This window comes from Scomber scombrus, chromosome 18 (genome assembly GCF_963691925.1).
Source record: "Scomber scombrus chromosome 18, fScoSco1.1, whole genome shotgun sequence".
Classification (NCBI taxonomy): Eukaryota; Metazoa; Chordata; class Actinopteri; order Scombriformes; family Scombridae; genus Scomber; species Scomber scombrus.
Genome location: NC_084987.1, coordinates 4248177 through 4320265, shown reverse-complemented (window position 1 = coordinate 4320265; position 72089 = coordinate 4248177). Strand labels below are relative to the sequence as shown.

The window sequence follows — 72089 nt, the reverse complement described above, 5'->3', positions numbered from 1 at the left end:
TTTTTATTGTCTGCTCACATACGTGTGCTGTAAAAAAAATAATAAATCCGAAACCAGAATCTATATTTAGTTCTCCGTCTTTGTACATGGAGACCTTATATTGAAACTAAACCTTTGCATTAAGCAATAACGTGATGTTCTATCATTGGCAGAGCAGATGGTCACACTGAGCCTGATTGCATCCTGATATACAACAAGAGCCACAGACGCTGAACAACAACCCGTATTAGCTTTCCTGCTAAAGTGTCCTTATTATCTAACGTACAAAAACATAAACACACAGCTTGTTGAATGAGCCACGAAAAAAATCAGTTTGCAGGATAAATAGTCAATTAGCGGCTCAGCTGCAGCACATTAACAGCATGTAAACATACCTGCACTTCAGAGCCGCTATGTGCTAGTTTGGCTCTTATCCTTCAATACCACTGCTAAGAATAAAGTGTCTGTCCAATGATTTATAGCTACATTGCAAGTTTGTTTAATTTGTGTCTCGTTCTCCACAGTGGCAATCTGGTAGCCTGCTAGCTGCTATCAATCAAATACAGACACTGACACTGACACTGCCCATCCAGCAAAAAGGAGCATTTCTGTATATTCCTCAGATACCTTTTTTCCCCCTTCTTCTTAATAATAAGAATATATGTTCACTGCAATCAGTATTTTATGTAATATCAATGTATGAAATGACAGTGTGTTGTAATGTGTTGGTAGTGAATCTACAGAGAATTATCAACGACTCTGCAGCTCCCCTCCGTGTTATGGAGCTTTAAAGCAAGTTTCAGTTTAGTGTTTAGCTGTCCGGTTGCAACTTTACTGTTTTGGGTCACTCTCAGTACTCTCATAGCATTGTTTTCAGCCACAGCTGGCTCTAAAAATGGCAAATAGACAGTCAGCTGTAGACTAGCTGGGGAACATAGTGGAGCATTTAGCAGATAAAGAGCCAGATATTTCCCTCAGGAGTTGGTAGAGAGTAAAAAAAAGAGATAAAAGAGAGTGAATATAGGACTTAAATTCACTAGGTCGACAGAAACATGACCAGTGGTGGTTCTACCTTGTACGGCGCCCCCCTATAGATAGATAGAACCATAAATACTAAAATTATATACAATCATAACAATCACAAATTCCAAAAACGAAATACGAAGAATAGAAACTATTCTAGTATATGAATAAAATCAAATGAAGAATCAAATTATCACAAATTATAACATATTACTAATAAAAAAAACAGTAATGAAAGTAAATTGCACAAATCCTACATCACACAAATAAACACACTATCTGTGAAATGAGGTACAGTGCACACACAGAATGGAGAGTATTGTCTCTAAATTGTGGTTTATTTGGTAGTGTGACAAATTCAAATTTTAATTTTTGCATCATTAGACTATCATACAAAATTAGGTGCACTAGATCCCCCCCTCCCCCGCTCCTCCTACCTCAGGCTTTCAATAGAGACAACTGAGGTCAACCTACCACTGCCCCTCAAAAGCTAGAATGAGGGCGCCACCACAACAAGATTATTTGACCCACACAGTGATGTTATAAAAAGAAGACGTGACGTGCAAATGCTGCTCCGTAACTGCTGGATGTGGAAATAACCAACTGTTTGCTAACAAGTACAACAGATCAATTTAAAAACATGTTCTGCTGCCCCGAAGTGTACAAAAATTCAGTTGGAGTTGAATCTTGTCAACACAATGATGATATACAATTATGATACAACATTGTAACTTCTGAATTCAAGTATATTTTGTTGGATGTAAGTTCTTTTGTAAATCTTGAGGCTGAATAAGTGGCTCTTAACGTAAGAAATTGCAGAGTACAGTAGAAGAAACTTGCTAATTACTAGTCCCAAACAGTTTCCCCTGACTAATCTAAATTCTGCAAGTTCTCTTCACTCCACAGGGAGTTTCTCCAGGTAACTCAGCTTGATCACCATATTGACTTTGCAGCATACAAGAAAGGGCTCCCATTTATCTTGATTAGGCCTCAACATCTGTTCAGCCTTGGCCATCAAAGTGTCATTGAGCGGTAGCCTTGCTGAGCCCGCTCCGCATACACAAAGAAAATGGAGGTCTGTGTCAGTAGGTAAAAAAGTGAATTGTAAAACACTCATCCATATGACCGCAGGATCTTCTCCGCGCTGCTGATGTGCATGGAGATCAATACCATTGATCGGTCCCCGCTGCTCTGAAGGGAATTAGCATTTCAAAAGGATCTCTATACAACTGTGATATTACATCAACCTGAGGGTTTCTCCATCAAAAGGTGAGACACGTCTAAGCCTTGACCTGTGATCTTTGTGCTTCAGCAGAGACAGACTGTTCCAAACACAGTATGGCTTTAAAGCCCGGTCGCCGTGGAAACCTCTGCATTACGGAGCGCCGAGTCTCAGTCATATATATATATATACAGGCATGGATGGTGGTGTGCCTGCACTGCCTTTATCCCTTTGACCCTCGCTAGATTGCTCTTATTTCCCATGGTTCAAAGAGCCAGGCCCTCTTGATATCTGAAATTAGATGTCAGAGTCTCTCTAGCGAAGGTGTATATTGCTTCACTTGGTTTGTAACCTCAACGAAAATGCTCTCGACTCCGCTTCAGGGGCTGATATCATTAGAGCTTTATTGCTTTCATGAGGATCATACAGAAGTGAAGACGGCATTTTTTTTTTTAAAGCACTAAATGTTAGTCAATCAAAAGCTTTCTGAGACTTTGGATTTTTTCTTTCTTTCTGTGTCTTTATGTTTAATCACTGCAATATCTGAAACTAATAGTCATTACCCTTCACAATATTTTAAATAAAATGATCCTTCCTTGGTGCATTTCTTATCAAGTAATGCTTTCGGAAGTTCAGGGCCACTGTTTCACACCCTTAAAACTTGACGCGATCATAGATGACATCTTGAAAATTTGATATTCGCAGCGCAGGTTCACCTGTCTGCAGCCATTTCCTCAAATTTCTGACACACAACGAGGATGCTCCCACAGCTCTCTGTAAGTTCTGGAAAAATCTTCATCTTCATCAACTTTAAAGTGGCAATCCATGAATCCGTCTTCATTCCTGTGTCGCTTTGGTTCCTTTGGGCTCCGGTTCACAGAGGTCAAGTCTAAATCAATTACCGTCCATTTTTTACCCTCCAATTTCCTCGTCTGCTTTGTCTCGGTCAGCCATTAAGTTATTGCAGTTTCTGATTAGATGATAGCTACCTTTTGTTAACTGCTTTTTTTTTTATTATAATGTTACTTCCTTCCTTTAATACTTTAATGCTTCCTTCCATTTTAATAATGTAGCTGTGGTTTAAATTGTTACTTCTTTTCTTTTTTATCTATTTTTATCTATTAAGAGCTTTGATTGGGATTTTGTGCATGAAAATGTACCACAGTTTAATATTACTGTCATTCATATCAACTTCTACTTAGTTCTTACTTTCTGTTTTTGTACTCTAAGTAAAATTGAAATATGAAAAGTTAGAGTTTCCTGCACTTAAAAAAGATGTGCATGATGAATATGTTTAGGCTTTAAAAAATGCATTGCAGTATAATCATCATATGTAAAGCCTTCTGAGAAAGAAAGGTGATATTTGGTTGTATGAATAAAGCTTTGCAGAGCATGCTGTTTGTTTTCTTTTACACAGCTGTACTTGTTTACAGTTACACTAAGAACAGGAAAAAGACCCCTAAAGAGCCGTAAACCTATAGTAAGAGCTCTGGATATAGTGGATAGAGAAGGGACTTGAACAGCAGCACAGCAGGGATGTTTCCAGTTTAAACTTTGTGTCGTCCTCCCGGGTCAAATTGACCCCGTCTGTTTTGACGGTTCCTTCTTTCCTCCCTTCCTTCCTTCCGTCTGTCCTTCCTCATCCCCTTTTCTTCCTTCCTTCCTTCCTTCCTTCCTTCCTTCCTTCCTTCCTTCCCTTCCTCCCTTCCTTCTATCCTTTCCTTCCTCCCTCCTTCCTACCTTCCTTTGTTCCCTCCTGTCCTTCCTTCCCTCCTTCCTCTCTCCTTTCCTTCCTTCTTCCTCCCTTCCTTCCTTCCTTCTTCCTCCCTTCCTTCCATCCTTCCTCCCTTCTTTCTTTCCTTCTTTCTCCCTTCCTTCCTTGACTCAAGGACAACAGGAGGGTTAAAGCCCACTGAACACAAGTGTGAGTGTTTGCAGTGAGATGCAGGTGAGGGATTGTTTCCTTGTTGCAGCATTTTAGTGACTCTGTGTCGACCATCTTTTATCCAACAATTAGAGTAACAGTAAAAACAGCAGGAACTGAGGGAACTCGCCATTAAAAATTGGGATTAATAAAAAAAATGGAGTGAAAAATAAAAAATTCTACAATTATTGTGGGGATCTTTGTCTGAATTACACTGCAGGTTTCAGGTATAGGACATCAGTACGTAGCACTGCGCTGACCTGACATTGAGAATTGCTGATCTGACACTAAATCTACAGACAATTATCACACGTAGCTGCACAAAACAGAAGCTCATGATGCATAAAAACACCCTGATCACGTCCATCAATCATGTCACAATCATTATTGACAGATGATAAAGTCGATGATAAAGTTGAACACACACATTTAAGATGACTGATGACAAGACATTAGACTTTAAATAGATTTTATGCATTTCGCCGATCAACCATTGCATCAACTTTTCAAGAACCTTCCCAAACTTGAACTTTTATTGCTTCTACGGGACTCTTTAAACCCCTGGTACACTCCTCCAAACACAATATGCAAGCAGGAACTGACTAAAGGTGACATAATGCACTTTTACAGGGCGCTCCTCGTGCACCAAAAGATACAACTCTGCTCTTCAGTGGCCCTTTTTTCTCTAAAAGTATGCTGATTATGCCTGTACATTAAGATGAGAGGTTGAGATTCTTATATATCTTGCAGTATGCATGTTTTAAGCTAATTCACAGAGCAAGAACTCAACTTTATACCACACTTGTACCCTCTTAAACACTTCTCAGGCTGAATATATTAACAGAAGGACGACAGAAACACTTTCATATAGGCAATATTAAAGGGTCATTCACCTGAAGTAGCACCATACCTTTTACAGTGTCATTTATATATTTTCTAGCCAAGACTATAAGTGCATGAGACAAGACTTTTATACTTGCAATAGCAATATTTTAGGTTCTGGTATTCCATACATAAAACACCTCTGATGCTCTTTGATGAAAGTTGTATGGAGCTCGCTATGAAAGCCTTGAATGGAAGCTGTTATTTTTAGACAGGGAGTTTTATCACAGTGCTCTGTTGGCTTCAAATATGTAGAAATCAATCTGACCAACATCAAACACAAAAGGTTTCCAGGCAGAACCTTAAACTTCATGTGGCTTGAATGAAGGTTTCACCCTCTCTCTCTCTTTCTCTCTTTCTCTCTTTCTCTGTCTGCTGTGTTTTTTTTTATTTTACCCATAATGCTTCTTCTATTCACTGCATCTGACTGATTCAAAATGGGACAAATACATGACTCACCACAGACTCATTATTAGATAACATTTTAGAGAAATCAGCAAATTATTAATTTCAAAGTGTGAAAATCGCCCTTTGAGTGTCTTTTTCCCGGCCAGCGTGGTTCACCCACTGATACATGCTCTGCCATCAAAGGCAACGTCCTGTTAGTTCTGGCTGATTTTTCACTCAAAGCGTCGTGATCATGCAAAGACTGACGACGACAGTCCTGGAAGTGAGCTGACACCTCCCGGGTCACGTACCCTACTTTTATCTTTTAACCCTTGTGTCGTCCTCCCGGGTCAAATTGACCCTGTCTGTTTCGACTGTTCCTTCCTTCCCTTCCTTCCTTCCTCCCTCCTTCTCTCTTTCTTTCCTTCTTCCCTCCCTCCTTCCTTCCTCCCTCCTTTAATTCCCTCTGCCTCCCTTCCATCTTTCCTTCCTTCCTTCCTTTCATCTGTCTTCTCTTCCTTCCTTCCTCCCTTCTGTCCTTCCATCTTTCCTTCCTTCCTTCCATCCTTTCATCTTTCCTTCCTCCCTTCTTCCTCTCTCCTTTCCTTCTTTCTTCGTCCCTTCTATCCTTCCTTCCTTCTTCCTCCCGTCCATCTTTCCTTCCTTCCTCCCTTCTTCCTTCCTTCTTCCTCCCTTCCATCTTTCTTTCCATCCTTCCAACTTTCTTTCCTTCCTTCCATCTTTCCTTCCTTCTATCTTTCTTTCTTTCCTTGACTTGAGGACAACAGGAGGGTTAAGAGACTATTTGAAATGCCTGTTACTTGTCAAATCATTTTCTTTTGGTTCAAATTAAAGATATTCTTCTGCAGCTTCCTTTTAAAAAAAAAAATCTTTGTATTGTGATTCATGTCTCACTGCATTCACTAAGGGTTCAAAAAAACACAATAAAGAGTGTGATGTTCTTGCATGTTTGTTAAGAGTCATGTTGAAGCTACAATGGGTATCAAAGCATTTATTAAGTGGACTTTCCTTCATGTATGGGTCCTTTTCTTAGTGGCTAGTCTACTTTTTAAAGGTAGAATCAGCGATTCTAATCTAATACTGTGCGTTCTGTGTGTAGGCCTGTCTTTCTTTATAGACTTATGGTACAATACGATAATAATCTATCATCATGTCTACATATCGACTTATGGTGTGATACATGAACATGACCTTTTGGCCTCAATATTGCCACACTTCACATTAGCATCTAAAAAGCTATTAGTGTCACATTGGCTGAGAGAGTAGTTGCCTCCATTCCTCACTGTGCTCGTCCTGAGTGGAGACTGCAGAAGCACTTATATGGAATTAAAGGTTAATAACACCATAATGGCAGTCTTTGCATTATTATGCTATTATAATATCATTATGTCAGTGGTATAAAATGGTCTTCAAATGACAATAATATAGTTTATCACGATTATTACCGAGTATATCTACCAACAAAAGTAGTTATCATTACAGGTCTATCTGTGTGTACTCTGAAAAGTACCTAATTTCACAGATAGTTCGTGTTCAACAAATACTGAATGTAAAAATGTTGGGCACATGGTAGACTAGGTGCCTACTTGCTCTGAATGAAGGGAAGGCTGAAGCACATATGGAGAGAGGACCAGCCGCTGGTCTATGTGGGTTTATGGGCAAAGAAACATCTGGTGTAGACATGGATACTTGGAGACCTGCAATGTTAATTTCTCCACCATTGTTGGCATTGTTCAGCACTCCTCTACTGTGATTGGACGATTGAGTAAAAAGTGACAGTAACAAGCGCAGTGTTTTTACCCAAAATTGAACATTTTTCAACTGTCAGCGACCACAATAAAACACCAAACGTGCAGCTCTCAGCGCAGAATAGACACTTGTAATGCTGCTTGTGTTTGTAGCATAGTGTAAATATGCGGCACTCCCATTGCAAACAATTAAAACAATATGCAGACCTCAGGAAGAAATGCTTTGGGGGACACAGCCTCCTAATGGTAAGAAACAGAGAATAAGATTTTGCCTCTTTAATTAGACCATTTTTTAAACTTTATACTATGCCTTAGACCATCATTTTTGGATCCTGAGTCTCATATTTGTGGCGTTACTGACTAACCTGACTCAAAAGGTCAAGTGTGAGCCTCCTAAAGCTTTCCAAGTACATTTCCATTTCACATAAATCGCAGTCTTTGTATTATTGTTTCTTACTGTAAAAAGATCATTCTGTGTGAGGGGATGTGGATGATCATCTCACAGGCTTACTGATGCAAATACTCTCTGTTAATTGGTGATTATGTGTCCTTTAAAGAAAGAGAGCTAACTGCTGTCATACATGCTCTGATGAAGATTTCATGCTGAAACGCATCAGCTGATACGTTGTGATTATATTTGCTGTTTTTGGCCTCAGATGTGTCGCCATTTCCCCTGACTTTGTTGCAGGGGAATGAGGACATTACAGGGCTTTTATTTGTTTTTTTGGGAACGGGAATTGCACCTGTTTCCTCTTATAACTGCATAAGGACCTACTTCACATACCAGTTTGTTTACATGTGTGAGGCACTGTGTGTGTTGCTGTCAATTTAGCTTGTGTACATAGTAGAGAAGTAGTAGCAAGTGAGAGAGGGTTTATTCATATTATTGTCTTCAAGAATTCCCATTTTAGATATCATAGATCTAAGAGAGTGTGTCAGTCCAGTCGACTATTACGATGATGATCATGAGTCCTTTCACTTTGATGGCAGACCATATTTATGCAAACCAGAATGTGACGAGCCACATCAAATGAAAGAGGAAAGATGAAGAATGGAGGCAGAGCTTACCCTGGTGCATATTTCCCAAATCTTGCTTGGTCTGAATGGTCAAATTATGGAAATAAAAAATAGCAGGATCACAACTGTGTGTCACTAACTATTCCTAAATTTGCTTTTTCAAATGATAATAAGGAGTATTTCTCTGATTTATCACACAAAAGTATAAAGTATCTTTTAAATTATATGAATACTGAGTAAATGAACAGTATAGGGAACCTAAATTTAGCCATACTTTATGTTAGAAGATTCCCAAATATCCCATAATTAATCAACCTGGCCAGTTTTATTATATTATTTATTATATTATATTGTCTCCTGGGCCTGTGCAATATACCTGTGCAATTTACAAAGCAAATTAAAATGCTCTAACTTTCCCTTTATACAGGGTTTTTATGCACTTTCTTTTTATTTTAGTATGTGTTTTATGGATGTGTCTTTCTTGTGTGTCTTTTTAAATTTTAACTTGACTTGACTCTCTGAACAAACCGCACAAAAGTTCCTATGTGTGCAAGCACATATGGCAAATAAAGTTGTTGAATCAGCACCTTCCAACATCTCCACCTTGAGAAAAAAAAAAACCCCAAAAGAAAAACCTGCAGAGAGTCCAGAGCACCCTGAGACCCTGAACCATCAGATCAACAGGAAGTGTGTGGAACACTTTGTTCTCGCCCAATTATCAGACTGCAAAAACAAATCTTTCAGAAATGAGATGTGGCTGAAGCTATTGATCTGTTTATGCAACGTGCATCTTTTCCTTTTCCCACAGCATCTATTAGCACTGCCTGCCTTTTCTCCGGCTTTGACATGCACACAGCAGGGGAGGAAAATGTGCAGCCGTTGACGTCACGAAGGCCCATGGACCGTCGGGGGCCGGCATCATCACAGGCGGACCGCGGGTATAGCTTCCGTCTGACGTTGAAATGCCAATGAAAGCATGCATTATGTGCTCTGTTTTATATTCCAGCGAACTGAATAAAATAGATGGAAATGTATATTAATACGTAGCGATGTTGTGATCATCAAAGCAAGGAAATACATGGAGTGAACTCACGCCTTCGCCTTTTCCTCCCTGAAAACAGTTGATGTATAGAAAAAATCCAACTCCACATCACCACGTACACACATCTGATGCATTAGGAGGAAGAATTCCCTCACCCGGCAAATCAATGACCTAGATGTGTTCAGAACAACATATTCTGATTATCGTACTTCATGCAACATGATATAATTTTAAAAGCTGGTTAATGTGTGCAAGCCACATTAGTAATATTGCTATTAGACTACACTACACTACACTATGCCGCTCCTTTTAACAGGCTCATAAATGGGTCAGTGTTCATTTAAATCTATTAGCAGAAAGAGAAAAATAATAATGGCCTAACTGATGTATGCAGCTTTTACACACTATTTAATACTATAATACTAATTAGTTTATTATTAGACATTGTGCTAATGTGTGTGGAAGGATTAGCATGTCTGTTATTGCCTTGTTTCAAATCTAAATTTATACGCTGCTATAAGTTCTGTTTAAACTCCAGTGACCTCTCTCTCTCTCTCTCTCTCTCTCTCTCTCTCTCTGCCGTTAGCATGCATGAGACAAAGACGGCCGTTATCGCCGCTATTGTTTGGGATCGTTACAGAGAGCATTAGAATTAGGTCAATTTTCTGTCTCTTTACAGTGACACTATCATATAATATGTCTGACCCACTTCTGCTACAAGTATTGAAATGTTAAAACAAGTGATGAAATATTTTGCAACAGAATAAATCAGAAACAAATACATTTAAGCTTTTCCAATCAATTTAAAATCTTGTGTTTGAAACTCTTTGAAGCTCTTTCTACAACTTTATTAATTAATGCACGTGAGACAAAAAATCGAGACTGTCTGGACGTGAATGTGCTCGATTGAAACTTCAAGGATTCAAGAATTTTACTTGTCATTCAGCCATGTAGGTACATAAAAGAGACTCAATTATACACATACACATATATTAATATACATATAAACATATGCTACATATCTATATACATGATTGATGATGCTGATGTTGTCTGGATTCTGAAAATGCAATTTACTTGAATTTTTTGTCAAAGAGGAAAGACAGGAAGTGCTTTTTTTTGCAGCTTCTGATCCCTCTTCAGAAATGAATTCAACAGGCTGCGTTGTTTTTGAGATGAATAGATACTATGAGTGTTTACACTGCACTTTTTTAGGCTGCCTGAAATCCAAAATGGTGTCCTTGATCCCACTGTGAGCTTTGTCCAGCGGTGGATGATTTGGAGCTTTAGTTACCACAAAAAGCCTGAGTCCAAAATGTTCACAATATAACTCACTAGGCTCGTCAACGGAGCTGTCACGTCTGCGAAGTTCTTGCAAAAGGCCCGATAGTACCCAGCCATCCCCAAAAAACGGCGGAGTTCGCAGCGGCCTGCACCTTAGCGGAGACAGGGCGAACGCAACCCTGTCCCACCTGCTTATCTAGATACGTTACCACAGCCTTCCCAAACTCACATTTGGCCAAGTTGAGGGTGAGGGAAGCTTTACGCAATCGAGTGAAAACGTCACGGAGGGTGTCCAAAGGAAACAGAAACGGCTTCTCCCTCCTACTTACGGCTGGGTTCAATATAATTTTGTGGGGAAAACACTCACTCTACTTACTATCTCATCATGGCTCACACAATGGAAGTGAACCAAAAAAGACGTTGGTGTGTGTGTGCAGATGGATGACGAGATGATGACGCATCTCTGCTTTCTTTATATTTCTTTTTTTACGTCATAGCGCTATGATTCAGTGCTCAATCTGACAGACTCAAATTGATATTGTGACCAAGATTTTTATTGTATGTTGCATCACAATCCATCTCATCTGTAAGATCTACGTCTCGTGCTGGAGTGGAGGTGGATACCTTGCTACATACATACATCTACAGTATTACAGACAATCTGTTTACTCTGAATCACACATCCTTCAAAAGCTAGATATTCCTCTTTTATGGTGAAAACAAATCAAATAAAGTGATTCAACGACATAATAAATCCTGTTAATACACGAGCAGGTTGAGGGGAACATTTACATTTCAGGGCAAATCGAATGCAGTGATCTGTGCTAATACCGATCAAAGTTGAGGTATCAGAGGACGGTGTTTTCCTTTTTAGAGATAGTTTAATGTCTAGAAAGTAAAAAGATATGAACATCAGAAACCTCTCTGTAGGTGAAAGAGCCTTTATACTACAATCGGCTGCATGCCTTCTCCTCCTGGGATTACACAACAAAAAGCTGCAAAAACATGCAAATCAGATTAATTAGTTTCCCAGGGTCACCTGTTAGCAAATCACTGGCGTATATATCTCCTGAAATGTGAATTGTCTGCAGATGAATGCATATCAGCAAGATGCACAGGTTTTTTATTGATATTTGCTCAGGAGTTAATAAGGCTCTGTGCGAGGCTTCATTTGGCCAAAAAAGTATTTCTGTTTAATCCACAGCCTTGAAAAACCGCAAGGGCTGGAGTTGTTAGAGCATCTTAGTTCTGGTGGCTTTAACTGGAGGGTGTTGAGCGCTGCACCTCAAAGTCCACAGTTCATTTGAATCCCGTCCTTAAAACCTCCTTCCAAACCAACAAACTCAGCGTGCTGACTCAAGACGAGGCTTATTAGCTCTAATCCTCGGCAACCCCCTCTGTGTTTGTGTTATCAAATAGGATTATGTTGATACCTGCGCGTCGGTTTACCAATATACTGGCTCAACTTTGAACTTTTTATTTTTGAACGCCAAAGAAAGTCACATAATCCCACCTGTGATATGAGGGGAAGGTTTGTCTTCGACCACAGGTACATAAATCTGAGTCAACTGGCATTTCACGTTCACTTTGGAGATGTTGAATAGTGTCGTCTCAAACTGAAAGCTGGGATTTGGGACTTCTACATATAAATGAAACGTCTGTTGCATTCAAGCTTTTGCCAAACGAGTTCACACAATGTTGACTAAGCTTATCAGTGCCAAGTCAATCTCTCTGTATTTCACAGTATAGGAGGTTTTTTAATCTGGTGTCTGTAGTTTTTAAATGATTAACCCTCCTGTCGTCCTCCCGGGTCAAATTGACCCCATCTCTTTTGACTGTTCCTTCTTTCCTTCCTTCCTTCCTTCCTCCTCCCTTCCTGCTTTCCTTCCTTCCTTCCTTCCTCCCTCCCTCCTTACTCCTTTCCTTCTTTCTTTCCTTCCTCCTCCCTTCCTGCTTTCCTTCCTTCCTTCCTCTCTCCCTCCTTACTCCTTTCCTTCTTTCTTTCCTTCCTTCATTCCTTCCTTCCTTCTCTCCTTACTTCCTTCCTCTTTTCCTCCCTCCATCCTTACTCCTTTCCTTCTTTCCTTCCTGCTTTCTTTCCTTCCTTCCTTCCTCCCTCCCTCCTTACTCCTTTCCTTCTTTCCATCCTTCCTTCCTCCTGTCCTTCCTTGACCTGAGGACAACAGGAGGGTTAAAGGAGCGATATGTAATATATTTACTGCACTCGCTCATAAAATGATTATTAGAGATTAAGGAAACATGCTAAATTGGAAGACTAGCTTCTGCCACTATAATACTACAGCTGTGTGTGTTCTCCTTTGAAATGTCCATTTCCTGGTGCAGACATCTGTTTTAATTTTGGCCCGTGTGATTCATGGCCCTGGCACATATTAAATATATATTTATATATATATTTATGTATTTCTGTGATATCAGGTTGATGCCCATTTCGACACCCCTAGGTTGCCAGATGAAAACATTGGCACCCGAACACAGCGTGATGCAGCCATTGAAGCAACAAACAAACTGGATCAGCTGAGATAGATTCCACCATGAGATCCGAGTCTGGGGAGGAGCGGACATACGGAGACAAATATCCAGTATTTTTTAATTTGGACTAATTTCATCGCCTGCTGTCATTGTTACATAATTTAACACAGAAAGCCTTATTTGAATTATTTACTTGGATTTTGATGTACTGATGATTTTTGTTTGTTTACCTTCATTTCTTACTTCTTATATATTTTAATTTTCCAATTTTTATTTTATATATATATTTTCTTAAAGCATGCACATAAAAGATTTTCCACCGGCCAAGATGAACTTCTACTTTAACCCTCCGCTAACTTGAGGGATGAAATAATTACATCATGCGGCTGTTCTAGAGTTTCCAAATGTTATCGGACCAAAACGGCCAAATTCTCGCAGGGAAACAATACATTCAATGGGGCAGTAATAGTAGCGACGGGGACCAGAACTGGAGTTACATCTAGGTAACTTCTATTTACTCTCACAGCCAGAAAGGGGAAACACAAATTCAGCACTGCAGGTTTAACTCTCCTCTTAAAGGCCTGTAGCATGTTAGCTTGTGTAGGATTAAAATCTTCAAAATTGAGATACTGGAACTTTTGCTGAAGCTTTTGCTTGAAAAATTACGCCAAATTCAGTTTCTGTTGATCATCTAACAGATATATTGCCAAATATTTTCAATCTTAATATACAGTATATCAATATATCATCTAAACCTTACAGTATATGTGCAACACCTAACCCTTACATTCTGTTCTGGCCAAATTTAACCTTTTTATTTTTATTTTAGAGTCGTAAAAACATAGCTAACATGGCTGTTTTAGTCTGAAATGTAATGACTTTTTCCAAAGTGACTAAGAATATGCAAAAATTGACATATTTCAGCTTCTATTATTTTCTGCAGGTTAAATTTGACCCATTTTAACTTAAAAAAAATCACCATTCAAAAACATGGTTGTTTCTTCTCATTCAGTAACATTCATTGTAATCATCATAGCTAGTTTATGTAACACTGGACCACAATATAATGTTATTATAAATGTTGTTTCGCCAGCCTGAAGAATACACTCTCTCTGCTCACTGAAAGCTTATAAGGATTAATCACCCCGTTTATTGATGCCTTATGAGGGGTTTCTAGATGTGTGGTTCAATAATGTGGTATGTAAGAATGAAACATACAAACATGTTAGACATCCTGCATGTTATGAACATATTTAACTGCATTTGAAATATTTTCCCTGCATGCATTCACCAAATATCTATCTGTCTGATCTCAATCAAACACAGTCATATTGAGGTCTGCAGCTGTTCCTCGTTCATCAGTAGGTTTATGCAGCAGTATGGGGGGGGGGGGGGGGGGGGGGGGGAGGGATAAACCCTCCGATTGACTATCATGATCAAGTGAATGGGATCCAACTCACTTTAAATGGACCATTAAAGAGAATTAGCCACATCATAATGACAAGATACTGTAGCACATTACATAAAATGGATAATTAATTTCTCACATGTGGCTGCAAATAAAATACTTTAAATCCATATGGACCTATGGTGATTATAAAAAAAAAATGCTGAATTAGCCGATGAATGAACTAAGTCTGGTATGAAATATTTCACCAAAAGTTAATGATACAGCTAAACTTGAATGTTCCCCCTACATGCCTAGACGCATGCCAGCACTGCCCTCTGCTGGATAAAGTGGCTCATTGCAAGTATTGACACGTTTCATCATATCAGTGTTGCACCACATGATGGTACAATGGTGCATCTCAAACAGATGACAGCAGTGATCTGATGATAAGATAGGACAGACAGGAGCTTCAGTGTTTTGCAAAGTACAAATAGCAGTCCTGAAGAGCCATTTTCATCATAGCTCTCTGGAGAGTTTAATTGTGTTAAAGTGTGAAGATCATGTTCAGATCAATGGCCACATACTGATACGTGTGTCTTTTCCAAAAGAGCACGCAAAGAGACAAAGACACAAATGCAATATCTGATCTGAGGGCTGTTTAGTGGGAGCAGGAGTGTCATATTGCAGCAACATCCGTCATATTGTTTTTTTCCCCCCTGTGTGCGTCTGAGGCAGGATATTATAGGCGAATAACAAGACGGCCAAAATCCTAAATTTGACCAAAAATTCTATAAGATTTCCTCCAATTTCTGCAGGTCAATAATGCTACACAGATTTTATTGATCTCATGTTCAGCGAACAAAACTACAACTTGCAGATGATTGCTCCAGGGTACTTTGGGATCAATACTGTGCCAACATATCAGGCTGTATTGGAAAGTCTCTGTATGGGTGATTGCTTGCTACATCAATCTGGCTATAACAGAGAGCCATTTCCTAGCTGCTGCCCTGCCCAGCTTCTCTTTGTGTGGAAAGAGTACCAGCCAAATGAGGCAGATATTTTCCTTTCATTGTCCTCTCCAGTTCTGGAAAATTTCAGACATATTCATATTCAACAAAAGGAAAACATCCCGAGCTTGTTTGTGGAAGTTTTTTAATCGCTCGTACAAGTGAAATGGAGACGTCAGCCTGAGTGGTTTGGAGTGGTCTGAGCTCTATGGATATCCTCTGGGGACCGGAAGGCAAGCTCCTCGCCCTGGATGCAACATCAGGTCTGACCGCCTTGCGACAGCATGATGATTGTAAGGGGATGGTGGTCACAGGGTTCTCTTGAGGAGGTGGAGATAGCATAGCAGGGTGGGCAGATGGTTGTAGCGCTGCATTTTACTGGTTTCTCTGGGCAGACGGTGGGCCGCAATTTTTGTCTCATTCTCTTTCTGATTTCTGGATGTTTTCTGATGGTTAAGAGATTTAAACTCATTTTTGATTCTTCAAAAATACAGCCAAAGAAACTTAATCCAGATTTTAAAGGTAGGTGTCAATATACCCCTAATTGGAACAGTTAAAGCTTTATAGCTTTAGCAAATATATGGAAAAAGCAGAAATGTATGTATATTTATAGAGCTCTGCGTAAGATAGAAAATGTGCTTTTCCATAAGGGAGAGACTGGAAAAACTCAGCACTTTAACAATTAATTAATATTGATTTTAAAATGATTTTGTTGTGTTCGTTTCTACGTGGTTAAAATGTTTAACAGACGATTCACAATCACTATTATCTGCATTTTTAATGATGCATAAGACAGTATTTGCTATGCATCATGTTATTTATTATATATTATATTCAGTCATAGCTTTCTTGAATTAGAACCAGACTTCAGAGAGAGGCATTTCTTCCCTCAGAAGTTAATTCTTCTTCCACTTTTCCTCCACCAGAGTCATCCAGGAAGTCATGCCTGGCAGCCCAGAGAATATCCCCCTGGGAGAGTGCACCCTCTCCCAGTCCAGGGACCAGCTGACGCCCCCGAGCCGCACCGAGAGCACCGTGTTCAGCCTGTCACGCAGCGACTCCCTCTGGACCACCGAGACCTCTCGCAGCAAGTGTGAGGTCTACTGGTTCCCCATTCACCTCATGTCCACTGGGGGAAGCTTCCTGGTATGCGGCATCATCATCAGCGGCTTGTACTTTGCCGGCCACTGCAGGAAGGTGACCAACATGCTGGGACCTGCCCTGCTGTCCATTGGGCTGATGGTTTTTGTGGTGGGCGTTGTCCTGATACCCATTACAAAGGAGAACAGGAAGAGGTCCAACATGAAGAAGCCGATTAGTTACTACAGGCCTCCGGTGTTCAATCTGTGATAACACACGGGGGCGTTGATACTTGATCACGAAACTTCATGTTTGGAAATAATTTGCATTGAGAAACTTTAACTGAGAGCACGCTGGATTGAATGCAGATTTTTAAAGCTTCGGAGTTTCTTTGGGAGATATTTATTAAGAGACTGTGCAGTGACAATTATGTTTATTTCTCCAAAGGCCAGGATTGACAACATTAAAGTACATGGCTCGCAATTTTTCTACATTTTTGTCAACAAATCGTAGGAAAAGACCAAAACCGACAATCAACTGATCTGCTTACAAGTATTGTGTGTGTATCTAAAGCTTGATATATCTTTATTATATCTTATTCGTCGTAGACCTCCGTTGGCTTCCAAAAACTATTAAAAACACATCAATGAGCCACTGCTGCACTGGGTTCCTTCATTATGAACAAGTTAGTTTGTTATGAAACAGCTCCAAAGACATTTTCAATCTCTGGAGAGTAGTTCTGTAAAAAGGCAGACGCCACTGAGCATGTGCGGGAATACGGGTCAGTTTTCAGAGCTTCGCTAGCTTGTCGTTCAACATATCACAATGCCTTGAATTTGTACTGCATTGTTAATTTGGCAAAGAACTTCAGTACAAAGTTGAGTCAAGGAACAACTCTCCAGAGACTCAAAACAGGATCGCTGGTTTTAGTCTTTGCAGCCATTTCTAAACAAACCAACGTGACTATACTTTCAAAGTTTTTGGGGGCAACAACGGAGGTCTGCAGCACAGAGGAATAAGATAAATCAGGTTTAGATGCACGCACAATACTTGTAAATAGATCCGCTCATTGTTGGTTTGGCTCTGCACATGAGATTTGTTGACTGTGAGAAAATTGCCAGCCCTATCCTTTAAGCCCTTATCTCATTTTCAAGTCTCAAGTGTGCATGACAACATTTGCATTAATAACCACAGTTGCCTAAAAGAAGGTGAGAGCACAAGGACAACAATGTGATGTGTAAAACGCAATTATTCACACATTCACGCACAATTTAGAGAAGGGAGGATATAGAAAAGCAAACTGTCCTTATGAATATTTATGAGGGGAAAGTGGACGAGGGGGGATTTCCTAATGCTTTGTGGTACAGTATATGCCAATTCATGCATAATTAAAGCTTGTGAGAGCTTATAATTGTCAGTTCCTGGTTTACTGTGTCTAGTTGCACCCATTTGAACTCTTTATTGTTGGGGAGGAAAAAAAGAGTCACTGGGAAGGAGACTTTGAATTTGAATACCATGCTACATCAAAAGTATGTAAAAAAAGGGAAAAACTTTGACTGGTGTGACCTGAAAGCACATTTTCATATGATTTAAATATTATGTGGCAGGAGATTTTACATAACACCTTCAGACAAGGCATCTAGCGTAATGGACATCAAATATTTATTGGTCCGAGCCAATGAAAAAATGCTTTGTATTAAAAATCTGGCCCAGTATTTAACATTGCATTTGAAGTATAGCTGTAATCATTATGTTTATATTGATGATTGATCACAGAATATACAGTACAAGTCTAAAAGGTATTGGACACATTTCTCATTCAAATGAATAGGAAGGTGTGTCCGAGCTTTTGACTGGTGCAGTACTGAACTTCCTCTCAGCTCTATACGGAGGATTTTTAGCAGCTTTCGGCTCATTGTTTTGGTTTTACAGGCGGCCGTTTTAAGTTAATGAAGGTTTTTAACCAATAAATTCAAACTTTTAATACAGTATGCGACAAGTCAGAGACACAAAACAGAGAAAGAAACTTTTAATTTATATTAATATAGACCCTAATTTCTTGAGATTGAGTGTACTATCAAGATTATTTTTCTAAATTTAATGTCAATCTTAATTTTAAAGGTGTCTATTTGCAACAATAATGTGATAGTTTCCTTCCCAGACTTATCACATCCATCTTTTATTTTTTCATTATTACCATTTTTTTTTATCATATCAGGGAATTCGCATTAAATCCATCATACTTCACCAGTATGTGATGCAGCTATACACAGATATTATTATCTACTGCAGACTAGTCCAACCATGTATAGTAAACAAGAGGCGCCTCTACATAAAGTCACTCAACCGTTAAACCCACTCAGGTGTAATATGTGCCAACCGAGATATTTGACCTGACATGACCAACAGTTTCAAGTCTGCTTTAACCTTCGTTTCGTCCTCCCGGGTCAAATTGATCCCGTCTGTTTTGACTGTTCCTTCCTTCCTCCCGTCTGTCCTCCCTCCCTCCCTCCTTCTCTCTTTCTTTCCTTCCTCTCTCTTTCTTCCCTTCCTCTGTCTTTCTTCCCTTCCTTCTTTCCTTCCTCCTTCCTTACCTCCCTCCTTCCTTCTTTCCTTCCTTCTTTCCTTTCCTCCCTTCCTTCTTTCCTTCTTCTTCCTTCCTTCCTCCCTTCCTTCTTTCCTCTGTCCTTCTTTCCTTCCTTCCTCCCTTCCTTCTTTCCTCTGTCCTTCTTTCCTTCCTTCATCCCTTCCTTTTTTCCTTTCTCCTTCCCTCCCTCATTCCTTCTTTCCTCCCTCCCTCCTACCTTCCTTCCTTTGTCCTTTCCTCCCTTCCTTCCACCTTCCTTTCCTTCCTTCCTTCCTCCCTCCCTTCCTTCCCTCCTTCTTTCCCTTACTTCCTACCTCCCTCCTTTCCTTCCTTCCTTCCTCCCTTCCATCCATCCATCCTTCCTTCCTTCCATCTTTCCTTTCCTTCCTTGACTCGAGGAGAACAGGAGGGTTAAAATGTATAACTGGCCTTAAACAATGTGAGTTTAAACAGCTTGAGGTGAGACTAATAACCAATAAAGTCATTTTTTAAGTAAAAAAGTAAAACAATTATGATTTCAGCTCTTAAATGTGAATATTTCCTGTGGTTTCCTTAATCTTCCTCTCAAATTATACTGAATATGGACGATTGATCATCTGAATGTGTCAGCTTTGTCTTTTGGGGAATTTTAATGGCCCATATATTATACATTCTAACATTTTATGCACCAAATTTTTAGTAATCAGGAAAATAATCAACAAATGAAGTCAAAGCAATCTTTAATTAGAGCTTTACAGAAGCTAAGAAAGACAAATATAAAGATAAGACTGCTAACAGGACTTCCCCCGAAATAGTTTTATTACTTTAAATGTTTAAACAAGTGTTAAAATACACATTGGTAGGCCTAGAAGAGTTTATAATTAACCTTTACAATTACAATGCTGAAGGCACTTTGCACTCAAATACTGTCAAATATCAAATATGATAAAGGAAACTGTTGATTTTGCCTCATTTTTTTATATATGAAAGAAGAGTACGAGTAAAATGAAAAGTGTGGATAATGAGTGGAAAATTAAAAGTAAGCTACAAGAGGTTAAGCACAAATATTAGAAGCTGGTTTATAATACAGTTTATTTGTTTTTACAGATATTAGGTGATACAACTCAACCACATGTATCTTAATAATTAGGTTTATAGTTAAATATTAATTACTTGGGCTGAAAAACATGCTGAGTCAGGATTATATATATATAGGCTACAGTATGTATCCCTGCGTGAAAATCCATTTGACAGTCAAATAATACGTCAAAGGCTCCTGTCCTGTCTGTCCTGCGTTATTTGCATCGTGTGACCCAGAGAACATGTTTTATTTGGCTTGTTCATTTGAAACAACACCATAAGGAAACAGAACGTGTGTGCGCGCGCGTGTGTGTGTGTGTGCGCGCGCGCGTGTGTGTTTAAGTTCCATGTCACGGTGGTATAAGCCTGGGGAACACCTTGTTTGTCTTCAGTGTTTTTAAGGTGGAGCGTTTGACTACACAGGTGCGCTGCCTGGCTGCAGCTCAGGTACAAAGGATGCAGCATCCTTCCGTTATGCACGCGTAAAAAGCAAACAGCTGTAAACTTTTCCACCATGGTCTTCAAAAAGCTTCTTGGAGATTGCCTGCCTTTGTTTTTCGTAGCCCTCGTTTTTGACGCCATCGGTCTGATTGTCCTTTTCATCGGGATATTCGCGCATTTGCGCATCGACGGCCGCTTTTACGGCGACTTCTTGATCTACACCGGCTCTCTGATCATTTTCTTCAGCCTGGCCTTTTGGCTCATGTGGTACGTGGGGAACATCCACGTGTCCGAGTACGAGGACTTGAAGAAGAAGAGCAGTATCGTGCTTCTGGCCAGGAAAATATCGGAGAGGTTGAGCAAGAAACTGAAAGGGGAAGACCGAGTGAAGTGTGTAATGGACGAGGAGGATTGCAGCGAGGTGGGGTCACCTGTGGGTAAAGCCAGCAGGGTGACGTGGGGTAAATCCACAGCCTACCACAATGAAGGATATGAGGAAAGTGTGGACCCTCCAGATATGGACAAGGAAGAGGAGAAATACACAAAACAAGAGACCTGAACTTCAAAACAGCTGATGCCACGAATGAGTACTTTTAATATAACACAAAATAATCCTGTGGTGTTTGAAATGAGGCCATGTTTGAACTGCTAAATGACTTAAGGATGTAATAGACTTTTATGACATTTATGAGGATATATATGGTGACTGTCTGCAGCTTTTGGAGTCAAACCAAAGTGGGGGTAAATGCAGCCAAGATTTTTGGGAAATACTGAAGTACAATGACCCATAATTCAGCTCCAACTTCCCTAAAAGACTTTAGATATTTGACATTATAAGGTCTCTAAACTCTTGTAACTGTATGCATATTCAGTATAACTTTACAGGTCTATCATTTCATAATAATAAGTCCACTGGGAATTTCATTGAAGGATTATATATAGAACAACTCATAGTGTGAGTGTTGGTGCAATGAGTAAAGTTAATTTATTGACTAATTGCTAGTCTTAAACAGAGAGTCTTTTATCCAGTGTGCAGAAGGGCGGCTGTATTTTTTTTTTTTTTAAAGTGAAATCAGTCTGATTGGCTGGTTGTAAGTTTTCCAGAGCAAAAGAATAATGAATGAATATTTGCTTGGTTTTATATGGAGCAGTTAAGGAAAGTCTTATTTACTGTAATCAGGTTGTAATTGACTATCTAAATGTTATATCTCCACCTACACTGCTATATAACACTGGATTACCTACTAGATTACCTGCAAGCCCGTTTTAAACAGCGATCCAGCAACACTGCCATAAAAGAAGACTAAACATTTCTTTTTTTAGACTGAACAAAACCCTGTACGTGATTTCAGATAGCATGCATCCTTTTGGGATTCAGAGGCGTGACATGACACACAACAGCATCGGTGTCTATTGTTGACTGATTTTATACAGGACAGTGAGTCAGAATAATGACGCAACATCCCCGCCTTGAACAGACTGTGTGAAAGGAAGATATAAAGCCCGGCTCCAGACCCTCAGAGGCCCCAAAGTCTCCAGTTTCCAGTTTTTAATGACTTCACAATTCAGTTTTTTAATGACTTAACATTAGAAAAAAAGGTGTTTAGTCATGTTTTGTAAAGGAGCCCTAAGGTAAAATGTAGTATAAGCCTTTTATTATTTTAGTATTGTGCTTATGGGTTGCTAATAATTACTAATGCATGAAACTATAGGTGTCTAAAGGGGTCCACAGCTTTGCTTGCCACCTGGCTGCCTTGTAGGTTAATCCGGCCCTGCTGCTAGAATATCATGCTTGTGTATAAAAAATACTGGAATCAGATTATAAAATGTTAAAATCTGTGCATGTGCTGTATTTTAATTGTAGACTGGACCAATAACATGCCTTAACAACAAAATACAGACATAAATAGCCGTCCATTATTTCAACTTTTTCCACAAGTGCTTTGTCAAATGTTTCAAATGTGTTTAACCCTTATACATACTGTTCATATTCTACACCCTCGCAGTACGTGTGGTCTAAGAATCGGCTCATAAAAAGTGTCTATACCAAATTTTGAACCACAGATATGTTTAGAAAGCATCAATAGTTGATCTGACTGATCAATAAATGTGATTAAACCTTCATTCATGTTTCAGAGAGCAGAGAGAGTGTATTATTTTAGCTTTTACACCACTAAACATCTCCTATCACACAATATCATGTCCTATTTTACCTCAGACATGAATATATAACATAGCAATAATGATTGAAATGTATCTTTTTGGTAGTTTAGAGTCTCTTTAGTCATTCCATCTCATAGTTGCTATGGTAACTAGATGGCAGCTGTCACTCAAACTAACTGTAAGTTGATTTTAGTCATTTTTGCATCTCTTTTTGGTAGTTTTTAGGTTGCTTTAGTCCATTTAAGTCTCTTTTTAGTAATTCGTATGTCTCTTTTTGGTGGTTAAATGTTATTTTATATGTAAAGTGAAAATTAGCAGAACTTTATGGACCTGTGGGGTTTATTGTATAACCATTAGAGCCATCAGTCTTCACTGCTACATCATAAAAAGAAATCCTCATAACTACTATCTTATTAAAACTATTAACTATTCATTTCACTAAAAGCCATGTCAATAGATACGGAGATAATTTGACCCAGAATTATTCATAACATTTTAAAATATTTTAATTTTAGTGGATTTTGGGACAATTTAACTCATCAAATTTCAGGTTAAAAGCACATTTGGGTTGATTTTAGAGCTCTAAAAAGTCAAAATGGGTTAAATTACACCCTGGACATTATGTTAGGGTTCAAATATTTTCATTTTTGTGGATTTTGGGTTACTTTAGATCACTTTAGGTAATCAAATTCCAGGGCAAAAGAACATTTTAGGGTGATTTTACAGCTGTCAAATATAAAAATGGGTTAAATTTGACCCAAACTCGGACGTAAGGGTGAAAATATTCTAAATTTTTGTGCAAATCCTCATAACTACTATCTTATTAAAACTATTAACTATTCATTTAACTAAAAGCCATTAGCCATAGAAATGCAGCTTAAGTTGTAGCAGCTACAGAGAGTAAAGTCAAGTCATGTTTGCTCTTTGATTTGCTGTCAAAACAACATCAACACTGGTCAGACTGGTTTTATGTGGTGTTGGTTAAACAAAACCTGAAAATCCCCCACAAAAGATCATCGTGACTCAGGACTTTTTTTATGACCTACGTATCTACTAAGATGTGGGAAGTATCTTTACTCATTACACTTTGGGGAATAACAGCCTCGGACACTGATATACAGATCTGAGTTACGACAGTGACACACACACCTTATGCAAATGTCTGCCGTGCCGGCCGGGGTTCGGCTTTTACTGCTGATAGTTTCCCAGCAAATAGAGAACTATAGTCTGACTGACAGCATAATACACTTCAGTCAAAGTCAAAGGTAATGTTAAAGTAAATAAAACCTCATTCATCTCCGCTGTGTACACCTGTCATTATGGACAGTGAAGTCAGAGACAAATGCCGGCAGCTTGACTGGTCAAACAAGCTGCTCACAGAGAAGTTTCCATTACGTTTGTTTCCTCTTTGTGGCAATGACTTTACAATAAAGGCCGTCATTGTACTGATGCACACACCGTGGACTAATAAATATTTAGGGAACGCTTGAATACAGTGTATCCACCCTGCAGGGTTGCTCCAAAGCGAAATATGAAGGGTAAATGTATCTCCTGGGGTAAATGTCTGAACTCAGTGGGGGTAAAGTCAAAGGGGGAGCTTTGAAAAGATGCAACACATTGATGCAGCTTTTAATCACTTTGGTTTCATTAGCTGAACAATAAGATATGGTGGAAGGAGAGGGGAGGGGGGAGGGGGGGGCAATTAAATTACAGCAGGCTTATCGGCGTGTAAACACAAGCTCAATGGCAGCTGATTATGAAATATATGTGCATAAATATGTCACACGGATTACAGACATTAAGTCGATGTGTCACATTAACGACATGAAAGGTGCAGAACAAGTCGGGCCTGCGAAGGAATGAAAATGGACTGTGGGGGGTGCAACCTGTTGTTGTGGTTGGATACCAGTCTTGCCAGTAAGTCTTCTGCTATGTGAGAAATGTGAGGTGTGCTACTTGTGAAAAAAGTGTCATTCACAAGACAGGAAAGCTGTCACTCCTGTCAGATCTTCATACGACGAGGACAGCAGCCACCAGAATGTCTTCTCCCGACAGGACTAAGGAGCAACAGACCTGCCCCAACTTCTTCCTGTCGTTGGCTGTGATTTTCGACATCGCCGGCCTCATCATTTTCTTCGTCGGGATCTTTGCGCCGCTGAGTTCCTGGGACTTTTTCGTGCTGACTGGACCTTTGTTCATCTTCCTCAGTCTGTTCTTCTGGATACTTTGGTACATGGGGACCATCACTGTGTCTGAGGAGGAGCTCAACCTCACCAAGCAAGGCATACTGTGACTTCTGCTGCTGCTGCTGCTGCTGCTACTGATGATGATGATGTGTGCATGTAGGAAGCTGGACTCCTTCAAAACCAGCAGCATGATGATGGTGGTGATGAGGAAGAGGGGAGAGGAGAGAAGGAGCTGGCAGGTCGGCCTGGAGCCTCATCAAAAATCATGAATGTATGAGCGTGTGGCTTTTCCGAATTCCTCCAAGAATGATTATTCCACATCCAGGCAGGACCAGGAGCACATTTGACTAATCCCAGAACACCTCAGGAGATTAAAAAAAAAAAACTCTATTCCACCTTTTGACTTAAGGGTGGAAATAACTTGTGTCATGTTGCCTGTGGACAGCAGCGATTTTCGGACTTTTTGCCAGAGTGGAAAATGTATTTCTCAGCACTTTTAATGGGAGGGAAGCTTTTTAAAAAATGCAATATGATGTGATTTCTCTGTTTCTCTTATTTATCTCACTGTTATCCATCTGTGTACATTATAAGTGCATGTTTATATTTTCAACATGTCCTTGTGATTTCTTGTAAGACAGATAAGCATTTAACAATGAGTTAGCTTTAAAGGGACTGCTTTGCTGCTGTGTTCTTTGTGAGGCCTCTTCTCAATGAGAACTAGCCAAACAGGCGCTGTGGGTTTTTTGCTCGGGGGTTATTTTAGTAAGATCCACCCAACAGAGAGAATAAACAGCATGCTCTCTCTCTCTCTTTCTCTCTGTCTCTGTCTGTCTCACACACACACACACACACACACACACATACACAGACAAAACTAGTGAGGTATGTAAAGAAGCAGAAACATGTTCTTTCACGAAGAAAACAAAGCTATAGCGACTAATTACATGTGCCAATTAGCAGTTTTCCTTCAAAAAAAAAAGAAAAAAGAAAAAGAAAAAACACTCCTAACACTTGGATCAGCTGCTTCAGTTTGTTCTCAACGACAACGGGGCGAAGCAAAGCAAATGAAACTAATACACCTCCTCCACACCCAATTCTTCCAAGCCTTAATCAGCACTCAAGGCGCCATTAGCTCCCTCAGACATGGAGAGAGTTATTAATGCGTCCATTTGGTTCCTGCCCCTGAGAGAGGAAATGGATGAGAGGCGTAATGGGACTCTCTCTCTCTCTATATCTCTCTGTCTCTCTTTGCAAATAGATGGAAACCCTGCAGCTCAGCCCCTCCTTTCCCCCCCTCCTTCACCCCCCCCCTGTAGGAGGCCACCTTATCTGTTGTGCTGAAATCCCCAAGTTGTCTTGATGGTATATGTCATTACAATCTTAATCACAAATGTGCTCATCAATTCATGATAGCGCCTCCCACGAGATAGACGCATATTAGAAGAGGCTGTGAGAGCAATGTGAGTGCACGAGGCTCACATGTCCAATCCCCCCCTCCACCCCAGGCTGCTCAAATCAAATGAGCATCATGATGAAGCATTTACTTCTCTGTGGTCCTAAAGAGCTTCGACATAATAGTTGATTTCCATTAGCTGGGGCCACAGCGGTCGCTATATACACTTCCTGGGTCGTAGTGAAAATGGGACTGACTGTCACCAGGAGGGGGGGAGGGGGGGGGGGGGGGGGGGGGGGGGGGCAAACAAACAAACAAGCATGCACAACAAAGAGGAACATGTTGGGGGGGGGACACATAGAGAGAGAGGAATTTAGAGTCACATGAAAGGCGACAGTTTGAAAGTATTTTAATCATATGTATTCAAGAGATCTTAATCTGTCAGAAATAGCTGTGTTGAATCATTTTAACAGCTTATCCGACTTAAATTGGTTAATTAAATGATTTAATCTCTGTGTGTTCTGATGCACGTGTTGAGTGTTGGATAAAGATCGGGCCCCATAATGCAGCTCATATTGATCTAATCTGCACTTTTTTTTTTTACAAATGCCATTAAGAATAGCTGGATACAAAAGCTAAGCTAAACTCAGGTAAATGTGTCTTCTAGGCAGGTGTTGTCTGGAGTTCATCTTTATGTTTTTGTTTGCGAGCAACTAGTGAAGAGGAAAAGCTTAAGATGGCTGGGGAGCTCATGATGTCACCTTTTGGAGAGGATTGGGAAGGTGCATGTCTCCCTCCAGTGGTTGGTGGAGTTGAAGTCGGACTTTTATATAAAAAAGAGAAGAAAAATGGGGAAAAAACATCTGGATTATATCATTGATTGCTGTAAATGATGGGAACTCACACTACTTAGGAATTAATAGTTATGTTATTGTGTATTAACAGGAATTTAAGGATTACATCATCACATCAATTGAGAGCATGCTCTACTTGGAAGTGCAACAATGACTCATTTACATTTCCAGCAGCTTTCATTTTTCTGAGATCACTGATTACAAGGAACTGGTGTTAACACAATATTATGATTATATTATTAGACTGTATTTATTCAAGTGTAAAGACGTAGAAAACGTAAACTAGGGCTGCACAAATTCTCACATTTCTGGATTCATCATCTAGTCCGTTATTCTAAAAACCAAAATATATTTAATTTAGTGTCATTATGAATATGATGAAGACACTAATTCTCACACTTTAGGGGCTGGAATAAAACAATTGTGAGATTTTCACTGAAAAAATGAAATAATTAATCAATTATTAAGACGATTGCTCATTAATTTCGTTCAATCGACTATTTGATTAATCTTTGCATCTAATCTGAACTCATATTTATCACATTTTGATGGAGGAACATACTTTTAGTGCATCGTATGTGCAGATAAATCAGCTAGAATTACATAAAGATGTAGTTTAACATACTTTGCATACTTACATATTTACGCCCCACATTGTCCATTTCACTTAAAATCTTAATGCACAGTGAGGATCATTATAGTAGCATGTTTTTATGGTTGTACTTGCATTGCAGTTGTAAAAGAAAAAGTGAAATGTTTTGTGCTAAAAAGTCTTTAAACACAAAGCAATATATATAAATATATTTAAAATATAGACCCAGAGTGACTAAGATTTTTCTCATTAATAGAGCACTGGTTCCCAACCTGTGGGTCAAGATCCCTCAAAGGGTCGCAAGAGGAATCTGAATAGTTGTGAGATGTTTCAAAAGGAGGGAAAAAAACAACTTTACTTTCTTTACTTTACTAAATGTATTTATTTTGCCTTTATTTTTAAATTCAGGACAGCTTCACCTTCATCCTCATCAACATGATTAAATGCTTATTGCTCAAAGCTCTGCCAGAAATGCTACTTTTACTAAATAAAACCCTTATTTATGTTAATAGAGTGGACAAAATAAGAGGAACACTTGTCAATATACACTATCATCCATGCACTATGACCTAAATAATAAAATAAGGTAAGATAATAAGTTGAGTCTTTATTAACCTTCGTGTCGTCCTCCCGGGTCAAATTGATCCCGTCTGTTATGACTGTTCCTTCCTTACTTCCTTCCTTCCTCCCTCCCTCTTTCTTTCCTTCCTTCCTTCTGTCCTTCCTTCCTCCCTCCCTACCTCCTTCTTTCCTTCCTTCCTTCCTTGTTTCCTCCTTCTTCCCTTCCCTCCTTCCTTCCTCCCTCCCTCCTTCTCTCTTTCTTTCCTCCCCCTACCTTCCTCCCTTCCTTCTTTCCTCTGTCCTTCTTTCCTTCCTTCCTCCCTTCCTCTTTTCCTTTCTCCCTCCCTCCTTCCTTCTTTCCTCCGTCCTTCCTTCCTTCTTTCCTTTCCTCCCTTCCTTACTCCCTCCTTTCCTTCCTTCCTTCTTTCCTCCCTCTTTTCCTTTCTTCCTTCCTTCCTCCCTCCCTACCTCCTTCTTTCCTTCCTTCCTTCCTTGTTTCCTCCCTCCCTCCTTCTCTCTTTCTTTCCTCCCCCTACCTTCCTCCCTTTCTTCTTTCCTCTGTCCTTCTTTCCTTCCTTCCTCCCTTCCTCTTTTCCTTTCTCCCTCCTCCTTCCTTCTTTCCTCCGTCCTTCCTTCCTTCCTCCCTCTTTTCCTTCCTTCCTTCCTTCCTTCCTTCCTTCCCTCCTTCCTTCCTCCCTCTTTTCCTTCCTTCCCTCCTTCCTTCCTTCCTCCCTCCCTCCTTCCTTCTTTCCTCCATCCTTCCTTCCTTCCTTCCTTCCTTCCTTCCCTCCTTCCTCCCTCCTTTCCTTCCTTCCTTCCTTCCTTCCTTCTTACTTCCTCCCTTCCTTCCTTGACTCGAGGACAACAGGAGGGTTAATCCCCCTTCTAATAAATTCAAATGGACCCAACAGTATAGCAGAAAAAAGTAGCGTACGGGTGCAAATGATAAAATATATAAAATAAAATACTTTACACAGTAATCTATCTCTGTGTAAATAAATGTGCAATAAATTTTATAAAAGTAGGATTTTATGATAGTTGTATGTATTTGACTGCATTACATTGAGCATGTGTTCCTAATAAAGTGCCTTAGTGAGTGTGTATTATTATTATAAACCTTTATTTTACTTCTAAAGCCCATTGAGGAGGAATCTTCATTTATAATGCTGTCGAAAAAAACAACAACACACAAAACAATATTAGGTAAAAGAAAAGAAAAGTAAAGAAATAAAACAATTAAAACAAAGTCTGAGATAAGGCCTTTGAGCAGCTGTGGTGGTAAATAATATAATTTTAAGGCCTTTTCTTTGCAGATTGTTCCAAATGTAAGGTGCATTATAAGAGAATTACATTTGTCTTATATGCAATGTGTGACAAGTAAACACTGCTTTATTTTTAAGGGATCAAAAAGGTGGAGAACCACTGCCTTACAGCATCTCACAGCTTCTTTTAAAATGTATTTAATTGGATTTTATTTACTTTTAACTACTGATTTTAATTCAACTGCACAGTATATTTCTTCTTTTATTGTCCACTCTGCTGCTGCAATACTGCAAATTCCCCTGTTGTGGGACTAATAAAAGGAATAGCTTATCTTATCTTATTTTGCCTTTGATGATAAGTCATATTATATCCAAGTAAACTGGTTTCTATTTCAGTCTTTTGTTTCTAATCCACTATTCAAATGCTAACTAGCCTTGACTTTTACCCCACCTTGCTGCATTTAGTGCAGACTGTTAATGCCTGATCATGATGGCTTTACACCTGGTCAGAAAGTGTTATCATCATGTTAGAGGTCCTCACTGGTTGCATGCGTGCACGTGCACACACACCACACACGTGTACACGCACACACACACATGCACACGCACCAAATTCCCCACAGACTGTTTACAAACAAGTGGCCTACAGATGGCAGGGTCACTCACCCTGCTGATAAAGAGCTCTGCAGCAGTGGAGCTGTGCAGGATTACACAACCCTGCAGCCAGTCCTGACAGTCTGTTAAGGTGATTTTTATGTATCGATCACTGACTTTTTAACCATGATTATTTGAAATATATATATATAGCCTATATATCTATAAAGTAAGCGAGATGCTGCAAAAGGAGCAGCGTGTAAAACCAGGCGTGGATTCTGTAGTGGATGAAGGGAAAAGGGAGGATCATGCACGACGTGGAGTCAGATTGGAGCTGAATCCTGCAAGAAAAAATACATTAGAGTTGCTATTTTATTATTTTAAATAAATGATTAAATCGGTGATATCGATGCATGATGTCTGATTATCGATAATCTCTCAATGTGGTTGTTATAGTAAAGGATTGCACGTGTGTATACTAGATGACTCCGCTCCTTTTTGTTTTTTTATTTATTATTAAAGCAATGCACGCGCCGCTTTTTGCCTCCCACCGGGTGTCATATGGGTTGTATTGCTTCTGCTACCAACCAACCGACCTTGAATGTGTCCTCGGATTATTAACAAAAAAACAAAAAAAAAAAGAAGCTCATGCGTGATTGGAGGGGAGGCGTGCGTAAAGTGCATACGGCGTCTGCTTCCTCTTTGCGCTCACATTGGAGGAAAGCTGCTGTCAGTTAAACTGTATCCGCCTCCTGCGCTATTTGGTTGGACGTCTCTGCTCCCCTTTTTTTTTTTTCCTCTCGGCGGTGGGTCGGAGCCGCTGTCCCTCCCTTGGCCTCGCATGTTTCCCCCCTCTTAAAAAAAAAAAAATTCATGTTTTGAATTTGATGCCCCCTTTCTTGTAGATTTTGCTCCATTTAAGGGCTGCACTATATATACTTTTTTTATATATTCGTATAGCTTTTGTGGAGGCTGTTCCCCCCCCCCCACCCCCCTCCCTCCACCCTCCACCATCAACCATCCACCCTCCTCCACCTCTTCCACCCTCCCCTCCTCCCCACCAAGCATGGCCGTGGTGAGCGGATCGTCTGGGCCGGTTGCCCGGCTTGAGGGCCGCGAATTCGAATACATGATGAAGAAGCGCTCGGTGACGGTCGGCCGGAACTCTTCGCAGGGCTCCGTGGACGTCAGCATGGGACATTCGAGCTTCATTTCCCGGCGTCACTTGGAGATATTCACCGCTAGCGACGACGGAGGTGCCGGCAACGGAGACTTCTACCTGCGGTGTCTCGGTAAAAACGGGGTGTTTGTGGACGGCGTGTTTCTGAGACGGGGTGCACCTCCTCTGCAGCTACCAAGAATGTAAGTGTGACCTGTTTTTTTTTTTTTTTTTTTTTTTTTGGGAAACCTGTGTGTCAACAAAATATTAGGGTGTGTATATGTGTGTGTGTGTTTTTTTTTTTTTCTGTGCTAGGAAGTGTGCCCCCGGAGTGGACCACGTGTTTTAGCATGTTAGCAAGAAGTCCGCATCCTGTTCTCTCTCTCTCCACACACACACAGTGCCATTTTCTTTGTTGACATGTGTGTTAGCAGCAGCAATGTGTGTGTGTGTGTGTTATCTTTACATTATTAGCCACCTTCCTCCACACACACACACACACACACACACATCCCCCCCCTCCTCCTCTCCTGCAGCTTAACTTAGCCGCATTCCTGCATGTCTGCACCGGTGCAAAATAACCCATAGCTACAGCCTGCAGACAGCCATGAGGGACGCTATTGTTGATGTGTGTTGTAGCATTTCTCCTCTCTCTTTCTCCCTCTATCACATGTGCACTGTTTAATTTTTTTTTAGATATGGTGATACTGTAATTATTCAGTCATGCAAACAAGTAGCATAACTTAGCTTTTAGCTCCTCTGTGGTTGTGAATGGAGCACCTTCCCCCCCCCCCTTACCTCGACCCCTAAACGTAAACAAACCCGGCCTGTCCCCGCCCTGCCGGCTTCACACCCTGCAGGAACTTTGGCCCTCCACCTTCAAATATAATGACTTCCCACTAAGAAGTATGTGTCATAAATTATTTCCTAACATTAATCATTAAAAAAAAAAACACAAAGGGTTTTGGTCTGGAAGAGGAGTGACTGTGCATTAATAGTGAAGTTGCAGGGTTGTAGGAGTAGCTGGTCAGGTATGGTGCAGGTTGTAGCATGCTCTGTGTAGCTCTCATTGTTTTCACTTTTTTGTGTGTGTGTGTGTGTTTTATAATGTGCTGTTGTGAAATGTACTTCTTTCTAAACAAGCATCTCACTCCACTGGTCTGTAGTAATCTCACATTGGATGGAAGCCAGTTTTACAGATAGAGATAAATGCAATGCTTTTTTATTGATCTGTTCATCCTTTTTTAAGTTTTATATCAGGCAATAATACTAAACCATCTCTCCTAGTATCTTAAACATGAGGGTTTGCTGTTTTTTCTTGTGCCATTGCACATTAAATATATGTTTAGTATTGGTCGATTTGCGCTAAAGCTGATGATTCACATCGGTTTCTTGTCGTTTATCGGACAACAGTGTCAAGATTTTCTGGTTCTAGCTCCTCAAGTGTGAAGATGGTACTACTTTATTTCTGTTATGCATCATTGCAAACTGAATATCTGCAGGTTTTTGAAGCAGGTGATGGTAGATTAGTATCTTAATCACGGAAATTGAATCTACATCAGTTAAGATGTTTTCTTGTCGTTTATCAGACAACAGTGTCAAGATTTTCTGGTTCTAGCTCCACAAATGTGAACATTTACTACATTTTTATGTTATGCATCATTGCAAGCTGAATATTTTTTGGGTTTTGAACAATTCAAAGTAAAGCTATTGATTGCAGATTAGTAGATGAATCACTTAGTTGATCTACAGTCTACAAGACTTTTGGTGTTTTCTTGTCGTTTATTTGACACATTTGTAAAGAATTTCTGGTTCCATCGCCGCCATGTCTGAAGATTTTTCTGTTATGCATCATTGCAGATTGAATATCTTCAGGGTTTTAAGCAACTCAGAGTAGAGTTATTGATTACAGATTAGTAGAGTAATCATTTCATTGATCTACAGACATTGAATCTACAACCATTTTGATGTTTATGGGACAAAAATGTTACGATTTTCTGGTTCCAGCTCCTCCGTGTCTGAAGATTTAATACTTTTATTTCTGTTGTGCATCATTGCAAACTAAATATCTTTTGGGTTTTGAGCAGTTGGAAGCACAGTTGATGATTATAGATTAATAGTTAAACTACAGAAATTCAATCTACCACAGTTTATCGGACAAAAGTGGTTCCAGCTCCTTGTGTGTGTGTGTGTGTGTGTGTGTGTGTGTGTGTGTGTGTGTGTGAAGATTTACTACTTTCCTCTGTTATGCATCATCGCAAACTGAATATTTTGGTGTTTTTGGTCTGTTGGTTGGACAAAACAAAGCAACTAAAACATTTAAATGGTCTGTGGGGAAGAGCGTTACTTACATTTTTCTCTATTTTAAGACATTTTATTGACTAAATGATCGATTTGGGTTTTTAAAAACGTGCCACTTCCAAATGGGGGAAAGGTCTTGGCCTGCAGTTTAGCCCTCCCTCTTATAAATCTTTAATACTCATGAGAGCATTATATTACCATACAAACCATAATGAGAAGACCAAAAATGCACCAAACTATAATATTTGGGGGGGATGCTCCAAAAAGTGGTTGCAATTTTCTTCCACCACAGATTCTTGTATTGCAGACAAACCTACCAGTTTCTGCCAACTCTGACTTCCCACACTGCTCTCAGCTATTGTGCAATCTTAAATTGAAACCACTTTTTTTTTGTTTTTTCTCACACTGCACAAAGAATAAGTCAACTTGTTTTGACTTGATGCAATTTTCTGGAAAGCTGAAATTGGTGTGTGTATGTGTGTGTGTTTGTTTGTTTTGCACAACATTATTTTTGTGCAACTTCCAACTTTTTGCACGTTATTAAGGTGCACTATTAGTCACATTGGACCACACATATACATACATACATACATACACTCCAGTGCATTTCATTACTGAGGCTCCACAAGGAAGAAGGAAGGAGCGGCAGCAGTATTGATCAGGCCGACTGCCAATAATAAAGAGCTTTTAATCAGCGGGCGGCTTTTACTACATGTACGTGCAGAAGTTAAGACACTAGCGCATGCTTTACTGTAAGTCCACGGGAGTTACAGAGGTCCATGAAAGGGACCCTCGTATGTTTTATTATGATAAGAGAAATACCGCTAACAAAACCAGATTTGACAGCATGAGCGAACTGGCAAAGCTGTGGCTCAGGGGACAGGTTGGTTGTATTCCAGGGATTCCTCTTTGGTGATGTAAACAGGCTTGAACAGAAGGAACAGCCCTCCCTCTCTCTCCCTCCCTCCCTCCCTCTCTCTCTCTATCTCTATCTCCCCCTCTCTTTTCCATGTCTTCTCCCACACCCGCAGAAATTCTCTCCCTAAGTTGTTGCACTTCCTGTCTCTCTGTCCTCCTTTTGTTTACATTCTTGTTGTCTTTTTGCAGGGTGTGAGGAGGAGGAGGAGGAGGAGAGGAGAGGAGGAAGGTGGGGGGTGGGTGAAAATCATCAAGTGAAAGTTTTCAGTTGAACAGGCTTTGTTTGTTGTCGTCCTCGCAGCCTTTGCAGCGTAGCAACTGTGTGTTTTTTTTCTCTTTTTTTTTTGTTGAGTTCAGGGCCTCATTGTGTTCATACGGGGAAATAAGAGGCCACCATGAATGAATGCATGCAGAGGGGGAGAGAGGAGAGAGGAGGGGGGGTGCTCAACAACAACAACTGCAGCAGCATGGACAGATTAGTGCAAATAATTATTAGTTGCATGGTAGTGTTTAAGTTTTAAACTCGCTTTTAACACCAGCTGTTAATCTTCTTCCTTTTTAGAGTCCAAAACAACAAAATACAAACTGTCTGAACTGTGCCTGAGTGTGTAAACCTCAATATCTTAACCTCCAGTAATATTTATTGGCATAATAAGATAGTTAATCATCAATCAGATGACTCATAGACAATAAACTGGCAGCAATTTTGATACTCGATTCATTGTTGTGCTGCTTTTGTCTTCACATATTTGAGGTTTTGTACAGCTGATTAGAAAAAAAGAGCAATTTGTCAGGTTTCAAAATGTTGTGATGAGCCTTTTTTGAGTGTTGATTGGACCATAAAAGGCATGTGAAGACATCGCCACCAACTCTGAGACATTATAAGGGGCTTTTTGTACGATTATCTAACATTTAATAGACAAAACAAAGAATCAAACAATGTAATTGGCAGATTATTCAATAATGAAAATAATTGTTAGTTGATCCAGATGTTAGAGGACCTGGGGCTTTTTTTTTGCCACCTCTTGCTTAACATCTTATTGAGGAGGGGGGGGGAAGAAACCCTGGAAAAGGTTTTTAAGCAGTTTACCATCACTGAAAAACTGTTGTCATGGCAGTGAGGAATTTGAGGGGGTGATTATCTCGGTGAAAAAGCGTCTGAACTTGTAGGAGAAGTTAAACCAACATGTGCTGCTTTTCTAACCGAAACATAAAGGAGTGAAGTACGTATGTGTTCACTTCTCTCAACAACCATTCAGCCCATCTACTTCACACTTGGTGGATGTTTTACTGGGTATCAGAGGAAGTGCAGCGTTCAGTGTGAAGATGTTAGGATGAGAAATGTTAAAGATATCATTAAAAGAAAACATCAAACATACAGCAGCTAAAAAGAGTCTCTGACACTGTTTAACCTGATATTAACATGATTAACATGCTTCTCAGGTGATCTTATCATGAAGTATAAAGGCTGATTTATGCTTCTACGTAACCTCCACGCCGTAACTACGCCGGTGCCCCGATGCCGCCGTGCACCTTTTCGAAGTTCTGCGTCTCCACGTGTCGTGTTTCGTCGCGGTGCAATTCCCCGCCAGAGCGATAGGGGGATGTGCTCCTTTCCTGAATGGTTATCGGTGTCTCTAGTTGATTCTTTGTTTAGCTTCCGGCTTTTCCCGTCACAGTAAACAACAACAACAATGGCAACCAAAAGAGAGAGAGGGATATTGCTACAGTTGCAGTTGTTGGATGTGGAAGAAAATCTGCTTTTATTGCAGTATTTTAATCGTAGAAGAAGGCGACCGGAATTAATTTCACCATACCGGAAATTTGTTGCTACCAAGCAAACCAATCACAGCCCTCGTGGTCTGCGTTGCCTTGGCGCGTAGTTACATTTCTGGGGAGGTGCACGTCAGGGGAGGCGTAGGGGTTCTGCGTAGGTACGCCGTCGGCTTGACGTCGACCCAACGTAGAAGCATATATCAGCCTTAAGACGCTCTGTCATCCGATCACTCAAAACACTTGTCGAGGTGGTTTAGGACTCATCTGACCAAACATCCTTTGTAGTGTAAACGCTGATGTGTTGATGTTTCCCCGGTAAGGACGTAACAGGAAAAACACGTCATCAATGCAGGACGTGGCAGTTAAAAGACAGTAGAGAGGCACAGGTGTTACGTGGTTGGAGTCATACGAACAGCTTGAGTAGCTCGTACGTCGTGTATATTAAGCATTAAAACATCTTTTATTAGCTCGAAGCTTTTTAGTTTGAACTCCTCGTGGAAGTGATGAAGGCAGCAGTGCAGTTTGGACACAAGCAGTCAGATCAATACGCATAATACTGAGACTTATTTTAAATGCAAGGTCTAAACAGAGTCTTCATAAGTGTGTGTGTGTATTTACTAGGGCTGGGCAATTTATCGATACTGTGATATGAGACTAGATATCGTCTTAGATTTTGGATATTGTAATATCGTGATATGTCATCAGAGTCGTCTTTTCCTGGTTTTAAATGCTGCATTACTGTAAAATGATGTAATTTTCTGAACTTAACGGACTTATCTAGCTCTCATTATATCCATATTACCAATGATTGTTTACCAAACATTTCATACTGTCATTATTGTTGCAATATGGATATCGAGGTATCTGGTCAAAAATATCGTGATACTTGATTTTGTCCATATCGCCCAGCTCCTTCAATTTTCTTATCAACCGTTCATCCGATTGACTTCACACTTGGCGGATGTATTGGTGAGGACCCAAAGATGTGCAGCGAGAACTCTCACCTCCTATGAAACAAAAAAAGCCAAAGCTCCAGCAAACATTCTTCATCAGGAGAGTTTAAAAAAGTAGGAAAAAGGAAGAAAAATACGAAAAAAATCACCAATTATATGCATCTAAGCATTCATCAACCAATGGGGTATCTACTAAAATGGGTTGGGTGACTTCAGGCCAAGTATGATCTCAGAGAAGGGAGTATCTAATAAGAGACATGGGTGGCTGACCTTTACTCTGCTATCTCCGATGAAACGTATCTCACTAAAATGGAAATGGGAGTTTCTTTTCTTTCTTTTCTTCTCTTATCTGAACCATCCGATCGGCTTCACGTTGCTGAAGACTCGAGGAAGTGCAGCGCTGAGTTGTTAGGATGAGCGTCTCTGGGGAAAAGCAAGCATTAATATCAAAGGCCAAGTAATCGGCACTAGTACACTATAAATATATAAATATATACAGCTCTCGTTATTCATGTGACAAGTCTAAACGTCTATAGTCTCCTATCAAAGATGCTCCAGTGGTTTGAGTATTTCTATCTCAACATACAGCAGCTTTATTTATTTATTTCATTTGACAGTGTGATGAAACGCAGACGAGAACATAAAGGTAGTTTTTGATATTCTGTTATTTCTCGATTCCTATATTTAGATCTCATCGTCCTCACTCTGTCACTTTTAAACAGTCGTTGTTATTTGTCTGATGTTATTTAAGGATTTAAGGATCCCTCCGCCCGTTATTGAAAGAGGTGCACGGAGGGCAAAGACATAATAAAAAGTGTCTCCCCTTACCCGTCTGGCTCCAGGAAGTTTTTTTTTTTTTCTTCTTCAGTCTCGTCCTGTGAATGCAGCCGAAGCTAATTTGAGACGTAGGTGTCGGGGATTCAGTTGTCGGCTGATGCCAGCGCTGCGAGGGGCCCGGCACAGAAACTGCTGTGTCTGGCACTCACGCTCCCGTCTCCTGGGTGTCAAAGCAGCTTCATCCAAAACTGTGATTTTTTTAGAGGAGCGTCTGTGAATGTTGCAGAATCCCCTCCATCTTTTTTAACTCTCATCCCTATGATGTAAGCGTCTATTAGGGCTGGGCGACTATGGCAAAAAAATCAATAGTATCACGATTAATTGAACTTTTAACCTCGATTACGATTAATGAACGATTATCTCTTCACAGTTTCTTTAGTTTTGTATTTTACACTGCTGCCCTCACACATGAGGATCTTTAGGGACTATGTAAAGATTACTTCTTTCTTTCTTTCTTCATTCCATCATGTCTTCTCTTCCTTCCATCCGTCTTTCACTCCTCCCTTCCTTCCTCCCTTTCTTCCTTACATCTTTCCTTCCTGTCTTCTCTTCCTTCCTTCCATCGGTCCTTTTTCTTTCTTTCTTTCTTTCTTTCTTTCTTTCTTTCTTTCTTTCTTTCTTTCTTTCTTTCTTGTCTTCTCTTCCTTCCTTCCATCTGCCATTCATTCATTCCTTCCTTCCTTCCTTCTTTCCTTCCTGTCTTCTCTTCCTTCCATCCGTCTTTCACTCCTCCCTTCCTTCCTCCTTTTCTTCCTTACATCTTTCCTTCCTGTCTTCTCTTCCTTCCTTCCATCGGTCCTTTTTCTTTCTTTCTTTCCTTCCTGTCTTCTCTTCCTTCCTTCCATCTGCCATTCATTCATTCATTCCTTCCTTCCTTCCTTCTTTCCTTCCTGTCTTCTCTTCCTTCCATCCGTCTTTCACTCCTCCCTTCCTTCCTCCCTTTCTTCCTTACATCTTTCCTTCCTGTCTTCTCTTCCTTCCTTCCATCGGTCCTTTTTCTTTCTTTCTTTCTTTCTTTCTTTCTTGTCTTCTCTTCCTTCCTTCCATCTGCCATTCATTCATTCATTCCTTCCTTCCTTCCTTCTTTCCTTCCTGTCTTCTCTTCCTTCCATCCGTCTTTCACTCCCCCCTTCCTTCCTCCCTTTCTTCCTTACATCTTTTCTTCCTGTCTTCTCTTCCTTCCTTCCATCTGCCTTTCATTCCTTCTTTCCTTCCTTCCTTTCTTTCTTCCTTTCTTCCTGTCTTCTCTTCCTTCCTTCCATCTGTCTTTCTTTCCTTTTTTCTTAATAATCATTTCCTGTTTTAAGGTGTGACGCTGTGGTTAATGTCTAGTGTCTATCATTAGAACTATGTAAAGATCAATTCCTTAAAGATATGCAACCTTTGCTGTCATGGCAACAGTGAACACCACCATTAATTGACATGAGCAAGATTAAGTGGATTATAGTTTCTAAATTTCGGTTTTGATTATTTTTCAATTAATTGCCCAGCCCTAACGTCTTTCATATATATTGCTGATGAAATCCACTTTTTTTTTTTGGTCTGTTGGCTCCGTCGTCACATTCCTGAGTCTGTTTGGTTGGTTGTTGTAGTTTTTTTTTAAATCCTCTGCAAATGAAATAGAGACATAATGTTGTTTTTTTTAATTATCAAATATGTGAAACCTCAGTGTTTGATGTTTTTTGTGTTTCTTTTAGATTCCAACAATCTTTTATCTTTTTTTTTCTCCAAGAAAAACCAAAATTTACAGGATTTAATGTTTTTATTTGTCACAGAAGACGATGAACTGAATATCTTTTGGGTTTTGGATTGTTGGAAAGACAAAACAAGTCAACTTCACCTCTGTGAACTTAAACTGGGCATTTAAAAAAACATTTCTTTGCATTTATGATTAAAATCAGGATAATGGAAGAAGGTTAAATCATAGTGTAAATAATCGGCTGCTGTGTAACACGACGACGTCACCACGACGACGCAGAAACTAGTGATTTTCTTCTCTTTTAAAACAAACCAAACAAATAGAGAAAAGGAAAATGTCAGAGCTGGAGATGCCAAGTCCCACTAACAGAAGCCCCAGTAGACCACAAGTCAGGGCTGCGTAGCTGGAGAAAGAATAACACGTCTGTAATGTGTTATTCTGAAGGTAAAAGAGAAATAAAATGAGTGATTTATAAGAACCAGGTTAGTAATCTGTGTGTAGTTGCATGCTTATATTAACTTGATTATTTAAATATGTGTATTTTTGGGGCATCAGAAAATGGTTTTAGCTCCATAAGTAACATTGTGAAGCCTGTGCTGCATTACACAGAAATACAACACTGTAATAATGAGTCTTTTTAAAGATATAAACCCACGAAACGAGCCGCCCGTTAACGACGTTAAACGTGTCAGAACAAGCAGCGAGCTGACTGAGTGACCTCGTTCAGTCCTGTCGGTCAGTTATGGAGCTTTTCCACTTTACAGTTCTAGCCTTACTCTACTCGACTGGACTCGATCATCAGGGATAGTACCTGGTACCTGGTGCTTTTTTAGTACCTGCTCTGCCGAGGTTCCAAGCGAGCCGAGCCGATACTAAAATGTGACGTCAACAGACTCCCGGCCACTGATTGGTCAGAGAGTCTTTAATGGAAGAGTCATGGTCCCGTCTGCCATCTCAGCACTCAATAACCTCATATGGACCCAGCCCTCCTGAGTGTGCTTTATATATGTGTGTCGGTTGTTCAGTGTCTGGTGGTGATTGTGTAGTATGTGTGTATTACATGTTGCTTCATGTTTAGTGGTGTCGTACAGTATGTGTGTGTGTGTGTGTATATTGTTCAGTGTTAGTGGGGTTTCTTCAACCCATCAGTTTGTAGGTGACAGTTTGTGACAAAGAACTTCCCTCTGGGGACAATAAATATCTATCTATCCATCCATCCATCCATCTATCCATCTATCCATCTATCCATCCATCTAGCTATCCATCCATCCATCCATCCATCCATCCATCCATCCATCCATCCATCCATCCATCCATCCATCCATCCATCCATCCATCCATCCATCATGAGCCGTCCACACAAGAATCAAACCCGGCATTTTTAAATACCAGCAACAGCGATAGGTACTATAGTAATGGAAAAGGTCGTTCCTGTTACCGAGTCGAGCCGAGTAGAGCTAGAACTGTATAGTAGAAAAGCTCCATTAGTCTCCTTAAATCCGCCCGTGTGTCTGATTCTTAGGAGGTTCTTCTCAGCAGTAAAGTGAAGAAGCTGATGGAGCAACAGACGAATCGCTGCTTCTGTTAACACGGATCACTGACTGAGTGATGAAGTTGCATCATAGGTAGCAGACGGATGACCAGTGGCGTAACTTCATTGGTCACAACTTCCTGTATCTGTGGTTTCAAATCCAATGCTTTCTAGTTTTTCATACACTCTCCAGTCATACTCAAGGTTTTAATCTCTTCTTTTTTTAACAAGCTGCAGCTCCTAAAGTGAGTTTGAGGGTTTTTCTCATCATTTAACAGTTGGTTTATTATTAGGTAACATCCTTAGTTAATATTATATCAGTGTCTTTTAACATCTGTGACAACTATAATGACTTTATTGTGATTTAAAGCATTTACTCTTTTATTTATTTTCCATCCAAATAAGAGGCAGAAATCAAAAGGTGTTTAAAAACTGGTGAAGTAGCAAATGTTAGGCTGTTTTATTAATGGATAAATGATTTGAATGATTATATGAAAATAAAACATTTTATTGTCAATATATTGAACTTATCATTTCAGCATTTATAAATAGAGACGGATGCACAGTCACGTCTGAGTCCTGCATTAAGAGCCTAGTTGCGGTCGAATATATTGATATTTCAGAGTTAAAAAATACTAAAATACGTTAAGCAGTGTTCATGTTTTTTACACAAACCTCATCACACACACACACACACACACACACACACACACACACACACACAAGCTTTAGACATGTTATATTCTGGTTTATCAGTCAGGCTGGAGTTCACATGAGGCTGAAACGCTTCGAGCACGTCTTATATTTACCCCTCCGTCTAATTTAGTCCCGTCCTCCTCTGAGGCCTCCACCAAAAAAAACACCACACACACACACACACACACACACACACACAGTCCCTCTGCAGTGTTGTAATGTTAGTCTGTGATGAATCCTCTACTGCTGCTGCTGGATGGTTGGGAGCTTCTTCATCAAGCCATTACATCAGTATTCCACTTTAATTAACTGCCACATTGTCTCCGTCAGCTAATTAAAGCGGTTGGCGGAGAATCAGCCAAAGTGTAAAAGCCACAGCGGAGGTTTTTATGTGGCGTTAATTGAGAAGTGGCTGATTTTGAAATGCAGTTTTTTTATTTATTTTAATCCTGTTTTTTTCTGTCTTCTCTTTTTTTTTTTTCTAGGTGCACTTTTCGGTTCCCCAGCACAAACATCAAGATCACATTCACAGCTTTGTCCAGCGGGAAGAAGGTGAAGCGTGAAGCGCCCGAGTCCCCAGTGAAACCAGTACAGCCCCAGATCTCCCCACTGACCATCAACATTCCAGATAACATCGCTCACCTAATGAGCCCGCTGCCATCGCCTACTGGCACCATCAGGTACTGGCCACTGGGAATGATGTATTCACTGGGAGCAGGGTTTCTGCTGGGTGTTAAAAAGTCTAAAATTCCTTCTGTCCTCCCTTACTTCCTTCCGTCTGTCCTTCCTCCATCCATCTCTCTCTTTCCTCCCATCCTTCTTTCCTTCCTCCATCCCCCTTTCTTCCTTCCTTCTGTTCTTCCTTCCTCCCTTCCTCTTTTCCTTTCTCCCTCCTTTCCTTCCATCTTCCTTACTCCCTTCTTTCCTTTCCTCCCTCCTTTCCTTCCATCTGTCCGTCGCACCACATGACTTTTTTTAAGGCCAGTGCCAATTAATCTTGAAAAACCCACTAAAATCACTTTCAAATTTATAATATGGATCTTCAGGTACACAACATTCTGAATGTTTGAACTACTGCATTAGATATGCTTGTTTTTATTATTCTAAAATTGAGTTGTTGCAAATCCTTATACGTCATTGACCCATGTACGTTCATTTATCGTTTTCCTCCGTCGCCTTTTTTTTTTTTTTTGTTGAGAAATGCGTTGGTGGGATTCACAGTTAGATCTGTGTGTTGTTATTTCTGAAGGATCCAGGTTCTGTTGGCTTCAACGATCAGGATCCAGTGGTTGGTTAAAACTGATACCAAACCATCAATTTGAAACACAGTGTGTATTATCTGCAAGAAGTCCCTCAGATGATGCATACTTGGTGTGAAAGCACTGATGTCACACTCAAGATCACAGCAGATATTTTGTTACTTTGAAAGTGATTCTGAGACTGAGATTTTCCTTATTTTTTCACACTTAAATTAAATTCATAATGGTCTTAAAGAGGTCTTTAAATAGTTTAATAAATTTAACTTGTTCACACCTGCAGAAACCCTGGGAAGGGATGAAGGAAGTGACTTTTCTCTGTGTGATCCAAATTGGTCGTAATCTGCTGGTTTTAATTATTCCACTCGTCAAATTTAATGTGCAGAATAATAACCTGACAGTAGATGGTTGTTAATTTATTAAAGGGTTAGAGGTTAGGTAAATATTAAACCTGCAGTTTGCATCATTATTGGCATGTGATGCTGCTAATTGTCTATATTATTCTTGCAAAACCTAAAACCAACAATGAACTGTGTGTATCTAAAGTCCGATCTCATTCCTCCGTTGTTGTCTTTTAAAAACTGTAAATAATAAGTCAGTGAGCCGCAGCGCTGCACTGGGTGACGTGTTGCTTTATTATGAAGAGTTTTGGTCACGTTGGTTTGTTTTTAGAATCGGCTCCAAAGACTAAAAACGGTGATGAGACATTTTTAGTCTTTAGATTGCGTGTGAACAGTGCTGCTCTAGTTTGTTGTGCTCTTGGTAATAATAAAGCAACATGTCACCCAGTGCAGCGCTGTGGCTCAATGGCAACAATAATATATCAGAGCTTTGGATAAACACACAATACTTAATACTTAAATATCCTTTTAACATCTCATAGTTATAAACTTTCATTTAAATATCAGTTAGAGGAAAATAATCAAACTTTTGTGTATCAGAGGTTTGTTTTTGTGTTTTTTTTTTTAAATAAAGCTTTATTGATTCAACAAGCATTATTTACAGAAATAATGTTTTTTGAAACAGCAGTAGTAATATGAAAATAGGGACACAAACATAAACAACAACACATAAAAATGGTGTACCTAATATAAAAATATATATATATTACAATTATAACAATGCATTAAATTTGGAGCACAGCATCAACGTTTTCACAGCTTTTCTATTGCAAGAGGTAGATCATGTTTTAACCTTTTTAAAGGTACAAAAGGAAGGTTTAGTTTTTAACACTTTTTATAGTATTTATGAATATAATATTTGGCCATGAATATGATGAGATTACATAGAAAAAATACATCGTCCAAGTCTCTCTTATGATTTGTTAAACCAGATAATGCATTGTTCAAACAGAGTACAAAGGCATCATAGATATAGTCCAATATAAAACCACAGATGTCTTGCCACAGACTCCGAGTGTGTTCACAAGTCCAAAATAAATGGAAGACAGTGCAAGATACATAAATGTCCTTCTTGAATCTTACTAGAAATGATTTGACAGGATAATAACGATGAATGATCTTAAAAGAGAAGCTTTTTAGTTTTTTCTTCATCCCTCCCTCATAAATCATGTAACGACCCCTCAGATTTACCTGGTGACCCTGTTTAAGGCTCCACTGCGTTAACTTAATTATATAAAAGTAGTAAAAACTGAGCTCCACCTCGAGCAGCTGCAACAATAACACATTAATGCAGCGGAATAAACAATCTAATAATATCATATTTAATAATAAACTAGTTACGCTAAAGAGTTATTTTAACCTTCGTGTCGTCCTCCCGGGTCAAATTGACCCCGTCTGTTTTGACTGTTCCTTCTTTCCTCCCTTACTTCCTTCCGTCTGTCCTTCTTCCCTCCCTCCCTCCTTCTCTCTTTCTTTCCTCCCATCCTTCTTTCCTTCCTCCATCCACCTTTCTTCCTTCCATCTGTCCTTCCTATTTTCCTTTCTCCCTCCTTTCCTTCCATCTTCCTTCCTCCCCCCTTTCCTTCTGTCTTCCTTCCTCCCTCCTTTCCTTCCTTCTTCCTTCCTCCCTCCCCCTTTCCTTCCTTCTTCCTCCCTTCCTCCTTTCTTTCCTTCTTCCTCCCTCCTTTCCTTCCGTCTTCCTTCCTCCTTTCCTTCCTTCTTCCTTCCTTCCTTCCTTCCTCCTTCCTTCCTTCCTTCCTCCCTCCTTTCCTTCCTTCCTTCTTCCTTCCTCCCTCCCCCCTTTCCTTCCTTCTTCCTCCCTTCCTTCCTTCTTCCTCCCTTCCTCATTTCTTTCTTTCTTCCTCTCTCCTTTCCTTCCGTCTTCCTTCCTTCCTCCCTTCCTTCCTCCCCCCTTTCCTTCCGTCTTTCTTCTTTACTTCCTCCCTTCCTTCCTTCCTTCCTCCACCTTTTCTTTCCTTCTTCCTCCCTTCCTTCCTTGACTCGAGGACAACAGGAAGGTTAAATTTCGATATTTCCTGTCAAATTTTGCTGCTGATATTTTTGTTCTTAGTAGAATTTTGAATACAGGACTTTAACTTGTATTTTCACAGTGCTATTAGTACTTTTGCCTCTTAAATAAAAGATCTAAGTACTTCTTCTACTACTGCTGTTCTAGTTTTGGGTCCATTTCTACAGAGGAATCCATAAGTAAAAACAATGACGAACTTGTAAAGCTTGTATGTAAATACTTGAGAATTGAACCCTTTGGTTTGAAACTCCTGAGCTTAGTTTTCACAGTGTTAATCTCCTGGATCAGTGTGTGTGAGTGTAAAGAAGTCACTCCCACATAAAGCCCGTTAGTTAGTTAATCGACATTCAGGTGTCCGCTGACCCTGCTGTGGCCCCTGTAGGAGGATCAGCTTAGGCTTTAGTCCTCTGAATGTGGGAGGGAGGCGGCTCCGTGTCAGACTCCTAGATCCTCTCAACCCCTGATCTCTGCCACACCGCTAAAAACCAACCTGGTTACTTCTCTTCTCTTTGAAAGTAGACGAATAAACAATCAAACGTATCTCAAACACACATTAAATAAATTAAAAACATAAATTAATCTATTTACTTGTGATCCTGATTTGAATGCTTTTTAGGAGCAGTTGTGGCTCCTGAAGCGGCCGCAGTATTTGCAGATAATCTAGGATGTAGGGTCATTTGCATAGGTGTGGGCCACTGCAGCACAGACTGCGGATGAGCTGAGCTTGAGAAACTTAACCGTGCCCCTTCTGGAAAATGCCAGGCTAGTTTATATCACGTTAAAGCCTTTAACTGTTGCACCTATTGTTGCTTTTCCTGTGTGTTTCTTTACATACTGTCCATCTGTATATTATACTTTAAGTTTCTTGGCAGCTGACAGTTGTTTCTTTTTGAATCCTCCCTCAGTGCTGCTAACCTCGTGCCCCTCCAGCCCGCGGGGCGCAGGCTCTTCAGGCTACAGGATGGGAGGTCGGATGGTCAGCTCTGCAGAGCTGCAGCTTATGAACGACAACTCCCAGCCTGAGAACGACAAAGATGCCTCTGGAGGTGACAGTCCAAAGGTGAGAGCGGCTCAATGCAGATTCCCACCTGCTACTATTTCCTATATTTAGTTATTCAGTATCAGTAAATCACGCTGGTGTAAAACATCTGTTGATATCAGGGACGTTTCAGACATAATAACACATTCTTTTAGAGTTACTCAAACTCATTTTCTGGCTACTGGCGCATTCAGTGGATTTGATTCAAACATCAATTAATCAATCTTTATTTGTATAGCGCCAAATCACAACAAAAGTCATCTCAAGGCACTTGAGGCTCAGTACACACCGTATACTCATCAGGTTTCATTTTAAAGAGACCCAACATTCCCATATGAGCAAGCACTTGGCGACAGTGGAGAGAAAAAACTCCCTTTTAACAGGAAGAAACCTCAGAACCAGAACCAGGCTCAAAGTGGGAGAACATCTGCCTCAACTGGTTGGGGTAGAGAGGAGAGAGGGGAAGAATAGGAGAGAGGAAGGATAGGATAGAGGGGAGGAAGGAAGAGGAGAGAGAGAGGAAGGAGAGAGGAGAGAGAGAGGAAGAGGAGAGAGAGAGGAAGGATAGGAGAGAGAAGAGAGGAAGGATAGGAGAGAAAGGAAGGAGAGGAGAGAGAGGAAGATGAGAGAGAGAGGAAGGATAGGAGAGAGAAGAGAGGATAGGAGAGAGAAGAGAGGATAGGAGAGAGAGAGGAAGGATAGGAGAGAGAAGAGAGGAAGGATAGGAGAGAAAGGAAAGGAGAGGAGAGAGAGGAAGATGAGAGAGAGAGGAAGGATAGGAGAGAGAAGAGAGGATAGGAGAGAGAGAGGAAGGCTAGGAGAGAGAAGAGAGGAAGGATAGGAGAGAGAGAGGAAGGAGAGGAGAGAGAAGAAGAAAGAGAGAGAGGAAGGATAGGAGAGAGAAGAAGAAAGAGAGAGAGGAAGGATAGGAGAGAGAGAGAAGGATAGGAGAGAGGAAGAGGAAGGAGGGGAAAGAGAGAGGAAGGATAGGAGAGAGAGAGAAGAAGGATAGGAGAGAGAAGAGAGGAAGGAGAGGAGAGAGAAGAAGAATAAGAGAGAGAGAGGAAGGATAGGAGAGAGAGAGAAGAAGGATAGGAGAGAGAAGAAGGATAGGAGAGAGAAGAAGGATAGGAGAGAGAAGAGAGGAAGAGGAAGGAGGGGAGAGGAAGAGGAGAGGATAGGAGAGAGAGAGGGGAAGAATAGGAGAGAGAAGCACATTGAAGCTAGTAGGTCTGGGACTGGAATCTATCATCCGGACGTCTACAGGCGTCTACAGGCTTATTGAATGCATCCATCTTCTACACTTATATTGCATCCTCACACCAGGTGCGGACCCCTTATGTCCTCCACACAGGGTCTGCTAACTTTACCTTCCACATATATTAAGACTCGGGGAGATCGTGCCTTCCAGTCTGCAGCATCGAAGCTTTGAAACAAGTCCCTTAGATACTGTGGACTCTTTTAAAAACCCATGTGTTCAGACAGGCATTTAGGTAGTTTGTGGTATTTCATGTCTTAATTGGAAGCCTGTGTCTGTTCCCTTTTTTGTGTATTTTATCTCATCATCTTCTACACTTATATTGCACCCTCATACCACAAGCCGAGCCCTGAGGTGCTCTACTCAGGGTTCTTCTAAGTGTACCTTGGACACATTTTAAGATTGGAGGAGATTGTGTCTTCCAGTCGGCAGCCCCCGAAGCTTTGGAGTAGTCTCCTAATTTAGATGCTGTGGAAACTGTTCAGACATGTTTTAACTATAGAAATAACAAAGATTCAACACAGGGACAAACATAATCTCTCACATACATGATTATTTCTATTATAGATTCATCTGTTTTGTTATTTTCTCTATTCATCGTTTGGTCTATAAAATGGTGAAACTGTTTCCTAAAGCTGTAAAGATGCAACCTTAAAATATCTTGTTTTGTTCAGACCAACAATCCACAACCTAAAGATATTCAGTTTACTGTCATAAAAACACTAAAGAAACTAGAAAATATTTATATTTAACCTTCCTGTCGTCCTCCCCGGGTCAAATTGTCCCCGTCTGTTTTGACTGTTCCTTCTTTCCTCCCTTCCTTCCTCCTTCTCTCTTTATTTCCTCCCCCCTACCTTCCTCCCTTCCTTCTGTCCTTCTTTCCTCCCTCGTTTCCTACCTTCCTCTTTTCCCTGTCTCTCTCCCTCCTCCTTCCTTCTTTCCTCCGTCCTTCCTTCCTTTCTTTCCTTCTTCCTCCCTTCCCATTCTTCCTTCCTCCCCCCTACCTTCCTCCCTTCCTTCTGTCCTTCTTTCCTCCCTCGTTTCCTACCTTCCTCTTTTCCCTGTCTCTCTCCCTCCCTCCTTCCCTCTTTCCTCCATCCTTCCTTCCTTTCTTTCCTTCTTCCTCCCTTCCATTCTTCCTTCCTCCCTCCTTCTCTCTTTCTTTCCTCCCCCCCTACCTTCCTCCCTTCCTTCTGTCCTTCTTTCCTCCTTCCTTTCCTCCCTTCCTCTTTTCCTTTCTCTCTCCCTCCCTCCTTCCTTCTTTCCTCCGTCCTTCCTTCCTTTCTTTCCTTCCTTCTGTCCTTCCTTCCTTCCTTCCATCCTTCCTCCCTCCTTTCCTTCCATTCTTCCTTCCTCCCTCCCTTCCTTCCTCCCTTCCATTCTTCCTTCCTCCCTCCCTTCCATCCTTCCTCCCTCCTTTCTTTCCTCCCTCCCTCCTTTCTTTCCTTCTTCCTCCCTTCCATCCTTCCTCCCTCCTTTCTTTCCTTCTTCCTCCCTTCCTCCCTTCCTCCCTCCTTTCTTTCCTTCTTCCTCCCTTCCTCCCTTCCTCCCTCCTTTCTTTCCTTCTTCCTCCCTTCCATCCTTCCTCCCTTCCATCCTTCCTCCCTCCCTTCCTTTTTTCTTCCTCCCTTCTTCAACAGGAGGGTTAAGAAGCTGTTGATGTGTTTCTTTGAAAGCAGCTGATGTCAAAATAGTTGATTGACTAATAATCGTTGCAGCTCAACTTCCTCATATTTCAACAGCCAGTAACTAAAATAGATCTGCAACAACAGACTGCAACTACTCTGATAATCCATGACCCTTTTTAAAAATTTCAAAACAAAAATATGCATATTTAATGAATTATAACTACACACAGCATGATTCTTTAAGTAATGCATCATACAAAAATGATATCAAAGGGATCCGAAAAGCAAAATGTTGGCTGTTGCAGCTGCAGTTTGGTGATTTTTAGGCCAAATTTGTCTCTAAATATCTAAACTCCTGCAAATTTAAGTGATGAATTACATATTTTATAGCTGGATGATGACACACAAATGTTTTTTTGCTGCTCCACAGGACGACTCCAAACCTCCGTACTCCTATGCACAGCTGATAGTCCAGGCCATAACGTTGGCTCAGGACAAGCAGCTCACACTAAACGGTATCTACAATCACATCACAAAGAATTATCCCTACTACAGAACTGCAGACAAGGGCTGGCAGGTGAGTCTGGATGCATGTTTTCCTGTTATAGCTCCACTTTGACTGTGTTAGCATGATGATGCAAAGATGGAAATGTCCACTAGCTGAAAAAAAGGCTATAAAATGCAGAGAATAACCTTTTATAACACATCTTCTTCATTTGTGGCTTTCTTCTTCTTCTTCTCCTTCTTCTTCTTCTTCTGCTGCAGAACTCGATCCGTCACAATCTATCGTTGAACCGTTACTTCATCAAAGTGGCGCGGGTCGCAGGAGGAACCCGGCAAAGGCTCGTTCTGGAGGATAGACCCGTCCTCGGAGGGAAAGCTCATCGAGCAGGCCTTCAGGAAACGAAGGCCCCGGGGCGTTCCCTGCTTCAGGACCCCACACGGACCCCTGTCCTCCAGGTCTGGACATGCACACACGCACACACACACACACACACACACGCACACATACGATAAATAATCATCAGTAATGTGGATGTAATGACAAAGTGGGTAAAAAGTAAATAACAGAACATCTAAAACAGTCTAAGTTCAGAAAATTACATGTTTTACATGTTTTTTTAAAACCAGGAAAAGAAAACTGATGACATATTATGATATCCACAATGTAAGACGATAGAGGGAGGAAGGAAGGAAGGAAGAAGGATTAGGGAGGGAAGTAAGGAGGGAGGGAGGAAGGAAGGAAGGAAGGAAAGGAGTAACGAAGGAATGAAGCAAGGAAGGATGGAAGGAAGTGAGGAAAGAAGGAAGGAATCAAGCAAGGAAGGAAGTGAGGAAAGAAGTATGGAAGGAGGAGGGAGCAAAGAAAGAGAAAGGAAGGAAGGAAGGAAAGAAGGAACAGTCAAAAGAGATGTGGTCAATTTGACCCGGGAGGACGACAGGAGGGTTAACAACACAATACTAACACACATTCATGGTGCTTAGATTAAAAGGGGGGGGGGGGGACACTATTTTTAGTCTCTTACTCCAGTAAACTTTGTGCCAGACCAACTGTCAGTTATAAATCGCTCCGCAGCGTCTGACTGCATTAATTCACCTGAGAGCTTTTTACAGTCTTCTGCCAGGGTGAGAATAAAGAAATGAGAGACTAACATCACTGGTTAAATGACTTGTAAAAACACAAGTTGGCGTGTTTTGCTCTGGAGTAGGAAGGACAGGATGAAGGGAGGAAAGAAGGAAGGGAGTAAGGAGGAAAAGAGGAAGGAAGTCAGGAGAGAAGGAAGGGAGGAAGGAATGGAGTAAGGAGGAAAAGAGGAAGGAAGTGAGGAAGGAGGGAGGAAGGAAGGAAGGAAAGAAAGGAGGAAAAGAGGAAGTAAGTCAGGAGAGAAGGAAGGGAGGAAGGAAAGGAGTAAGGAGGAAAAGAGGAAGGAAGTGAGGAAGGAGGGAGGAAGGAAAGAAAGGAGGAAAAGAGGAAGGAAGTCAGGAGAGAAGGAAATGAGTAAGGAGGAAAATAGGAAGGAAGTGAGGAAGGAGGGAGGAAAGAAAGGAGGAAAAGAGGAAGGAAGTCAGGAGAGAAGGAAGGGAGGAAGGAAAGGAGTAAGGAAGTGAGGAAGGAGGGAGGAAGGAAAGTAAGGAGGAAAAAAGGAAGGAAGGGAGGAAAGGGAGTAACCAATTATTATGTCAATCCAATTTTTTTCACCCACTAATTATATAAACCACTTAAGGAACACTCATGGTCAGGTCTAAGTCAATCGATTAAAATATTTAATTATTTAATTTAATTTAACTCATTATTAATCACACCCTTTTTTTTTTTTGTTCTAAATGTATTTTAAAGGGATATTTTTCAAGTTTTTAATTCTTCTTCTAACATGAGAGTGGATACATATGCTTGCTCTCTATGTTTATTATTATTGAGACAAAAAAATCTGCTGTCAGTTATGATATCAGTTACATTCACTCACCCGTACACACACACACACACACACACACACACACACACACACACACACACACACACACACACACACCTTAGAGGAGTGGGAGGACACCTCTCTGTATCAGCTGTATGTTTGGTATTTGGGATTCTGCTTGTTATCCTAAACGTTACTGCTGCTTCCTTATTTCTAAACTACAGGGACCAGAACAAGGGTCAAACACAACAAAGTCACATTAAAGCCCTTTTTTCTGTCTTTTAATTAACATTTTGTCCCCCCGTCTTCTCTCAGGAGCGCCCCGGCCTCTCCCAACCACTCGGGGGTTCTCTCAGCTCACTCCAGCGGCGTCCAGACCCCCGACAGCCTATCACGAGAGGGCTCCCCGGTCCCTCTGGAGCTGGAGACCTCGGCTCCGGCCCCGGTGCCAACCGCGGCGGTCCAGCCCAAACTGGCAGTCATCAGGAAGCACGCTTTGCACAAAACACACCAGGTAGGGTGATGCACCAGGCTGGAAATCTGCAGTTAGAAGCTTTCACTCACTCACCTTTATCTCAAACCAGGGCGGTTATAGTTTATTATTAGTTTTTATTCAGTTTGCTTTTTTATTTCAGTTTAGTTTTTAGTGAGTTAAAGAAGCGATTTAAGTAGTTTTAGTTCAGCTTTTATTTAGTTTTAATCTTAATTTACTTTTTCAGGTAGGAGAAGGAGAGAGGGAGGGAGAAAGGAAAAGAGGAAGGGAGGGAGGAAGAAGAAAGGAGGGAGGAAGGAAGGCAGGAAAGGAAGAGAGGGAGGAAGGAAGGATGCAAGGGAGCAGGAGGGAGGAAGAAGGAAGGAAAGGTGGGAAGGGAGGATGGAAGGAAGGAGAGAGGGAGGGAGAAAGGAAAAGAGGAAGGGAGGGAGGGGAGGAAGAAGAAAGGAGGGAGGGAGGGGAGGAAGGAAGGCAGGAAAGGAAGAGAGGGAGGAAGGAAGGATGCAAGGGAGCAGGAGGGAGGAAGAAGGAAGGAAAGGAGGGAAGGGAGGATAGAAGGAAGGAGAGAGGGAGGGAGAAGGAAGGGAGGAAGAAGGAAAGAAAAGAGGAAGGAAGGGACGAAGAAGGAAGGAAAGGAGGGAGGAAGGAAATGAAGGAGGAAAGGAAAGAAGGGAGGGAGGATGGAGGAAGGAAAGAGGGAGGGAGGAAGGACAGACAGAAGGAAGGAAAGAAGGAACAGTCAAAACAGACGGGGTCAATTTGACCCGGGAGACGACAGGAAGGTTAAAGATGTAGTGTAAACTTGTAGAGAATCAGGCTTTTTATGTCGTTTGTCGACACAGACAGAGTTTAGTTTTGAGTGAGTTAAAGAAGCGATTTAAGTAGTTTTAGTTCAGCTTTTATTTAATTTAGCCTTAATTTCACTTTTTCAGGTATTAGGAGAAAAGCTTTGATTTAGTAGAACCTGTAAAAGATGAAATAAGACTGACACTGAGGTACAATTAGCTGTGTTTTTGGTCTCCTACTATAATTTATTATGAATATTATTATTTCAAGAAGTCAAACTGAACAGAAAACAGTAAATAAGAGATAAGATAAGATATTCCTTTATTAGTCACAGCAGCAAATGAACAATATAAAATATAAAAGCAGCAATAAGAAAAATAATAAAGAACAATAAATAATAAATACAAAAAACCCTATAAAAACAATAATAGTAAGAAATGGGTATTAAATAGTCGTGACATTATTTATAAGAGTAAAATTGGTATTGAGTGGTAATATACCAGATAGTCTTATTGCACAGATTAAGTGAAATAAATATATATGTATATTATATTATATGAATATTGCACAAAAGTATAAAATTATCTGCTATTAAGTTTAGTTTTAGTTAGTTTTGCTTTGTTCATTTTTGTTTTTATTTAGTTTTTCAGGTATTAGGAGGAAAGCTTTGATCAGTAGAAGCTGTAAAAGATGAAATAATGTTGACACTGAGGTAAAGTTTGCAGTGTTTGTGGTTTCCGTAGTGATACTAGCCGTTATCTCAACAAGTCAAAATGGAGAAAAATGAAAATAAAACTAAAACGAAGCTGATTTTATCTGCTATTCAGTTTAGTTTTAGTTAGTTTTGCTTTGTTAATTATAGTTTTTATTTAGTTTATTCACTGCTAGTTTTAGTCTCAGTTAACTATAATAATCGTGTCTCAAACTAAACATCCAAAGACACAGTAAAGTGTAGATTTCACTGTCAAACTGTAAAGAAAAGTCATTAAATGTTATCTCCTCTCACACTGGAAGTTGAACCACTTTATTGTCTTTTAGTTAAAACTATTCTTATTAAACACTGATGTCTGACCTGCACCTGCACTGTTACACATAGACACATAGACACATAGACACATAGACTGGTTTAATTTAAAAACAGCTTCAAACATTAACAAACCAAACCTGGGAATCTTCTCCAGCGTTAAACAAATGCTGTTATTTTAACTCTCCCTGAATACCTGAGTTAGAGTTAGATTGATGGTTTATCATATCGGTACCAATACAAGACGACTCTGATTATATAATATATAATATAATATAATATATATGTAACAGCTGGTTTTTGAAGATATGACACACCTCCACATTCATGTAGTTTGGGAAGTTTCTCAACAGGAGATAAAATGAATCCAAAGATAAGAAAGATTTCATCCTTTTAAAGCCTTTTTCTCTTGTAAGAGTGAAACACTAAAACATAAACAACACTTTAGTTTATTTTTTAATGTCTATCAGATCTTTAATTTAGGCCCCAAAAAAAAAACAAATTTCATTCTGAATCCTCTATTTTATCATCCGCTGATCTGAATTATTGCATGTTAATGAGTTAATGTTAATGAGCCCACTGGATATTAACCCTCCTGTTGTCCTTGAGTCAAGGGAAGAAGAAGGAAGGAAGGGAGGGAGGAAGAAGGAAGGAAAGGAGGGAGGGAGGGAGGGAGGAAGGAAGGCAGGCAGGAAAGGGAGGGAGGGAGGAAGGAAGGATGCAAGGGAGCAGGAGGGAGGAAGAAGGAGGGAAGGGAGGAAAGAAGGAAGGAGAGAGGGAGGGAGAAAGGAAAAGAGGAAGGGAGGGAGGAAGAAGGAAGGAAAGGAGGGAGGAAGGAAAGGAGGGAGGAAGGAAGGATGCAAGGGAGCAGGAGGGAGGAAGGAAGGGAGGAAGAAGGAAGGAAAGGAGGGAAGGGAGGAAAGAAGGAATGAGAGAGGGAGGGAGAAAGGAAAAGAGGAGGGAGGAAGGAAAGGAGGAAAGAAGGAGGGAGGGAGGAAGGACAGACAGAAGGAAGGAAAGAAGGAACAGTCAAAACAGACGGGGTCAATTTGACCCGGGAGGACGACAGGAAGGTTAAATATGTAGTGTAAACTTGAATCAGGCTTTTTGTGTGTTTTAGCCGACACACAGACTGTAAATAGATGTTAATATTTAAAACTACGCTTATCTTTGACTAATCAGACCTTATTTGGGTCTGATTTAAAACACATTTTAATTCAACAACAAACGAGGTTATTTTAAGTAGGAACATGTTTTTAATCACATCTTATCTTGCCTGTGTGTTGGTTTGAAGTTTAAATTATTTATAAAATAAAGAAGTTATGCCAAAAATATCTCTAATATAACACGTTAGTCATGTTTCATAAGAATCTACTGAATCAACTCAACTTCTTATCATTGTATTTTAGGGCTAGAAACAAATATTTTCTTTGTTAGTTTCCCTTTTTTTAATAATTAGATGAAGACTGCAACTAGTGATGATTTTCTCAATTAATTAGCTTGTCTATAAAATATCAGTAAATAGTGAAAAGGCCTTTTTTTAGGTTTTATCTTCATTTCTCTTGTTTAGTCTGATCGACAGTCTTAAATCTAAAGATATTCAGTTTATTATAGATAGATAGATATACTTTATTGATCCCAAACTGGGAAATTACAGTGTAGCAGCAGCGTTACACGGACACATAGTGGCGATACATATACTACGATATACTAAATACGGTAGTTTTAGTATGTTTGAGAAAGGGACAAAAAAGCTTAAAAAACAGCAAATTTTGGGCTTTTTTCCTTTTTAAAAAATGACAAAAAAGATTATTTGATCATTATAGTTGCTGATAAATCTTGTCAAACATCTAATAAATTGAATATTGCAGCTCTAAATGAGATGTTTATGATTCATATTCTCATGCAGAGGTGGAAAGTAACGAATTACATTTACTGCCATTACTGTAATTGAGTACAGTGAGTAGGAAAGGAGGGAAGGAAGGAAAGGAGGGAAGGAAGGAAAGGATGGATGAAGGAAGGAAAGGAATGAAGGAAGGAAAGGAGGAAGAAGGAAGGAAAGGAGGATGAAGGAAGGAAAGGATGGATGAAGGAAGGAAAGGAGGGATGAAGGAAGGAAGGGAGGAAGAAGGAAGGAAAGGATGGGGTGAGGAAGGAAGGAAAGGATGGGGTGAGGAAGGGAAGGAAGGAAGGAAAGGAGGGAAGGAAGGACAGACAGACGGAAGGAAGTAAGGAAGGAAAGAAAGAAGGAACAGTCAAAACAGACGGGGTCAATTTGTCCCGGGAGGACGACACAAAGGTTAAATGTTGTGTGTCGACATATTTCATTTTGCCATTGAAGTTGAATTTGTAAACATATACCTTGTACCTTTTAATTAAAACCACTAGTTAGAGATGTATGGGCTCACTTTGTCCTTTTTGAACTACAGCCCCCCCCCCCCCCCTGTTAAAAAAGTAACTAAGTACATTTTTAACAAGCTACTTTTTACTTTTACTTGAGTAAAATATTTCCGTACTCTTTCCACCTCTGTTCTAATGTCTAAACACTTCCTGCTCTGTTTCTGTGTCCCAGGCTCGCCTGCTAACAACCAGCCGGTACTCATAGCAGTCCAGCGCCAGTTACCTCAAACCATTAAGCCAGTGACTTACACCATGGCCTCCCCAGTGAGCACCAGCACCTCCGGGCCCGCTGTCCAGACGGTCCACGTCCTGCAGCAGATCCCCGCCGGCTCCCTCAGCTCCGTCATCGCCCAGCAGGCCACCATCATCAAGAGCGAGCCGCAGGAGAACGGGGAGCACACGGAGGTCAAAGGTGAGTTAAAGGGGAGAGGGAGGAGCGAGGATGGAGAACTGTTTTAAAGAGTGTACCTAGATCTTAACTTTATTACTTTACTCTGTGTGTTTTATTTAAGTAAAGTTCTAGTACGGCTGCTAAAACATTAAAACATGGATTGAGCTTTGAGAAGTGAAAAATGAGTAAAAACATTAACCTCAAACCCTGTAATTATCTTGTAATTAAGTTTTATTTATCATGATTAAGCTTAAAATCATTGTAATTTATGATTTATTAAAATTAGTTGCTCATGTTCATTAATTGACGAATCATTGCAGCTGTAGAGGAAATAATAATAATAATAAAATCATATTGTGCCTCACTAATAATAATGTTAACAAATCATTAAAATTAAAATAAAAACAGCTTTAATAGAATAATCTTTTTTATTTTGTAGAAACTCTGTGAAATGTAACCTCACACCCTGTAATTATCTTTTAATTATCTTTATAATTAAGTTTTATTTATGATTTAAACCTGAAAACATTTTTTATATTTGACTTAGAAACAGATTTACTACAATAATACAAAATTAGTTGCTGTTTAATTTTACTGTCAGTCACTTTATTAATGAATCGTTGCAGCTACAGAGGAAATAATCAGTTTTAGACATTTGTATTTATTGTTGCTCATCGATAGTGAGCTTTGAAATGCAGCTTTAATAGAATAATCTGTTTTATTTTGTATAATCTTTGAGAATAGTTTGACATACATCCAGCCTGAAGTAATTATCTACCTAGTAAACTACCTTGTTTATATTTTTAATAAAGTTATTGTGACGAAAGTAGAGCTTTAAATATAAAACCAACGTATTTAGCCAGTAAGAAAAGGTTAAATAAGCAGCTTTAAGAAGGATTTTCTTTCTAAATGTTATACTTTATTCATTTGATCATAACTTACTGGTGTAAAATCAGTCTCTAAATACTAAGAAAACAGAAAAAATGAGACTAAAAGAACAGAAATAAAGAAAATACAAGCACTATTTATACTTTTAAACACATGAAACACAGTATTTTATCACTTTTGTCTGTTTTTGCATCATTTAAAATCTTTCCACTGACGTCGTATTTCTAAATGTTTCCGTCCTCTCAGTCAAAGTGGAGACGGTCCCCACCATCACCTCTATAGGAGGCTCCAGTCGCATCATCCAGACCTCCCAGTCGGCCGCTCCCCTGCAGACTGTTACCATCTTGCAGCAGGCTCCCATCGGCCAGCACCAGCTGCCCATTAAGGCCATCACACAGAACGGCACCCACAGCATCACCACTGCCATCCAGGGACCCATCAGCTCAGGTGAGACACACATAGAGACGATGCTTTGATTTTATATTACTATATAATTACTGTTTACTCCTGGTTATGATTTATTTTTACTATAGATGCTGTTCCTGATTGGTTATCCTCTTCAGCTTCTACTTAAAATGAAGCTAGTCTCATGTAGTTCAGACAGAATTCTTCATTAACCCTCCTGTTGTCCTCGAGTCAAGGAAGGAAGGGTGAAAGAAGGAAGGAAAGGAGGGAGGAAGGAAGGAAGGGAGGAAGGAAAGGAGAGAGGGAGGAAGGAAAGGAGAGAGGGAGGAAGGAGGGGAGGGAGGGAGGAATCACAGAAAGAAAGAAGGGAGGGAGGGAGGAAGGAAAGGAAGCAAGGAAGGAAGGTGGGAGGGAGGGAGGAAGGAAAGAAGGACAGAGGAAAGGAGGAAGGGAGGAAGGTAGGGGGGAGGAAAGAAAGAGAAAAGGGAGGAAGGAAGGATGGAGGAAAGAAGGAAGGTAGGAGGGAGGGAGGGAGAAAGGAAAAGTGTTCTATGGTTGCTATAGATACAGGTTGTTCTATGGTTGCTATAGATACAGGTTGTTCTATGGTTGCTATAGATACAGGTTGTGCTTTAGTGTAAAAAAAGAAGAAGAACACAAATCATTGCTGACATCAGAGATCCTGCTGGAGACATTTTTGAAGTCGAGTTTCATTTTTTCATCTTGTAAACGAACAGAATGAGTCTAACATGTTTTTAATAAAGTTTCGAACAAATGAGGTCTGTAGAAGTCTGTAAAACATCACATTTAGGGTCAATGAGGGATAAAAATCCATGTTTAATGTTGTCATGGCCTCAAAAAGGGAAGGAAGAGCGAAAAAATATTTTTTTTTTTAAATAGCACTTTCTTGGTGATACAAAGGATGTATATATATTTATTTATTTAACTTTACTATAATAAACCTTCTATTTCTAACATATAAACAGCCTGAGACGTCTTCCAGCAGTACTATGTCTCTTTTTTTTAAAAATTATTTTGCACAGAAGCTGCTAATTAACCAGTGTTTAATATATGACGGGTTAAATATGACCACAATATGTATATGTGGGAAATAAAACCTGTGAAGCGGCAGAAGTTTGAATGTTGACACTTTGCAAACTTACTCAGTGGGCCGGATTGAACCCCTTTGCGGCCAGTTTTGGGCCCACAGGCTGTATGTTTGCCCCCCTGCTGATCTAATCCAACAGTTTCAGGTTAACCACAAAACCTGCTGTTGAACATAAACACTTTCTTTTCCTCCGCTGAAAAAAAAAAAAGTCATTTAAAGGTTTATTATCCTGTGCTGGCAGCAGCTGAGCCAAACCACACTTCCCACAGTCGTCCTGCTTACAGATGCTGGTTAACCACAGTCTGAGCCACTCCGACACTCAATATTTCCTTTTCTTTCTCCTCCCTTCTGTTTCCTCACGTTCAGCTCCAGCTGTGGCGAGCCCCCTCCACCTGCTGGCGGCCCACGCCTCCGCCTCGGCCTCGCTCCCCACCAAACGGCAGAACGGAGACCAGCTGGCCAGCGAACAGCCGGACGCCAAGCGCATCAAATCAGAGGCCGACTCCGCCGCCGCCTCGACCCCGGCACAGTCGGACTCATCGGCAGCTAACGACCAAGGCGGCCAACTCAACTAGTCTGTACCACCACCACCCATCACCACAGCAACCCCAACCCACCCCCCCTCTTCACCACCACCTTCTCTTCTCTTCTCTTCTCTCTCTCTTTCTCTTTCGTCCCCGTCGTTTCTTTTTATTTGTCTTCCTTCTACCACTGACTCCCGAGGTGCCAAACGGAGAGGATTCTTTTCATTTTCAGTTGTTTTGTTTTTTTGGGTTATCTGTTCTAGAGTATCAACAGAAGAAACACACACACACACACACACACACACAAAAAGAAGATAAAAAGTCCACCCCTTTAAAAAAAAAAATAAAGACTGGAATGTGGATTGAGAACAAATTAAAAAGATGAACTCAAATGACAAGGTTTCCCCTGTGAGCCACTGAAAACAGGAGAGTGACTAAGAAAAACCAAGACCACAGGAAGCCTTAACAACATTAACCCTTATTTAAAGAGCTGACCCTTTTTTTTTTGGACCTCACTCAACGCGGTCCAAAAGGGGGGGAAGAGAGGAGGAGGCTCAGCTGTGTGGGCTTGGACGCCACACCTTTCTGTCGTATCTACCTCAGAGCAGATAGGAGACAAACAATCCTCCCTTCCGGACCCGTCAAAAAAAAGGGGGCGGGGCTCTGGACGAAGTGACCAACCTGAGCGACAAAGTACGACGATGAGCATCCGAAAAGAAAAGAAAGAAAGAAAGAAAAAAAAAACGGTCAACGCATTCAGAAAAGGGATCAACTCTCGGAGCCAATATTCCTGAAACTCTGGCAGCTAGCCTCTCACAATACTGACCTTCCTTTTATCGCAGCTGTACGTAGATATGCAGTATTTTGTTGTTCAAATGTGGAGCATAGGATTGATTTTTCTTTTCTTTTTTTCTTTTTTTTTTCTTTTAATGTATTTTCACTTATTATAGATAAGTAATAATTTAATTAATTAAAAAAAGGAAGCGTACAAAAAATGGTGAGGTCGGTGACATTTCGGTAACTAATTTAGAAATTTCACTTCTTTTTCTCCTTTTTTTTGTTTTTTAATTATGTGGACTTCCTTTTTCTGTTCGGTGAAACAGTGTAGTTTTCGTAATATTTGTTTCCTTTCCCGCCCCGCCCCCCCCCCCTCAACCTCAACCCCCGCCACCACCAAAACCCTCTTACCACCCCTCGTTCTGACATATCCATACGCCAATTGCTTCGTTATACCTACATATTTTAATACTTGAACAGATAACCGATATAAGCATATGAAATCTCCATGTTGTAGTTCCAGATGTTGACCTTTGCATGTATCCGACAACAGAGAAAAAAAGTTGTTAACTGTAAAAACTCAGAACAGAAGTTGAAAAAGTAAAAATGGAAAAAAAAGAAAAAAGAGATCTGCTTTGTCCAAAATAAAAAACAGATTTGCTTGATTATTTTACTCTGTTTTTCTGGCGACCTGGTGAGTCTGTTTTTTCTGATTGTACACGTTCCAAACAAATAGTAAGAAGAAAAAAATTGATGTTTGTTCTGCTTCAGTGGAGAAATGCTTTTTTTTAATAAATTAATTTAAAGCCCTTTTTCATGTGTTTTGTTTTGTTTTTGTTTTTCTTGAATGTCAACTTCAACTTTTTGATGCTCAAACTGGTAGTTCACCCTTTTCTCCACCAGGGGGCAGTGTAGGAACGTTTTCGTTTTATTGATTCATGCTTGCAGTAGAGCAGAAGTCACTCATTTTAAATTGGAGACCACATGCTGCCTAATTTGAAGTGGGCTGCAGCAGTAAAACCACTGCATAATCTACAAATAGTATTTAATATATAAATATATCTATGCAAGTTCTGTATTCACTTCACAACAGGAGGGAGGAGGCTGCTGTGAACTTGATAAGAGACGTGCAGAAACAAAACTCAACCCTACAGTGTAGGGTTGAGTTTATCTGTGTTAGTATTGGCTTTAAGCTCCTCCAGTTTGTTGTTGTTTCTAAGCGTCCTCGTGTTGGTAGTAACAGGTCATGCAGAGGATGCTGTGGTTTCTACACGTCCCTTATCAAGTTCACAGCAGCCTCCTCCCTCCTGTTGTGAAGTGACGCCAGTTCTTCTTCTTCTTTCTTGTGATGATTTTTAAGGGTACGTTTGTGAACTTGCTCCAGTTCAGCTTCAGTTGTTTTCTTATTGCATCCCACCAAGAGCACTGTGACGTATTCAAGACGTGGCCTAAATCCTCAGCAGGGAGTCTGTTTCTACTCAGAACTGTGAGGAAGTGAAGCCGTTTCGAGGCCCAGCTGAGAGTTGAGACCATATGATGATAACCCAGGTATTTCATTGAGGACATGACTGATATGTGCTCCCCCCCCAGTACTAGAGGAAGAGGTTGTGGTGCATTCTGTGCAAAACATAGCCGCAGTTCAAAAGTTGTCACATGGTTTTTAAAAAAGCACCAGATTAACTCAAAGCAGTGGTTCTCAGAGTGAGGTCTGGTCACTCAAAACATCACAATCTTATTAAATGGGGATCCGGGATCTAGTTTGTGTCAGTTTAGGGGTCCTGGATGTGAAATAATAATATACTGAAACTCTTATCACAACTTGAAAGTTTCCAAAAAAAGAACTGAATAAACCAACTTAGATTTGCATTAAAGGACCAGTGTGTACGATTTAGGAAGGGATGGAATATAATATAAAATATGTTTTAATTAATGTATAATCACCTGTAAGTCAGAATCCTATTTTCGTTACCTTAGAATGAGCCCTTTATATCTACATGGAGAACAGATCCTCTTCCATGTTCCCCCACCATGTTTCAACACTGACTCTAGAGAGGGTCTTCTCCTCTATCTCCTACATCCTTGAAAGGGAGACGATTGAGGGTGAGTTGGTTGAAATCTGCAGTCTCACCACTAGATGTCACTAAATCCTACAGACTGCTCTAACACAAGATTGCTGCAACATGCATGGAGTCATGGACAGGAACACTTCTTTTTTACTCTCAGTTTGTGTTAAATGTGTTGTTAATACAAAAGCAGCTGGTCAATTACTTTTTGGGTGATAGTGAAAAATGCTCAAGCAGATGTGCAGATTCATCAGTTGAAGAGAAACTGATTTAAGAGAAACAATGTTTTGTTTTCATAAGTTACACATCGGCGATTTCATCCATCTTTTTTCACTTCAAAACTCTTTTACCTCTTAGCTGATTTGTAATTCTTCTCCACATGTTTAATTCATGAATCATTTGTCACCATCTTTAGAGTTGAAGGGTGCAAGAACACAATTCCCCAGGACATAAGAGCACAGATTAAGAGAAGAATGGAAAAATAACAAGCAAAAAAAGAGAATAATATGATATTTATCTAAAAATTAAGTAGAAATATTTTACAACGATGCCTGATAAACAAGTTTAGTGATACCGACAGTACTCTTAAATCTTTTTTTCACCTATGTAACATTGCAAGAATCCGGCACATCCTGTCTCAAAGACATGCAGAAAAACTAGTTCACACATTCCTTATTAAAAAGCTGCCTTAACAAGTCTCCAAAGACAATCTATTGAACTTGTACTGGCAAAAATCAGAAAGAAAGATCATATTTCTCCCATTTCAGCTTCTCTGCACTGACTTTTCTGTGAAATCCAGAATATGATTTTAAATCCTTTCAAAGCTCTCAATGATTAGGCATCATCATATCTTAAAGAGCTCATCTTACCCTATAACTCCACTAGAGGATTGTGCTCCCAGGATGTAGGATTACTTGTGCCAGTTTCTGTCCGCGAGGCAGACACCGTCTCTACGTTTAAGAGTAGGCTTAAAACTTTCCTTCTTATTAAAGCTTATATTTAGAACCAGCCATACCTGCCTTGGACCAGCCCCTATAGTTACGATATGGTACACTTAGACTGCCAGGGGACCTCCCATGATGCACTGAGCTCCTGTCTCCTCCTCTCCCTCTACACCTTTAATTATTCATGTACTCTTAATGCATGTTACTAACTGTTTTTGGTCTTTCTTATCTTACATGTGTTGAACTTTGATTGTGGATCATCTGCTGTCCTCTTGGTCCAGCTTGTTCCCAATGCTACCACTGTTATTATTAATCATATTTCTATTGTTGTTATTGTTGTCGCTGTGTTTCTCTATGTCTCTTTCTTCTCTCACTCTTTCTCTCTAAACCCCACCGCTCAAAGCAGATGGCCTCCCACCTAGAGAACGGTTCTATTCGACGTTTCTTCCTGTTAAAGGAGAGTTTTTCTTTGCCTTTGGGAAAGTTGGGTCTCTGTAAAATAAACAGTACGGTCTAGACCTGCTGAAATCATGTGAAAAGTATTGTGAGATAACTTCTGTGGTGATTTGGAAGTGCTGAAAGAAAACAGTGACATGAAAGAAAAGGAAGAAACTAGCGACAACAAAAAAAGAGCGACAACATATAAAATCAAGAACAATCCAAGATTTCTTTAAAGATGCACAAATCTGCTCCGGAGCTGAAAATATGAACACGATCTGATGTATGTGGATCTCTTCTGGACCTTTCGATCGTAACACACAATCTTCCTCTGTTGCCATGGAAAAGAGGCGTAGAGCTACTGATTGGAGGTTATGGTGAGATTGTTGTTCAAGGATCAAGAATTAACTTTCAATCTCAATTTGTAAATCAACATGGACGAAAAACCCTAGAAGTCCTTAGCCGTCAGAAAGATTTAAACATCGACATTTACATGGAAACGTGGCAAAATCTGCTGATGAAGATCATGTGAAAGCTCCAGAAACAGCTAATGAGTGTATCTTGTGATGGGACTGGTTATATGAAAAGTTACCAACAGAACATGTGAAGCTGTTAATACACACAGACGGTTTCAGTCCTTCAGTGTCGGCATCTAATCGGATGTGTTCTGGTTTCACAGAGACGCCCAACGAAGGTCCAAACAATCATCCAGCTTCCATCCTGCAGAGCTCCTACATTCCTCCTTTGTGTTGCAGTTGCTAAATAAAGCTGCTGTGTCGGAGGTGTTTCCTCAATGCAAGTTAAGAAAGCTGTGAAAAAATGTGCCGAACCAGACAACAGACCTCCAGAGTAACAACGAAAATAACTCACATCCACGAGAAGGTGTGAAGGAATATTTAATATGCTGAAAAACACGAAATAACACCTGAATCTCACAATGCAATTAGTATATAAACCAAACAGAAATGAACCTCGACAGCATTGATGTTAAACACATAATCTTCTTTGACGAGGCTGCTAATTAGCCGCAGGTTTTGTTTTGTTGATGATCGCAGCAAAAGAGAGAAAACTGCCTGAACAGAAACACTTACAGGTGATATCATGTGTCATAATGAAAGCCGTCTGGGATTATCACAATATATGAATAAACAGAAAGCTGATAAATGAAGTGTTGAAGTTAATTAACAAGTGTGCACCACTAGTTTTGCAGATGGAAGAGCATAAATACACAGAGGGCAGATGTTGTATGTGCGTCATTTATTTGCACTGTGAGATTAGTTAGTTGGGGGGGGGGGGGGGGGGGGGGGGGGGGGGAATTCTGCATCAGCTCATATACACAGATAACAGATATGGTCATGAGATGAGGGGACTGTTGGTTTTGAAAGTGCAAATGAAAAGGAACTAAATTAAGTTACAAACTATTGTAACTGTTAATCTCTAGTATCTAAGCAGTGTTAGAAGAAGTAGTCAGATTCTTTACTTAAGTAAAAGTATCAATACAGCAATGTAAAATACTCCATTACAAGTACTACAGTATTATGAGTGATGTAGTATGCAGTATTACAGTAAAAGTACTGCAGTATAATGAGCGATGTAGTATGCGGTATTACAGTAAAAGTACTGCAGTATTATGAGCGATGTAGTATGCGGTATTACAGTAAAAGTACTGCAGTATTATGAGCGATGTAGTATGCGGTATTACAGTAAAAGTACTGCAGTATTATGAGCGATGTAGTATGCGGTATTACAGTAAAAGTACCGCAGTATTATGAGCGATGTAGTATGCAGTATTACAGTAAAAGTACTGCAGTATTATGAGTGATATAGTATGCAGTATTATAGTAAAAGTACTGCAGTATTATGAGTGATGTAGTATGCAGTATTACAGTAAAAGTACTGCAGTATTATGAGCGATGTAGTATGCAGTATTACAGTAAAAATACAGCAGTATTATGAGTGATGTAGTATGCAGTATTACAGTAAAAGTACTGCAGTATTATGAGTGATGTAGTAGCAGTATTATAGTAAAAGTACTGCAGTATTATGAGTGATGTAGTATGCAGTATTACAGTAAAAGTACTGCAGTATTATGAGCGATGTAGTATGCAGTATTACAGTAAAAGTACTGCAGTATTATGAGCGATGTAGTATGCAGTATTACAGTAAAAGTACTGCAGTATTATGAGCGATGTAGTATGCAGTATTACAGTAAAAGTACTGCAGTATTATGAGCGATGTAGTATGCAGTATTACAGTAAAAGTACTGCAGTATTATGAGCGATGTAGTATGCAGTATTACGGTAAAAGTACTGCAGTATTATGAGCGATGTAGTATGCAGTATTACAGTAAAAGTACTGCAGTATTATAGTGATGTAGTATGCAGTATTACGGTAAAAGTACTGCAGTATTATGAGCGATGTAGTATGCAGTATTACGGTAAAAGTACTGCAGTATTATGAGCGATGTAGTATGCAGTATTACGGTAAAAGTACTGCAGTATTATGAGCGATGTAGTATGCAGTATTACGGTAAAAGTACTGCAGTATTATGAGCGATGTAGTATGCAGTATTACGGTAAAAGTACTGCAGTATTATGAGCGATGTAGTATGCAGTATTACAGTAAAAGTACTGCAGTATTATAGTGATGTAGTATGCAGTATTACGGTAAAAGTACTGCAGTATTATGAGCGATGTAGTATGCAGTATTACGGTAAAAGTACTGCAGTATTATGAGCGATGTAGTATGCAGTATTACGGTAAAAGTACTGCAGTATTATGAGCGATGTAGTATGCAGTATTACGGTAAAAGTACTGCAGTATTATGAGCGATGTAGTATGCAGTATAACGGTAAAAGTACTGCAGTATTATGAGCGATGTAGTATGCAGTATTACAGTAAAAGTACTGCAGTATTATGAGTGATGTAGTATGCAGTATTACAGTAAAAGTACTGCAGTATTATGAGTGATGTAGTATGCAGTATTACAGTAAAAGTACTGCAGTATTATGAGCAATGTAGTATGCAGTATTACAGTAAAAGTACTGCAGTATTATGAGTGATGTAGTATGCAGTATTACAGTAAAAGTACTGCAGTATTATGAGTGATGTAGTATGCAGTATTACAGTAAAAGTAGTGGTTTGGTCCTCTGACTGATATATTATTATTATGACATCATTAGATTATTAATAGTGAAGCATCAGTGTTAGAGCAGCATGTTACTGTTGTAGCTGCTGGAGGTGGAGCTAGTTTACACTACTTTATATACAGTTAGCTAGTTTAGTCCAGTGGTTCCCAACCTAGGGGTGGGGCCCCTCCAAAGGGTCAGCAGATAAATGTGAGGGGTGGTGAGATGATTAATGGGAGAGGAAAGAAGAAAAAACTAAGTTCTGATACACAAATGTGTTTTCAGTTTTTTGGACTTTTTCTCCAATCTTTGATTTTTACTGAAATATTGGATCATTTGAACATTTATTGAAATGAAACCATGTGAGAAGTTTAGAGGGAAAAATCACTATTTGGTGGAGCTGTTAACAACTCATAGACATCTGAAATGTGAGCCGACGACACACTGCTTTTTGGTTGTAGTGGAGTAGAAAGTACAATATTTCCCTCTGAAATGTAGAAAGTTGCATCACATGGAAATACTCAAGTAGAAGTACAAGTACCTCAACATTGTTCTTGAGTAAATGTACTTAGTTTCTTTGCACCATGTAGTCAAAGTCAGGAGATAGGATAACTCGACTGTAGTGAAAAGTACTCCAGCCTGTTATCAGACACCAGAGGAAGGTGACTGACAGAAGAAGCAGCAGCATTTAAAGCACCAGGAGAAGACAGAGGAGTGGGGGTGGGGGGGTGGAGAGGTGGAGGTTTGGGGGGGGGGGGATTATTGTCATTACAAACACATTTGTATTGCCTCTGCTGCTGGCTGTGTAGGTGGAGTCTCCATAGAAACCAGGAGCTTGTTACGACTGCGCCTCCATTGAGCGTTGATACTCTGGAAGCTGGAGGGGCTTAGAGAGATGATGAAGAGTGCACCAAAAAAAAAAAAAAAAAGCAACCAAAAATCTGTTCTGCATGATTCATTCTGATGCTCTGAGAATAATTCCTTGTTTTCAATAAAGCAGATTTTTCACAGACACCAAAAACTAGAGCCTAACGTCTTTTATTAGCTCATCTCTCAGGTCACGAGGTTGCTCGCTGTTTGGATTCTCAGTGGGAAACTATTCCAGGACTCTAATCCTCTGATAATATCTCGTCTCAGCATGTTGAACTGTGGCTCCTTAAAGCTGCCGTCGTCCACGAGGAACCTTCTGAGAATCACAACAGAGGGGATCAGTCATAAAAAAGTGGACATCAACAAGAAACTAAATAGATATATGACGTACAAAATCCAGCATTGAGCAGCTGAAGCACAATCCTGGTTACACAAAATCTCCCTGTTTGTTTTCTCCTCCCCTTCTTCTTCCTGTATTTTAAGACCTAAAATCCAATTTGGTAATTATTGCAATCCCTGTTGTGACATAACAAGATGGCAAACACAACAAGCCTCTCAGTCCTCAGAGCTGAATTTACATCCAAAGATAAATTAAAGCTCCAGCTGCTGCAAACTGAAGCGTAAAATCTGCCTGCCAGCTACAACTTTACTGTTTTTAGTATTTCCTGTTGGCCTCCTTCTTTGGTGATGCTCTTTTTGGTTATTATTTCTTTATCTGTGTGTTTTTATTTGTGCCTAAATTATATTTTAGTGAACAAATGACCCTTTTGACACTGTGGTGGACATTTATTTATTATCATATATGCTTTTTCACCTCATTTTTTTTACTTTTTTTATTTATGCCATACCATTTAAACATTACAGTTTAGTTTTAATTTAGTGCACAAGCATCTCAACACTCTCTTATATGTCGTATATTAGAGAAATCATATCAAATAAAGATATAAACAAATGAAGTGACACCTGTGAGCTATTTCAGGCTGTTAACTAGCCTCAATTACTGCTTTATACACACGTGACATGCTTCACTCTACTTATCGTCTACCAAACACATACCACCAACTTGGTGGTCAATTTAACCCTCCTGTTGTCCTCGAGTGAAGGAAGGAAGGGAGGAAGAAGGAAGGTACAAGAAAGGAAGGGAGGGAGGAAGGAAGGGTGGAAGGGAGGGAGGTAGACAGAAGGAAAGGAGGGAGGAAGGGAGGGAGGAAGAAGGAAGGAAAGGAGGGAGGAAGCAAGGAAGGGAAGGAAGAAGGAAAGGAGGGAGGAAAGAAGGAAGGAAGGAGGGAGGGAGGAAAGGAAAGTAGGAGGGAGGGAGGAAAGAAGGAAGGAGGGAGAAAGGAAAAGAGGAAGGAAGGAAAGAAGGACAGAGGAAAGAAGGAAGGGAGGAAGGACAGAAGGAAGAAAGAAAGGGGGATGGAGGAAGGAAAGAAGGAAGGGAGGAAATAAAAAGGAAGGAAAGAAAGAGAGAAGGAGGGAGGGAGGAAGGACAGACGAACGGACGGAAGGAAGGAAGGGAGGAAATAAGGAACAGTCAAAACAGACGGGATCAATTTGACCCGGGAGGACGACACAAAGGTTAAGCTGCAACATTCCCATCTCTCTCTCTCTCTGCTTTGTCAATGCCGTTACCGTCCTGCATCCACCTGTAGACTCCGGCTAATAGAGAGGGGAAGACATTCAATCATCACTCTCCTATATGTCATGTAAACATATCTGTGGGGAGTAATGAGGTCAGAGTCCAGACGCCAAGCTTTATATATGTTCTGTTGTTGTAACTAAACAGTATAAAATATAATAATGGTTATAAAAAACAAAACAAGAAGATAATAAACAAGAGACAAAGCAAATGTTCTGTATTCTCTAGCTCTCTCATTTCTAATATCCATTCATAACATCCCTGATTTCAATTGTAAACACTTAATTAATCTTTACTAGTCATGGTTTCATGTTTGGGGAGGTTGTGGCTTCAAACATGAGATTTATTTTTAGCTATTAAAAGTGAAGTCTTTAATAAACATGTTTTCTTTTTTACCATTTGATTTCCAAAGGAAATGCTTGAGATAAATAGCTTTGGGTCTTTTAATTTTGAATATCAAATTGGGTCCTTTTCCTTTTAAGGAACTTCCTTCCATCCCCCCAATACTCCTACAAGTTTGGACAGGTACATCATATATGTGAGCGGTGTCCTTACACCACATATATCATCCATTTCATCAGTTTCCTACAAACCTTTTTTATTACCTTCTTTATTAATGTAATTTTTTATTATATTTAGTACTTCATAGCGTCCGGTTTTCACTACTATTCTTAAAAGCGTTACTTGTTCTTCTATATGCAATGATTTTGTACCAAATGCATGTATTTGTGACCACCTAAAGACAGTTTCCTCCTTCATAAAATATATTATTCATATAATTTTAGCTTGAATCATCTCTTAGCATGAATATCTTTCAGCATTTTGTAGTTTTGTTGTTGTGTGGGTTTCCAATTCATTGATGTCTTTGGTGAAATGCATTCATCGTTGTGTAGCATGAAATCAGTCATTTGCAGTGTGGACCACATCACCTAATTCGCTCCTTGTGGGGTTTCTTTTCAGACCTTCTCTGTGTGGGATGTTCAGATATTTATATAAACATTTTTGACATTTGGCAAATAATCCAAAGCGATTTACAAGTGAGGCGAGACAATGAAGTGTTGGAGGACGGTGACTCAAAAAGAGACGAGGTACAAGACTAGAAAGATGGTTTTCTTTTTTTTTTAATTATTATTACTGTTATTAAACTAAAAAATAAAAGTAAAATAACTTAACACAGCTAATTGAAAATGCTTGTTAAAACTAACTTTTGTATTCTCATATAAATGTTGCAGATTATCACCTCAACTCCTAGTTGTGCGGCTGCAGTACTCCCACTGACCACATGATGGCAGTGCAGAGCAAAGCATGCGAATTTGCACGTACATATCCACACACACACACACACACACACACACACACACACACACACACACACACACACACACACACACACACACACACACTTTCTCTCTAACATTACAGCAAAGTCACAAGTGCTGCACCAGATACCAAAGTGTTCACAACAGTGCAGAAGTGCCACCTATGTTAAATCCATTTTTTAGCCTCTGACATCCGAGCAGCAGCCATTTCCATAAGCAGCAGTGAGGCTAATGAGGACAGAGGGATGAGAGCGTGATGGAGACAGAGCAAGAGAGGATTAAAAAAAAAAAAAAAAAGACAAAGACAGGGAGAGATGTGGGTGGTTTTTGAGCAGAGCGGAAAGATGCTCTGTACTCTGGGAGTCTGTGTGGGTGTTTGTTGCCAGTGAGAAGTGCAGGGTTTAGCTGTGCTGCCTGTGACCCTCCGTGGAGTCTGTGACCCCCGGGGTAACAGCTGCTCCACAACTGGCCCCCCCCCTACCAAAATAATAAATACATTTTAAAAAAACCAAAAAACATGCAGGATTCATACAAATGTCACCGCTTTAACAAGGTCTCTCACTGCAGCGGCTGCAAATGGATGCTGAGAGCACTCAGGAGGCTTTTCACTGAAAGGCCTCAACACGCTGACATGCTAATGGGATGCTAACAACACTTGACATGCAAAGTATGGAGGTGCCTCTGCTTTGTGTTTCACTCTGATCTCTCTCTCTCTGTCTCTCTCTCTCTTTCTCTCTCTCTGTCTGTCTCTCTCTCTCTCTCTCTCTCTCTCTCTCTCTCTCTCTCTCTCTCTGTCTCTATCTCTCTCTG

The 72089-nt window shown here is 40.1% G+C and overlaps 2 protein-coding genes across 2 annotated transcripts; both read left to right on the top strand.

Moving 5' to 3' along the window:
* The first annotated feature begins 16358 nt into the window (after positions 1–16358).
* LOC133998986 (phosphoinositide-interacting protein-like) lies at positions 16359–16766 on the top strand. Its single transcript, XM_062438064.1, has one exon. The coding sequence runs from the start codon at positions 16359–16361 to the stop codon at positions 16764–16766; it is 408 nt and encodes a 135-aa protein (XP_062294048.1).
* A 14488-nt stretch (positions 16767–31254) lies between these two features.
* Positions 31255–60308, top strand: foxk2b (forkhead box K2b). The gene is given in 12 exon segments (XM_062438664.1): positions 31255–31550; positions 42544–42738; positions 46650–46659; positions 46661–46804; positions 50100–50246; positions 50435–50488; positions 50490–50629; positions 52399–52562; positions 52565–52597; positions 56959–57198; positions 58312–58512; positions 59945–60308. Coding segments are annotated over 12 exon segments (1833 nt in total). The 3' UTR covers positions 60154–60308.
* Positions 60309–72089: the final 11781 nt, after the last annotated feature.

Bases quoted from the DNA above. Each gene is read 5' to 3' on its own strand.
- LOC133998986 (XM_062438064.1), top strand. From the start codon at position 16,359: ATGCCTGGCAGCCCAGAGAATATCCCCCTGGGAGAGTGCACCCTCTCC.